This window comes from Urocampus carinirostris, chromosome 20 (assembly GCF_059441175.1).
Source record: "Urocampus carinirostris isolate Australia breed hairy pipefish chromosome 20, RoL_Ucar_1.0, whole genome shotgun sequence".
NCBI lineage: Eukaryota > Metazoa > Chordata > Actinopteri > Syngnathiformes > Syngnathidae > Urocampus > Urocampus carinirostris.
In genome coordinates, this window is record NC_142368.1 from 25,281,707 (window position 1) to 25,353,795 (window position 72,089).

The 72,089-nt window shown below is 42.8% G+C and overlaps 3 protein-coding genes and 1 long non-coding RNA gene across 5 annotated transcripts in view; 2 read left to right on the plus strand and 2 right to left on the minus strand.

The window, feature by feature from the left end:
• Window positions 1-14,277, plus strand: part of LOC148346713 (cilia- and flagella-associated protein 263-like) — a 20,061-nt gene extending 5,784 nt beyond the window's left edge. The window contains exons 3-7 of the mRNA XM_088324997.1: window positions 5,417-5,539; window positions 6,767-6,859; window positions 6,931-7,038; window positions 11,406-11,561; window positions 13,561-14,277. Coding sequence (XP_088181123.1) covers window positions 5,417-5,539; window positions 6,767-6,859; window positions 6,931-7,038; window positions 11,406-11,561; window positions 13,561-13,692 — 612 coding nt within the window. The 3' untranslated portion in view covers window positions 13,693-14,277. The remainder of the gene's footprint in view (window positions 1-5,416; window positions 5,540-6,766; window positions 6,860-6,930; window positions 7,039-11,405; window positions 11,562-13,560) is intronic.
• Window positions 14,278-21,314: 7,037 nt separating this feature from the next.
• On the minus strand, window positions 21,315-56,733 carry LOC148346714 (SLIT-ROBO Rho GTPase-activating protein 1-like). Its single transcript, XM_088325662.1, has 9 exons — window positions 56,630-56,733; window positions 54,589-54,746; window positions 47,857-47,962; window positions 47,494-47,718; window positions 41,136-41,206; window positions 39,744-39,924; window positions 36,365-36,495; window positions 30,130-30,542; window positions 21,315-21,785 (listed from the first exon to the last, which is right to left on the minus strand). The coding sequence occupies exons 1-9, from the start codon at window positions 56,731-56,733 to the stop codon at window positions 21,393-21,395; spliced, it is 1,782 nt and encodes a 593-aa protein (XP_088181788.1). The 3' UTR covers window positions 21,315-21,392.
• LOC148346715 (uncharacterized) lies at window positions 22,791-25,042 on the plus strand. The gene is made up of 2 exons (XR_015848262.1): window positions 22,791-22,947; window positions 24,433-25,042. It is a non-coding gene; the product is annotated as an uncharacterized LOC148346715 (long non-coding RNA).
• Window positions 56,734-70,501: 13,768 nt separating the features above from the next.
• The window catches only part of ak9 (adenylate kinase 9), a 48,434-nt gene continuing 46,846 nt past the window's right edge, over window positions 70,502-72,089 (minus strand). For both annotated transcript variants that reach the window (XM_088324772.1, XM_088324771.1), the window contains one exon: window positions 70,502-70,979. In XM_088324772.1, the coding sequence (XP_088180898.1) occupies window positions 70,887-70,979 (93 nt within the window). In that variant the 3' untranslated portion in view covers window positions 70,502-70,886. The remainder of the gene's footprint in view (window positions 70,980-72,089) is intronic.

Here is a 72,089-nt window from a genome sequence, read left to right on the forward strand (position 1 = left end):
CACAGAGCGGTACTGGGCTGTGATTCATTTTGGCTGCACTGTGGAAAAAAAAGTTGCCTTATTTCTGTTATTCAGGATTTAATCGTGTATAAACACTTTTTTTTATTGTGCCGACTGTGTTGTGTGGTGCAGAGACTTGAAGTCTGAATGCAGATTTGAGGAGCAAATTAAATGTTTTTGAGGTGAAGTGTTTGAGGGGTATTGTTAGGAATTAAATATTAAAATATATTGTTTAACAAATGGTTCGAATTAGTTATCTGACTCCATTAACCAAACACAACCTACATTCACCTAACAATGCGTGCTCGTTTCTTGGAAAAATCGTCTCTTGGAAAAATGAACGAGCGACCAGCATTTCCACACGGGGCAGATTTAATTTCCTAAACAATTTAACTAAGTGAACTCCATCGAATATGGCCGAATTAGTGTCACTCGAGTCTCCGTCAAGCCTCCTCTCTCGATCTTCTGCTTCCTACTCCTGGTCCACGTTTTTTCCGCGTTTTTCCCTTTTCTACTTAAATTCTTTATTTTCTTTTTTGCTTTCTTCTCCTCTACCTTTCCTTTTATTGCAGTTTTCCTTTTTTGCCTCCTTTGTTATTTCGTCTTATTATTCATTATAATAAATAATTAATATAACTATTTCGGGCCCCAGTGCTGTGCAATGCTCTTCCCCCTAAGATTCGATCTGCAACCTCAGTAGAAATGTTTAAATCTAAACTTAAAACACACTTCTATTGTATAGCATATGAATAACCTATATTTTATGTTGATAATATGTGTATTATTTGCCCTCATGTAGGTTTTAGATCAGGAGATCGTGTCATAATAGTCTGTGGTTTGCAATAATATGTGGTCTGTGCAGCCCTTTGAGACTCTTTGTGATTAAGAGCTATACAAATAGACTTGACTTGACTTTTCCCCTTCTTGGAGAAAGACTGGGTCAAAAGTGAAAGAAAAAGGGTGCTTTCCTCTACCCCTGGGGTCGGCAACCTATGACACGCGTGCCAGCAGTGGCACGAGAGTGGTTAACCAGTGGCACGCGAGCGCACGCACGGAAAAATAATACAAATTATAATGTTTTTTGTTTAAAGCGCATTTTTACCTGAAATTTAGACATTTTCAGTTGCGCGCTGTGTTTTCGGGAGCGCCCCTCTTTTTCTGTTTCGTGTGTGAGTGCGTGTCTGCGCCTCGCAGAGTAGAGCTCCGTGTTTTAAAGCAGCCAACAAAAGACGCTCGCGCGATAAATGAAGGAATCATGACTCCTCCTCGAGCGAAAACATCTCGTTCTTTCCAGTCAGCGTGTACAAACGAATGAGGCTTTGTGCAAAAAATGACCGTGCTCTCATAATTGCCCTATTTGGAACACCTGTGACAGCTTGATTGGCGCCAACAGCTCGGACAAGCTGATTGGTGGCCACACCCTTCTTATGCCCCGACTTCAGTTCAAACTTTGTCAGATGGGTGCGAGCTGTTGTGTTTCACTCAGTGAGCATTCCCATCCGACTTCATCCTTGTTAAAACCTGATTCCCGTTTTTCGACCCGTTTCCGGACCTGACTACGCCTGTTTTGCCTGCCCGCTGCTTACGACTACTGTTACGAACTCGACATCGCCTCTGATCTCCAGCCCTGGTCAAACGACGTGCCATTCCCGCCTGCCTTCTTCCGACACGGAAGTGTCACCCCCGCCTTGCTCGATCCCGCTCTCCGCCAGTTTTCGGATCAAGCAAGCCTTACTCTCACCCTCTTTCAATAAAATCTTAGAAACACATGCAATTGAGTCCTGTGTCCGTTCTGGTCCGTGACACGTGCTGTTTTGTGCATTATGCCCCGAGAGCGTTGTACCTCGCATGGCAAATGTTCAATGTACCGTATTTTCCGCACTATAAGGCGCGCCGGGTTATAGGGTGCACCCCCAAAAAAGTTTTTGGTCCTATATTTTCCATACATAAGGCGCACCGGATTATAAGGCGCTACAATGGGAACGTCGACAAAACAGTCAGATTGTTCAGTCAAACTTATTACCCCCTTAACATTCCAAAAGCTTACAAAGAAGCAAATACGTGTCTCAGTCATGTACGGAAACAGTGTCTGTACGATGTCACCAATCACTCAAATGCATCGTTCCAAATATAATTCGGAAATTTAAAGTCTTGGGATACAAGAAATGCCAAACATTTCTTAGTTTCCATTTTATTTTTTGTTGGCAACTGTGTGCAAAGTAAGAATTTTATTGTGCAGGGAAACGGGGTTCTTTACTGTGCATATGACAATAAACACTTTGAATTGAATTTAGTTTAAAAATAGACTCATCACAGAAACATCAAGATCGTTCTAAAACAAGATATCGGGAAAATATAAAGCCGCATAGCTCACCTAAGTTCTCTTGCAGCCATCACGTTCAATAATGATACGTGACCATGGTCTTCTTACAACCGTGAGTGTAGTAAATCCAGGAGAGTAAAATATTTACAAATACAGAATAGTAAAAAAATGTTTTCTCTATGTCGTAGTGCAACCCAACGTGTGATTCACATTCATCTTTTTTCGGCCAATTGCAGGCTTTGTTTCGCCCCTTTAGCCTATGCGAGCCTGTAAATGATAAAACGGATTCGCCCCCTTTACCTCCGAATAACTTTAGCCAATAGTGACTGATTCAAATGATGATTGACACATTGGTTAGGAAATGAAATGCCGGCATATAAATCCCAGCATACACCGCGGACTACTTCGCCTTCCGGGGGAAATCTAGTCGGCGGCTGCTTGCCTTAGTTGCAAGACTTTGCGACTTAATATTGATCCATATATAAGGCGCACTGTATTATAAGGCGCATGGTCAGCTTTTGAAAAAAATCAAGGCTTTTAGGTGCGCCTTATAGTGCGGAAAATATGGTAATTACGAAACATGAGCATGAATTCAAGGCGGAGACATTAAAATGCGCAGCAAACAAACACAGACCCTGAAAACCTTTTGTCACTGCTAAAAACACAAGCTATCACATTGTTCACTGCATAGCAAAGCACAGAAAACCATTTACTGATGGCTAATATTTTTAAGAAGCGTGTGTGCGCGTGTGTGTGCGAGCGCGTGCCTTCTGCTTTGCTGCTGTTATTTCAAGTTTTGATATTTACTGCAACAAGATATAATTGATGAATGGTATGGTAGCTGTCCATATAACTTGTTTTTTGATTGTAGTTCATTGTTGATGAAGAATGGTTGATTCTGGTTCATTCCTATGGCAAAAAGTCATGGATGGCTACAGGCCTTTCCAATAGTTTTTCACATTCATGTTTTAGTTGATTGATGAACAAATCTTTTTGACTCCTGTAATCTAAATATACCACCTGAAATGTGTCTCCCTCACGCAATTATTTCAAAGTGTTTTCATTCAATAAATTCGAGAAGGTGATTTTGGGGGTCGGACTCCAGATCTCACCTCTACGATACTCACTTCATACTTGGCCAAAACTCTCTCAGAGCTCTCTTTGTTTTCCTGCTGCTCTCTTATCGTCTCTTCCATTTCCTTTTGTGTTATGTACTGTTTTTGGCCCATGGTCAACTCCAAAACGCCTTTGAGCAAGTCGTCCTTGGGTGACTCCCTACCCTGACAACAAACACATTGGTCAGTTATACCAGTGTTTTTCAACCAGTGTGCCGTGAGACCTTGTCTCGTGTGCCGCTGGAATTTGCCTAATTTTATCTTTCCAAAAAATCAGGCCATTATTCAGTATTTTTGCAATCTTCAGACGAGGAACCGTAATAGTCATCCATATCAGTAGGTGGCAGTAGATTTTTATATACATTTTATGTACTAATTATCTGTTCTGGAGGTAGCACAGTACATTTAATAACTTAATTTGTGTAACAAAGCGGTTTAAGATTGCACCGTAAAAAATAAAAACATAAAGCACTTCATTCTTTTTTATTTTAAGTATTATTTTCTTCCTTTCATAAACTAATTATCTGCTTATGAGGTAGTACAGTGAAATATTTGACATAACTTCATTTTCAAACATTTTGGACGGACGGTGTGCCTCGGAACTTTTTTATACATAAAAGTGTACCTTGGTTCAAAAAGGGTTGAAAAATACGATTAAAATGTACATCCATGTTGTATATTTGGACTGGTGTAAAATGACATCTCTGTTGGATATTAAAAAAATGTGCGAGTCATTGATCTTGGTGTGGCACACTGATTTACAAGGACATTTGAAAGTGGCACTCCACATCAAAAAGATTGCTGACCCAGCTCTACCTTTTCAGTCTCTGTAGTTCGTAGCCATTTTGGACTCATTTTTGAATGCACTACTCCTTACAGAGACATCTAGTGGACAAATAATAAACACTCTCTTTCTAAGAACAGCGTTGTTTTTATCAGTGCACTTTTTTGTGGAAAACCCCTTATAGCCCAACCTCACCCGGCTTCAGAGGCCCCCAACTCAATTGTGTTTGACACCCCTGATCTAAGAGCACCTGAGTAGCCTGCCGACTGGTTCTGAAAATAGCTTACCAGTGATCATAGAGATTATGAAAAAATTTGATTTCTCACTGGAATGAGAAATCATTGACATGATCAGTGTGTTTGAAAACAATGTTTTTGTGGTCGACTCTGCTTATTTTAACCCCACTTCTGATACTTACAACCTAGTAATAATATAATAGTAACATTGTAACCACATAACATAAGTTGCTATCTTAGAATTGCATTTCAAACGGGTACCCCTTCGTTGTCACCAGTAACAAAAAAAAAGAGCTCACAGGTTTAAAAACTGTTAGGAATTAAACTATTAAAATTTAGCGTTTACCAAATTGTTCGAAGTAGTTATCTGACTCCATTAACCAAACACCTTTCATTGCTTTCATGCTCGTTACTTTTTGGGAAAAGATGGACAAGAATAGCCGACATTTTCACACGGTGGCAGATTTATTTTCTTAAAGTGTTTAACTAAGTGAACTCCATCGAATCAGCCGAATTAGTCTTCGTCCAGCCTCTCTCTTGTTTGTCCCTCTCGCTCTCCGATCTTCTCCGATCTTCTGAAGTTCTTCTTCGGCCTTTCTCCCAAGCTGGCGTGTCGGCTTCTCCCATGGGCGTGTCAGGGAAAAAAGAAACACACTCCTTGATTTCTGAAAACTCAGAACAACACCAAACGTTTATTGAAACAATGCCTGACGTCCTTCGTCAGCCCCCTGTTATCAAATTTCCCCAGCCAAAACACTCAGCACTTGGAACGGCGCGACCTGAAGCCCACCCAGTGAAAATCTTCATTGCATTTGATAAATGTAACTTGTACTATAAAATCCTTTATAGTAAAATGTATAAAATCCTTCAAAACGTTTGACGATCCTGCCTTTTAAGTTGCAATTCGTTGCCTGAAAAGTACTATAAAAACACATTTGATTGATATTGTGTACTTCAGGACCTCAAGCATGGCGGTCAGTGTCACCAATTAAAACTGAAGATCCAAGGCCTGAAGGCCCGGGAGATACGGCTCCTGAGGCAACTGCAAGACGACAGAGAGCTGAGCAAAGCAGGATTCAAGGTAAATGCCCAAAATCTCCTCAGTTGCCTAAATTCAAGATTTTTGTTACGCTGTAAATAAATCATCCCATCTCATTCCATGCTAAAATCTACTATTCCAGTTAGCACAGTAGTTACAGTTACTAGTTACTTCATTTAAAAAGTAGTTGAGTTCCCCCCCGGATTACTGACACCCAAACATAGCGCATTAACCTGAAAGTAACTAGTGACAAATGACCATGTATTATATACCATACTTGCATAGAAGGATAGTCCTAAAAATGCTCTAAAATTGCCACATAATAGACTAGAAAAAGGGTCTAAAACTCGCAGCCCGGGAGCCGATTACGGCCCCCAGGATTGTAGTTGGTGGCCCCTGCTTTAATATGAACGTTAAAGGGAATGTCTATTATCTTCCCACTAGATGTCGCTATCGTCTGTCGTGTCACCGAAAGCGAGGGCTGAAATCACAATGGAAGATGACAAAATGCGGAGACTCAAAGGGAACAAAATGCACGTTATTTATTTAAATTAATAATAAAAAAAGATAAAAATATAGAATAAAAAAAGGACAAAAAAGAAAGAGTAGAGAGAAAAATGAAAAAAGAGAAATAAAAAATGAAAAGGAGAAAGATAAATCTTTTTCTTTCTCTTTCTCCATTTTCCTTTTTTTGCCCCTATTTTCATCTCCTTTTCTTTTTATTCCCGTTTTCCTTTTTTTGCCTCCTTTTTTATTTCTTATTCCTTTAAAAAAAGTTTTGTCTTTTTTTGACAAAGGCTGGTTAAAAAGTTAAAGAAATGGGGTTTTTTTTTTTGCTCTTCCTTTTTAGTCTCCATAGTCTGCAGTCTTCCTTGGTTGCACTACACATTACAGCAACATTTAATGGACAAATAAAATCCAATGTCACAGAATTATCTGTTCATCAGAGCTGTTTTAGTGGAAAACCCCTTTTAGCTCAAACTTACCCAGACCCAGGCTTCAGCGACCCACAACTCAATTGAGTTTTAGACCCCAGACTAGAAGAACTGAGCACCATGAGAGCATTTCCTACGTTGAGATACAAAACTCGTTCTGGGGGAGTAGAATGTCTTTCTTTGAAAGCTGTTTTGAGTCAGCTAAACCAAAAATCCTGCATCAGATTTTTTGGGGCAGTTTTCACATGACAGCCTTATTTATAAGTGTTCCCGACACTGCCCGTTTGTCAGTTTTCAGTTTGACAACAGACAACACTAAGCTTTTTCCCTCCAGGATATTCTCTTAGAATCCGGCGATACGACAAGCGACTTGGAAGAACTTCAAGTCAAACATTCGCGAGCACAGCGGGCGCTCAACTCTCACAAAGTAACTCGCTCGTTTACGTCAAGCAAAGTCGGTTTTCAATTCAATTGATCAAGGCTCGTCCTCGTGGACAGGAGAAGCTTCGGCGTGTGGCGGAAAAATCGATGCAGCTGAGCAGCGCCATCACCAAACGCAACGAGATGCTGGAGAAAATAGAAGAGGATATAATTCACGCAGAGGAGGTTGGACACTAAGTTACCGTAGTTTCCGCACTATAAAGATAATAAGGCGCACCCTCAAAAATAGTCTTTTATCAAATATTCCGGATTATAAGGCGCATAACAATAACAATGGAACTGCAGTAAGAGCTACCATGTAAATTTGTGTGTGAACGTTGGCCTCATAGAAAAGTACAATGATGGATCAGTCGAAATGTTTTGCTGATTAAAATTGCATAACATGCTTTGCAACGGGAATCGAACCAAGATCACAGCAGTGAGGGCGCTGACTCTTTTCCCCTAGTTGTACAGATGACCTATCACAGACCTTATTTTATTATCACACTATTTTTACCGTGACAAAAACACCGATTTGCATAGTACACTTTGTTCTACATTCTAAGAGGTTAAACCAAGGGTGTCCAAACCTTTTAGAAAGTGGTCCAGATTTGGTGAGCTGAAAATGTGTGAGGGCCGACTATTCAACACTTCTTTGAACAGTCTTCAATAAATTCACCCTCCCTGAATGGTTTGCAGCGCTAAGCGATCAGTGTTGCGACCGCATAGCTCGCCTTTGTAACATTTTCATTTGACTCGCAGGGTCTCGTGAAAAAGCGCTGCTGTGCCGTTAAAACAGCTTCCACTTGCTACATCTTTTCACAATGTTCATTTACACCTATTTGGTCTTAGTCAGCGTGTTTCTTCTGGAAGTGCCTCTTGATATTATATTCTTTGAAAGTATCCACAGTCTCTTGGTAAATTAGGCAGACGTAGTTGTTTGTGAGTCTCAGTGAAAAAAATACTCTATTTTCCACTTATACTAGAATTTTCCGGCCCTCGCCTTAAACTTTCCTCTTTTATTTACAGTCACCATGTCGAAAATGGGGTGGGTTAAAATTCTAACAGAAAGCCAGACGCAAGGTGGCCAAAGGGCTATTGCCCTCATCTGATAAAAAGGTGTTTTTTTGTTTTGTTTTTTTGTGTAAAAAATGTTTGTATACTGCGGTCAACATACTGGCCCCTTGTCACTTGGACATACCTGATATATACTGTACTTGGATGAAGCATAACCCCTAAAAATGCTTTAAAATTCCACATAATAGACTAAAAGCGCTGTGTGCTATGCGAGTATTACGACTTTTAGATGCGAAACTTTGATTTAAGAGAGTGGAATGTCTTTCTGGGAAAGCTGTTGGGTCAGCTGAACCAAAAATCCTGAGTCTCACTCTTTTGGGCAGTTTTTACATCTGGGTTAACCTACATAGCTGGCTGTAAAAGATGTTTATATTCAATGTCATTCTGCCCTACGAGAGTGGCTTGTTTTTCTGGAAAAAAAAGAACTGGATCAACAAAACCAGTGCTGGGTCTGCTTTTTTGTGTGCATCTTTCACATCTAGGGTAACATCTGTAGCCTGTGAAAGATGGTGGTCATATCTAAACTTTCCCTGTATTGGGTGGATAGAAAAAGAACCATAGAAACTGATAGATATACAGACGTAGATCCAGAGGTGGGTAGTAACGAGTTACATTTACTCTGTACATTTACTTGTGTATGTTTTCACAGTGTTGGTTTCCAGTTAGATTTTTTTTAATTCAGCATGTTTCGTTTGGCATTACATCTTGATATTATATTCTTTGAAAACAGCTCAAGTCTTCAGCAAATTATGCAGACGTAGTTGTTTCGAAATTTGATTAAATAATACTCTAATTTTCAATTGTCCTGGAAGTGGCGTCTCTTACAGTCAACTTTTGTTATATTGTGGCCTTGCATTACTGGCGGCCACATATGATTAATTTTATCACAGAAGTCGCAGGCCAGTAAGAATGTGATCACGGGCCGTAACTGGCCCTTTGGCCGGACTTTGGACATGCCTGGGTTAAATAGTCGCTCCACTTTTTCACCAGTGCGTGAATAGCGTCATGGTCTACTATTATACATACGTAAAATAGCTTGTATAGCATTTTTTGAAAGTCTGTTTTCTCCATTTCTTGAAATGGAGAGACTGCTTGACCCATCAGAATGTACTATGCAAATCAGTGCTTCTGGAACTGTAAAAATTGTAATATGGTAACATGTAATGTATTTTTGTACATAATTCGTCCCCCTTGTGGCCTAGTGTTAATGTGTTGGTGCCCTCACCATCACGTCTCGGGTTTGAATCCTGTTGTATGTCGCCTGGAGTACACCTGACACCAACCGTGTAAGGAATTAGGTGCCTTGGCTGCAGAATGACAACTGACAACATATTTCAGCTATGTTCTAAGTTGTTTTCATATCATGTTTCCATTTAAGATGGCAATTCTGAAGACGAGCACATATTTACTACTGCGGCAAAAGTAAACACGTATTTGTAGATGACAGGGCCAGGAAAACAATACTGAGAATAGAGCCAGATTGCAACACAGATGTGAGTCGTCGTCTTTCTGTGTTTTTGTCGGCTTGTCATCATTCCTCCAGGATTAAAAGAAACCTCAATAAACAGACATTGACGGAAAGAGAAGTGTCGCATTTTTGATAATTTCCACTGAGGTTAAATTCGATGTACAAATTTGATTTGACCTGATTTATGGGTGAAAATTTGAAATATCTTTAGTACCTTGTAAATATCTAAAAGTACTGTTACACCTTATGTTTTGCTCCTGTAATGTGATATATGAATAATGTTGGCAAATATATCGACTCATTTCTCCTCTAGAAGGGCGTCATAAATGTTCTTAGAGGTTATCACGCTGTTTTGTATTTTGAGAGCATGTGTTGTGGAGAAGGTAATTCAAAATAGAAACTGCCATTAGAATATTATCATCAACTTCAGTAGACTGTGATCTTGCTTTAAGAATTCTACCCAGTGCTGGTTTCTGGCGATGACGAAAACTTTTACAACCTGCTAATAAAATCCTGTTCGGTGTAACAATCTTTTTCTTGAGCTAGTACTACTACTACTACGAACAAAAAAGTGTTCATCTTCAACAATGTCACGGTTGCCACGGCGCCCAATTGGCTCCGCCCATGGACACCAGCTGAAAGTTGATAGATTGCTCCCTGGGAGTACTTAGACGCTGTCCTTTGAGCCGTTTGTTGTCAGAGCGTCTGCGAAACTCCTGCTAGACTCGGTGTGATATGCCAAGTCCTGTGAATTTGCCTGTGTTTTGATCCTCTTTTATTTTCGGCCCGATCTGTTTGATTTTGACCACTCCTTGGTTCTCCTTTCGATCCACTTCCGAGACCAACGATCCCTGGATCGAGTGTGCGCGCATGCCTCCTCTCCCTAATAAACTGTGAGTAACGTTACGTGATTGAGTTCTCATTCCTGTTTACTGTCCTGGTTCGTGACAAATAAATCAGTGAACTCACAGGAATTGTTTACTTATGCGACGAAAGAAAAGGTTAATGAGGGCTGCGTCACTCACCTACAATCTCAGCCTGATATTTGACAGCGCTAGCGGTGTAGTCCTATGTGGTTGCCGAGGCATTTGCTTGTCTTCGTTCCTTGAGAATTAAAGTAACCACCGCTCGTTGACGTCACCGCGGTGTTTTGTATTTAGAGCACGTGCGTCAAGTCACCTTTTTCCTCTGTCACCTGCACACTCGAAGAAATCAAACGGGCCATTGGTGTCCCGCCGTTTCCCTCCAAAAAGTGCCTGCGCACACCTGAAATCAGAAGCAAAAAGCCAACCCCTGGTGGCGTCTCATGGGTTGGCGGCAGGTGTTATTGTGATTATGTGATTATAGAATGATCAATCATTGCTCAAAATACAAACTGTATAACCTTGTGTTCTCATGCACACCTATAAATGCTTTTGGTATTTCTGTCATGGTTGCCACGGCGCCCAATTGGTCTCCGCCGTGTGGCGCCTGGTTCTGTCACGGTTGCCACGGCGCCCAATTGGCCCCGCCCACTGACACCAGCTGAAACGTGTTGACAGATTGCTGCCGGACTACTTAAACGCTGTCTTGCGAGTCGCCTGGTGTCAGAGCGTCTGCGAAACTCCTGCTAGACTCTGTGTGATATGCCAAGTCCTGTGAATTTGCCTGTGTTTGATCCTGTTTTATTTTCGGCCCGATCTGTTTGATTTTGACCACTCTTTAGTTCTGGTTTCAATCCACATCCGCAACCATCGATCCCCGGATCGTGTGTGCGTGCATTCCTCCTCTCCCTAAGAAACTGTGAGTATGTTACGTGATTGGGTTCTCAGTCCAGTTTCCTGTCCTGGTTCGTGACAATTTCCAATCTTTACGATTGTATGCTGCGGCATACAGTATAAGGTGCACCGGTTATAAGCCGTTCTTTTCAAATTCGTGGCCAATTTGGGGTTTTTAGGTCCAGAAAACTCAGATGTTTTTGGCATCCACTCTGTTGAAGCACTCTGTTGTCTTTTCTTCTGACTGGCAGTTGCGTTTGCAAGCTGAGGTCCAGAATAAGCAACTGCGCAACCAAACCTCCACTTACCAAGCACCTGACATTTCTCAATACATGCTAGTCAAGGAGCAGCACAAGAATCTAGAGAGCAGCGTCCACTTTTGGCAGAGGAAGGTCAGCATTGCGGAGGTAAACTATTTCCAGAAACAGGGTCATACACCTTTTTGATGGCCAAATTCGAGCGCTTTTTCAGGTCTTTCAAAGCTAATTTTCAAATTTCTCCAGTATCTTTAAAACAGGGGTAGGGAACCTATGGCTTGGGAGCCATATATGGCTCTTTTCATGAGTACATATGGCCCCGAAATAAAATGTAACTGTTGTACATCTTTCTGTGGCGCTCCAAAGTCAAGTGATTTCATCCCGATTTTGGTCCATATAATGTCTAAGCAACTTAATGCAGAAGTTCGATAAGAAACCATTTAAACTGATAAATAAAAACGCTGGCAAACGACATCAGTAGCCTAGATGGTAGGGCGCCCGCTTTGAGACTGGGAGGTCGCTGGTTCGCGCCTCGGCCGAGTCATACCTAAGACTTATAACATTGGTAAAATGGCGGCGCCCTCTGTTGGCTGCGGCTGCATCAGCTCTCTACAACGGGTCAGGTGTATCGACATTTCGTTCTGTGTACATTGTTACAAAGAATGACAATACAAAGGAAATTATTATAAATTATTATTGGGTGAGCAGTACAGGTGGGCGGATCCCTGCACACAGCGCAAGGCGCTTCCTTCTCTCTCTCTCTCTCACTCAGTGCAGTCTACTCCGAAAGTGAATATGACGATATGCTTATCGTTTGCAGTCATTTGTGACATTTTTACAAAAGAACTTTGTATGCACATTGTTTTGAAACCGTTATTAAGGACAAATTTCATTAAAAAAATTGCCTTAACACTCTTAACTGAAGGTGGAAGACAAATTGTAAATGGCATATTTACATTGATTTGGGACACAGGATTTGGCATTATTATTATTTCATAGATTTGATTAAATCATCAAATGAAATAAAATGTGCTGAAGAATTAGCTTTTGTCTAGAGAGCGTGTTTGGCAGTTTTTTCAATTTTGTCTGAAAATATATGATGTGGCTCTCTCAATTTCTTTAAAACATTTTTTTTTGCTTTTATGGCTCTTTGGGTCAAAAAGGTTCCTGACCCCTGCTTTAAAAGAAAAAAAAATCTAGTGTAAATCATGTATTTTATAGAGCCACAAATATATCTGAGATTTACATATGCAACATTTACATACAACTTTTAGACGAGTGAATCACAAATACTCTATAATTGTGAATCTGAACAATATGCGTATACATATTTTCGAGACAAATCTCAGGCTATATAGGTGTTGGGTATGATGATGGTAAAATAAACCTTATGTGTTCAGTTGCAGTTTTTCACATTACCAGTGACCACTGGGAAACGCTACCTTAAATTTTTGCACGGCCCGCATAACAAACGTCCAGAATTGATACGTTATCCTTGCACCAATAAACATTTCATAGGGCCTTGTGCAACATGCACCTTAAGGTAAGATCGGGCCTAAAAAAAAAATCCAGCCTGACCTGACCTGGGCCCGATCCAGTCCGAGCCCGACCAATTAACTTAATTTCAAGTACCAAGCCCGAGTAAAAACCTGAATATTCATATTTCATGTGTGAGGTTAACAGAATAGTATTTAATTATCCACCTGTGATTGTTCTTTGTTTCTTTTGTTTGTGTCGATAGATTCAGAACCCCCTCTCGCGCAGCGCCGAGTGCAGCGCTCCAAACGTAATGATTGATATTTGAGGCCCGACCCGAATTTCTTACCTTAAATCTTGTCTCCTCATGCACATGTCCTCTTGGGGTTGACCTATAGGGGGCAGTGGCACTTCATAGGAAAATGGCCATACAAATTAATGCCAGATGCCGTTTATCACAAGGGAATAAGAATTGCAATGGCAAAGTGAAGCCAACATAGAATTGCGTCATTTTCAAGCAGACTTGTTGAGAAAATTGTAACGATTTCAAGCATTTACAAGCACTTCACCCAAAATTCAAGCACTTTTCAATCCTTGAAACACAACATTAAAATTCAAGCATTTCCAAGAAATTCAACTTTTGATAGATTTTTGTAATTTTTGCTTTTCCCAGATGACCTCCAAGAAAGAATTCAGGAACCAGTTCAGATGCTCTTCTGCCACAATTGCTGATTCAGGACTTTCTGAGAGAGAATATACGGATTCAGTTAAGCTCCCCTACATAACACAACATTGCAAAGCTTAGATCAGGGGTCTCAAACGTGGTTACTGCGGGTGCCAGGCTGCCCCCTAAGGACAGATGAGATGCCCGCGGACCTGTTCCGAAATAGCTCACAAGTGCTGGGTCATTGTGATTTTCCAATAAAATATTATATTGGTTGACTGGGTGTTTTCAACACTACTTCCAATTATTAACCTGGTTATAACGAAGTACATAAATAGTAATTACATGATAAGTTGTTATTTTAGAAATGCATATCAAACCGGGTGCCCTTTGTGGTAAGCGGTTACGAAAAGTTGCGCTACGCTGGAAAAGGTTGGACATCCTTGGCTTAGATAAAGATCAGAACATTTGTTTTGAGTAGATCAGGCTTGGAACTACAGTAAGAGCTACCATGTAAAATTGTGTATGACTTCATTTAATGTCTATGCATCATTTAAAAGTGCCATGAGTGGTCAGTCGATAAGTTTTGCTGATTAAAAATGCATAAGATGCTTTGCAATGGGAATCCAACCCAGGTCGCAGCCGTGAGGGCACGGACACATTAGTGGTCAGGGTTGGGTAGGGTTACTTTAACTTGATTACTTTTGGATTACTCCAATACCAAATATGCTAATAAAAGACAAAAGAAACTAAATATGAATACAATTATGACTCACAACACGTGATAAGCTTTCTCTCCTGGCTTTGATCTCTTTGATCTCCAGCAAAACTAACATAAAATGCGATAGAAACAAAATGAAAATAAATCCAAACAGCTTGCCAACATAATTTTTGCCGTTACATGTATTCCGTTACTCCCCAAGCCCGCTCAAAATTTAGTAATTTTATTCATATTTAGTTTATTTTGTCTTTTATTAGCATATTTGGTATTTGAGTAATCTAAAAGTAATTGAAAGTAATCAATTTAAAGTAACCCTACCCAACCCTGTTACTGGTACAGATGACCAATGAAAAGGCATTAGGCCTTATCTCATTATCACACTATTTTTACGGTGACTACACTTTTTTTTTCTTTCTGATAGGTTAAACCAGGTGTGTACAAACTCTGGCTCGAGGGCCAGCTCGTGATCCAATTTTTACTGGCCCATGGCCTTTGTCATGAAAGCAGTAATATGTGGCCCGCCACGAATCAATTTGTATGTTTTTTTTTTTTTTTTTTTTTATCATTTCCCCAAATGATGGCAGTAGCCCTGTGGCCACCTTTCCTTTTCCTGTTGGAATTTTGGCCCACCAAATTTACGACATGGCAACCGTATTAAAAAAAGGAAAATTGATTGTGCGAGCCGACACTTTCACGACATTGGAGGATTTTCTCACCGAAAACTACTGCATCAACTTTGATGACAAAATAAAGTATTTGTGCTGTTTCAAGCTGTTCCTATGTATGATCTTTTTGTGTCAATTAGCTGCTATAAACTGACATCATCTCTGTCTCAAAAATGCTTAGCAGTTTAGGTACGTCACACTTGTTTACAAACAAAAGGTGTTGTGTAATAATTGACTTCAATTCAGAAGACAAAAGAAACACTGTATGTATAAAAAGCAGAAAAATGAGCCAGATTTTGGAATAATTTTAATGACATTGATTGTTCTGAAGCTGTTACGGGGTGGCCCCGCCCCTGTGGTGCCAGTTGCAGCTTGTTGACAGATTGGCTCCCTGTCAGTCCCCTTTTGTCGGTCCGTCTGTGAATCTCTGCTTTTACACGGCAAGTCCTTTCTCGCCTGTCCCGTTTTTTTTGCTCCAGTTTGTCTCCCGCTAAGATCTGTTTTGATCTCGATCACGTCTGCGCTGCTGTCCCAAATTAAGACCTGTTTTGATCTCGACCACGTCTTTTTTACCCGCCCCGAATATCAATCCGTTTTTAATCTCGACCACGTCTACTATCCTCTCCTGGCTTTCAAATTGTTTCCGAACCCGAATACCTTTTTGTTTTTCTATCCCGGCAACTGACCCGTTTTTTCTGTTCCCGACACCGGCATCGCTCGCCAAGGAAGTCCCACTTCCGCGTTCAGAGCGACCTGCTTCCCACTTCCAGCAATCCCCGGATCGTGGGCGCAACCCTTTCTCTTCCTTCAATAAAACTTGTGGGATCGTTACGCGAGTAGGTCCTGTTTCCGTTCTGGTCTTGAAAGAAGCAGGGTGCAATTCATCTTTCAATCACAGAGACTGCTTATCCTTTGCTTTTTGTTTTACTTATTTTAATATGTATTTTTGCATGTTTTTCAAAAAATCCATGTCTAAATTGGTTAAAATAGAATTTTAAAGAGTTATTTTTTGTTTTTGCTTTGTATCATGTGTTTATAGCACTGAAGAGTTAACATTTGCATTTGTTTTTTATTTTTTTGAAATTTTAGAGAATGTGTGTTGGTGTTCGACTTTAAATCTGTTCAGTGTGTCAAAAGTTTTAAAAAAAGTGGTAAATTACAAATTTTATTTGTAGACCTGTAAAACATCTCATCTCATCTCATCAGCCGTACCGCTTATCCTTATTAGGGTCGCGGGGGGGGCTGGAGCCCATTCCAGCCATCTCCGGGCAGTGGGCAGGGGACACCCTGAACTGGTTACCAGCCAATCGCAGGGCACACAGGGACAGACAACTCATTCGCTCATTCACACCTAGGGACAATTTGGACCGGCCAATTTACCTGAAATGCATGTTTTTGGAACGTGGGAGGAAACCGGAGTGCCCGGAGGAAACCCACGCAAGCATAATTGTTTATATTTCTTGTGTTTTTCAGGGATCCCCTGCAAAACATACATAATTACAGACTAATTTAGTGCATAATGTTTTATTTATTATTAATAATATGTCAGTAAAATTTCAACTGGCTAGCAACCTGCCGACTGCCTAAAGACAGCTGGTATGGGCTCCAGCACCCCTGTAACTCTACTGAGGATAAGCGATGCAAATAATTATGTAAGTACCGTATTTTCTGCACTATAAGGCGCACCGTGTTATAAGGTGCACTTTCAATGAATGATATATTTTTAGACTTTTTCCATACATAAGGCGCGGTGGCATTATAAGGCGCTATAAGTGCATGCCGGTTTGAGATCAGGTAATTGTGCAATTTTGTAATTGTAATCCTGTGCAGTCCTTTGAGACATTTTTGTGATTAAGGGCTATATAAATAAATGTGACTTGACTTGACTTGGCTACAGTAGAGGATGTAGTTACGTTATGCAACCGTTAGATGGTGCCGCGCTAAAGGGAATGTCAACAAAACAGTCGGATAGGTCAGTCAAACTTTATTAATAGATAACAAACAAGCTTTCCACAACTCCTTTCACTCCCAAAATGAATAAACAGCTGTTTTATTATTTTCTCTGAGGTAAAGCATTTGTGTGACCCATCTTTAACATCTTTGAACAACAGCAAGGCCTAACATTTTACTTTTCCTCCTTTTTGTCAACACGCAAAAAAACGTCTGATACTGTTATGGTAAATTAAATGTTAGTGCAATCGCAATATAGTGACACTCGTAATGTGCAAAAACAATAACAAGTGCAAAACAATAACAATAAAGCAATAACATAATAACTGTAAAATGTAAAACGTAAACCGCTCATCCTCATGCTTCTTCCACTTCTGCAACATCGAATCATTATTGTTACACTCTCTTGCTGCTGCTCTATTTCTATGTTCTACTGCGTGACTGATCGCCTTGAGTTTAAACTCTGCGTTGTAAGCGTGTCTCTTAATAGGAGGCATTTCAGGCTCTTTATACAAACGCACGAATAAAATAGAATCGTTGTTTGATATTTCCCAGTATGCACAGCGCACTCCTTCTATGCGAAAAATGGAGTCGGTGGCTGCTTCTCTTAGTTGCGAGACCTTGCAATTCAATATTGATCCATATATAAGGCACACCAGATTATAAGGCGCATAGTCAGCTTTTAAAAAAAAAAAAAACGATTTTATGTGCGCCTTATAGTGCGGAAAATACGGTAGCTGTTTGGGAGCCGAAAGTGAGTCGAGCCAAAAGAGACAGTTTTCTAGAGAACTGTCCTCTTGGGTGCGACCAGTAGGGGGCACTGACGCTTCACATGACAACGCCAAAATGAATACCAAGATTTTATTCTATCATTGCATAGTCTATCGAGTCAGACTGTCAGGAAACATCACAATGGTAACAATTTAAAGCATTTTTAAGCACTAACCCAAAATTCAAGCATTTTCCTGACCTTGAAAACACTAATAAAATTCAAGCATTTTTAAGGATTCTAAGCACCCGTATGAATCCTGGTGATAATGAGATGAACGCTCTCACTGCATACGATGTATTGTCAGGACCAGAACGGAAACAGGAACCAATTGCGTTACGTTACTCACAAGTTTTATTTAAGGAAAGAGGAAGAGCTGCGCCCACGATCCGGGGTTTGATGGACGCGGGAAGCAAGTCGCTCTCGTACTCGGATTGCTATCCAAACACGAGCGATGGCGGTGTCAGCGATGGAAAAATGGGTCGGGAGCCGGGAATGGGAGAGCAAGGCGTGGTCAGGGTCGGAAACGAGTCATAAGCCAGAACAGGAGATGTAAGAAGTCAGGGACAAAAAGAGGTCGTAAGCCGGGACGGGAGAGCAGACGTGGTCAGGATCAAAACGGGTCATAGCCGGAGACAGACGGGAGCAAAAACGGGACAGGCAGGAGTCAGGGTCCAAAAAAGCTTGCCTAGTATACACTGAGATTCGCAGATGGACCGACAACAGGGGACTGACAGCACTGGGTTCAAATAGTGACAGGGAGCCAATCAGAACCCGTGGAGGCTGGCGCCAAATGAGCGGGGTACCAAAGACAAATGTTAATTTTGTTGTGAATCATGACATGTTTTGCACCATATTTTGTGGTAAGTAAGGCACAACGGGTTAAAAGAAGTGCTTCAAATTTGGCCAATTTGGGGTTTTTAAGTACGCCTTATCAATAAACGGTAGTACTTTGGCAGCAGTATGCTATAGAACACATATAGCTCAAATATCCAAAATTTAACACATTTCCTTTAGTTTTTTTTAAATGATTAATGATTTCAGATGCCAGAGACCAATAAACACCGCAATGACTGCATGATACAAATTAAGTGACCTTAAAAGTATTTCCTTTATTAGAAAGTTGATCATACTCTACGCATCTGTTTTGCTGTTACACAAGAACATGCCTCATCTACATTTACAGACAAATGTGCAGTGATGCTCAGTTCTAAAACATTGTCATTTACTCTAACATAACACGTTGCCGAGTAAGGAAGCCCAAGAGTGCCATTATTCGATTAAAAATATAAATATTCAATCGATTTAAACAGCCTTAACACAAACATTTTATGTATAGAAACATCCTAATAATGAACATTCCATTAATAGTAACTGCCGAAATGAAGTCTTTACTAATCATCAGGACAATTACCTAGAAGCCTATAAAAGGACATTTTAAACATAACACGATCATTGTGCCATTTTCACTTCCACTACCACCCCATGTTTGTGTGTGTGTGTGTTTTTTTTGTGTGTGGTTTGGGCATTTCCTTTGTTTTTGTGAACATTGTAAAATGTGAAATGCACAACGAAATTAATGTTTTTCTCTTTGAAAATGTGTTTTGTGTTTGCTACGTTACACCTTCTTTTGTTATTAAATACTATCTTTCCTCTTGGGCTCCCCTGCCTCCAGTTCCCGCCTCCCCCACATGGGTCCATCAATCACCAAAACTTAACAATGGTTCAATTTGAATAAAAACAACTTTTATTCAAAACAAACACGTTTGAAAAAAAAAACAACAACAACAAAGAATGTCCTCAATAATTGACTTTCTAATAAAAAAGTATGCTGTTCTAAAATTTAAGAACTATGCAAAAGGCTTATTTCAAGAGGCTTTTTTTATGAATTTAATGCTTGTTTCATTCATGAAATGATGGCACTCTTGGACTTTCATAGTCATGTGACCAAATGCATACATGAGAGAATGTGCAGAATCATCATCGAAGGCACTTCCACAACTAAGTACATACAGTATTACCTTATTACAGTAAAGATGACTTGTCCACGGTGATCCTTTCTTCTTTAACATTGTTTGCTCTCTAATCTATGTCATATCTACTTGTAACACAAAAATAAAGATTAAAAAAAACAACGAGTTAGTAAAATTATCTTTCTTTTCATGAATACACACGTGCACAACATCCATCCAGCCACCTAAAGCATAAACCTGCAAAATCCTTGAGTTGTTTGTAGTGTTACATTGCTGGCTAACAATTTCAATGTACTCCACAATCATCAAAGAGATTCTAAAATACGAATATCAATGACAATGGCCCACAAAGAGACATGAGAGCGTCGCAGTTTACTGTCACAGATCTCGGAGTGTTTTTATTTTGTCCATTTTTTTCTTTTAGGCTACGGTGCCAACAAAGCTACCATTTTGCATCTCCAATGTAGTGCCCCCATAAGGACAGTTGAAGTGACAGAGGACTTGTTCTGAAAATAGCTCACCTTTGCTAGGTCATTTTGGTTTTCTAGTAAAGTGAGTCTTTTTAACTATAGTTTTAATAGCCAATCTGGTAATAACATAGTAATAACATGATAAGTTGTTATTTTAGATATTCAAATAAATACATACCAGTTTGTGTGCTTCATGGACAAAATATTTTTTTTAGGTATTGATAACTTTTTTAAGCAATCAATTAGGAGAGTAAAATGAGAATTTGTATTGGTTTATTTTACAGACAATACAACAAACTAAACTCCAATCCATGGGGTTTAAAAAGCCAATGACCAAAGAATATGCATTCTTTTAACTAGCTATCTGGCTACCTTTTTATCTTTGTAGCTAGCTAGCTATCTTCCTAACTTTTTCGCTATTTAGCAAGCTATCTAGCTAGCTATTAAAAATATGTACGCTATCTAGCTTACATTTGAACTTTTTGCTAGTTATCAAGCTGAATTTTGGCCTCCTTTCAAAATAGATAGCTAGCTTTTTAGCTTTCTACCTGGCTAATTAGATGGTGTTTTACTCTTATAGCGAGCTCTTGCTCATTTTAGTTTTTTTAACCTGTTTACCTTTCTAGCTAACTGTAAAACTACCTATTCAGCTATTTAGCAAGCCATCTAGCTAAGTTGCCATTTTAGAAATTCATATCAAACTTGGCCCCCTTGGCGCTAATAAGGAACAAAAGCAGCTCTCGACTTGAAAAAGGTTGGAGACCCCTGATTTAGTGTGTTCCATATGTAGTGTATTACACACAGGAAGCAGCTGAAATTTCAGTATGAACAAATAATCCACAATAGCGTTTATGACTGAACTTGAATCGACTTGTCTTTTATTCTGAATGCACATGTTCAATTGGTTTCCACTTCCGGTAAGGAATGCTGACATTATAAGGCATTATTTATGCAAAAACGGTTCAAATTCAGTTCCATCGTACAGTAGTGGTTATTCAGTGGATCAGTCCTCATCACAGAAGCTTTGAAATGTTAGGCGACCCGATGGTCACCGTAGCTGGGGAGATCCGCGGGAAGGGCTCAGGGCCTAAAACTATCATCTCGGGGGTCCCAATAGGCCTGCAGGCCGCGCTTTTGAGGCCACTGGTTTAGTGTCAATTCTACTGGCTGTTTTTCATTTTTTTTGGCTTGTTGTTATTATTCTACACAGTAATAATGGGGGACCAACAGTATCTATTATGTGCATTCGGCATCCCCAGCGCAGGTTGCTGCCTCTTGTGAGCATGGTAGAGGTTACATGGTGCAGGATTTGTCCTGAGGATCCTGAGGTGATCCCGTAGGAGGCTGAGGTACAGCACCGGACTTGGTAAGGACGGCGGGTTTGGGTCTCAAAGCGGGGGGTTTCAATTGCACACCCATGCGGGGCACTACAGTCGGTTTGAAAGAGCCCCCACCCTCGCTTCGGCGGAAGGGCAGCTCTGTCTTTGCAGTGGCCCTCAGCGTCACGCCGTGGATGTGGGGCCCCAGGGACTCGCTGGAACCGGCCGTCGTGGGGGCCCCGCCGCCGCCAGGGGCTTGCCTCTGTTCCAGCGTATCCAGCACCACATCGGGGGCGTGCTTGGCCGAGCTTTGGCGTTCCAATTCCCGCAATTCGTTTAGAGCCGTGTTCATGGTTTCTTCAATGTCCTAAGAAAGAAGAAGATAATGTGAGGCAAGGTTCCCCAGACTTTTTCCATTGAGGGCCACATCAATTGTCCTGTCCCTGATGAGCCAATTTGTAACATAAAACGTGTGCCTGAATGTAAAAGTATATTTTCCAGAAAACCAAAAATCAAATAACACTCTTTGGGTTATTCACAGAAAAAAAGTCCATTGAACAAAACAATTCTGTTGTGCACTGCAACCAGGTCTTATTTCGGGTTAGCTGTCAGATCTCTGGCACACCAGTTGTATAGGTTACTTTGGAAAAGGCCGTAGATTTGATGTTATTATCACACTTATTTTAGTCAGGGTACCAAAGACAAATGTTAATTTTGTTGTGCAATGTCACATGTTACCATGACGATAAATTCAATTTAATTCTTCTAATCTACTCTAAGCATCGTAAGTGACAAATTGATTGTCATTGTAACATGTGAACTGCACAACAAAAGTACTGCAACAAAAAAAGGATGCTAATGAGTCAAAAAACACAATGCCTTTTCACATGTCACTAATATCACCGGTAGTCCAGTGGTAAGAGTTCAGTGCCTTCACTGCCATAATCTGAGTTCTAATCCTGTTCCACCCAAAATCACATAGTCTTTAATGGGCTGTCCATACTATAGACTATTACAAACTACTACTATTATTACACCATCCCCTGATCTAAAACCTACATAAGGGCAGGAGAAAACTTTTCGCAATATATTTTATCACAGTTTTGTGCGTTCGCTTAGGTTGGTGATGGCCCTGGGGAAGAAGCTGTCTTTGAGCCTGTTTGTCCAAATTTTGAGGGACCTGTAGCGCTTACCAGAGAGAAACAGGTGAAAGAGGTGTTGGCCGTGATGGGAATTGTATTTTATAAGGTTAATGGCTTTTCTACAGTAAGCAAACAATGTCTTCTGGACTGAGGGCCGTCGATGATCTTTTGGGCTGTGTTAATCAATCTCTGTATGGATTTCCTGTCTGCTCCCAGCCTACCACATGCCAAAAGTCTTTCCACTTTCCACTTTTTAGAAGGACACCAGCAACTTTCGTTCCAGGCTATCCCTCCGGAGGACCCCGAGGAATTGGATTTGGTCCCTACTAATACCAAGCCCAAACCTACATCCTTGGTGCCGATTGTGACTCCAACGTCAGTAAACCAGTGAGTGTTGTTGGCATCGTCTAATTATCTAGATGTAGACCATAATATAAATCCTGATTTCTTTGCCTGTGTGTTCATATGTGGCTTAGATGCTCCAAAACGGCTGAACCGATTTTCATAAAAATTTACTCTCTGTTACTATAGGCCTCTGGGAGTATCAAGTCAAGTCACATTTATTTTTGTGGCCCTTAATCATAAAATGTCTTGAGCTAGGTTTTGTGTCGATTGGGGGGGGGATGCTGTTAGCAACAAAATAATTAAACACTGCCTTGGTGTCATCTCGTATTTGTATTTCTCTTCTTTTTGTCTTTACAATCATGTAGCAAAAACTTCATATCACGAAACTAAAAAAAAAAAATCACCTGATAAGATTGAAGTCAAAGACTTATAAGAGACCTGTCCCCAAAATAACTTTGGAAGCTTCTTCTATTAATCATTTAGTCGGTCAAAAAAAAAAAAAAAAAAAAAAAAAAAAAAAAAAGGTGGAGGTGTTGCTCTTATATCGGAAAATAGGTTGAAATTTACTTCTAATACCCCTACTAGTTTTAAAGTCGACCACAACATATTATTGATTCGTCTAGAACGCATTGGTATCTCAGGAACTGTACTCTCGTGGTTTAGGTCTTACCTATCAGACAGGATGCAATGTGTTAACTATGGCAATATGACCTCTAAACAATCTAATGTCCCCTGTGGTGTTCCTCAAGGCTCTGTACTTGGCCCCCTTCTTTTTAGTATTTATATGATCCCGCTTGGTGACATTATCCGCAAGTATAATATTAGTTTCCATTGCTATGCAGATGACACTCAACTGTATGTGCCACTGGAAAAAACTGGACATTTAAGTTTTAGAAATCTGGGGGATTGCCTTACTGAGATTCAAAGATGGATGTCAAATAATTTTTTACGCCTTAACCCAGAAAAAACTGAAATGTTGATTATTGGTCCAGCTCACTGTCGTCATTTGTTTTCAAACATTACCCTGAACCTAGACAAATGTAATATCACCCATAGTGACTCGGTCAAAAATCTAGGTGTTATATTTGATCCTAATCTGTCGTTTCAGTTACATGTGAAAAATATTACTAGAATAGCTTTCTACCACCTCCGTAATATTGCGAAGATTCGTTCAATGCTGTCCCAATCAGATGCAGAGATTTTAATTCATGCGTTTATTACTTCTCGGCTTGATTACTGTAATGTATTGCTTTCTGGTCTCCCGATGTCTAGCATTAAAAGTTTGCAGCTGGTTCAGAATGCGGCAGCTAGACTTTTGACTAAGACTAAAAAGTTTGAGCATATTACACCTGTATTGGCCAACTTGCACTGGCTCCCAGTCCACTTAAGATGTGACTTTAAGGTTCTCTTATTAACATATAAATGTTTGCATGGGCTTGCACCCTCTTATCTCTCCGATTTGATTTCCCCCTATGTTCCTGCACGGACTCTGCGCTCGGAAAATGCCGGTCTACTTGTGACTCCGAGAGCCAAGAAGTCTGCGGCCTCGAGAGCGTTCTCCATCCGGGCCCCGGTGTTGTGGAACGCCCTGCCTCTGGAGATAAGATCTGCAACCTCAACGGAAGTTTTTAAATTGAGGCTTAAGACACACTTCTATTCCAAAGCATATGATTGATGCCCACCTCGTATTCTGTTTTGTCCTGTCTTTTTCTGAGGCCTGCCTGGCTGATACGAAGGAGAAGGATGATTTGGGATGGGTCAGCGGACCGGGGTCTGACCTGCAGCATGTCAACCCCTGCATTTACCAGCTGGCGTCGTCGTTGATGTCATGCTCTTTCCGGACATTTTCAACATCTTACCTAGTGTTTACTATTCTGTGTACAGTAATGCTAATTGTAATTCACCCTGTTCAATCCTGGAAGGGGGATTACCACATGTGAGGTCCTTTCTCAAGGTTTCTCTTTTCTCCTCACACTGAGGTTTTTGAGTTTTTCCTTGCCCGCATGCTGGTTTGCTGGTTTAAGATCAGGTAATTGTGTAATTTTGTAACTGTAATCCTGTGCAGTCCTTTGAGACATTTTTGTGATTAAGGGCTATATAAATAAATTTGACTTGACTTGACTTGACTTGTCAGCAACCACCGGTCTTGCTTCATTTGGTGGCACCTTTTTTTTTCTAACCCCAAATATTGGGAGTGCGTTATACACGAGATTTTGCATTAGTACTCTACAGTACATGAACAATGATAGATATTTCGAAAAATATCACTGACCACATTTGCTCAGTATTGAATGCAACAGGAATTAAACCCGGATCCCAGCACTGAGAGAGCAAAATAGTAACCACTAGTCCACTAGGAAAGTGGATAACTTAGGAAAATACATTAAATTTGATCCCAACATCACTCTATTTTTACTTGTGGTGCCACGTTGTACAGTGTTGTAATGGAGCATTTTGGGAAAGAGTTCAGTCAAAAAAAAATCAACAACATGGTACCGTGAGTAAAAACAGTGTGATGGTGAATAAAATGTAATGCCTTTTATTATTTTATCTAGATCCTTGGTGGTCTTGGGATTACTCAGTGTATTTAGGCTTACTATTATTTTCATCGTTATGATTACCAGTATTAATCCATCCATCCATCCATTATCTGCATCGCTTATCTTCAGTAGGGTAGCGGGGGTGCTGGAGCCCATCCCAGCTATCTTCGAGCAGTGGGCAGGGTACACCCTGAACAGGTTGCCAGCCAGTCGCAGGGCACACAGAGACAGACAACTCACTGGCTCATTCACACATAGGGACAATTGAAACCGGCCAATTAACCTGACATGCATGTTTTTGAGAATGTGGAAGGAAACCAGAGCCCAGTGGAAACCCACGCAGGCACAGGGAGAACATGCAAACTCTACACAGGAGGATTTGATCCCATGACCTCAGAACTGTGCCAGACGCGCTAACCTCTCATTCGGCGTGCCGACCTACCAGTATTAATGTTTTAGTTATTATTAGGTTGGTCCACGAAACTATTGTCAAGACATTATTACGGTCCATGGTACAGAGAGGGTTGCGGATCACTGATTCAAACTAATTATATCTTCCATTCTATTACAAAAATCATTTGTTAACTCATCTATAAATTATCAAATTATTTGAAAGTTTCTGTCCCCCCAACCTGCCGCATCATTTTCCTCCTTACTCTCTTAATTATAATACAATGTGTAAGCAATACCACAGGGGAGTAAAGAAGGGAAAAAGACAGAGCAAGTGTGACAAGAGCCCTTTCTCGTGAGAATTCAGAAAAAAACCTTGCCTATTAAATACTGACAGTAAGATTGCTCGAACATTACAGTTTGCTGTATAAAGGGATGCTGTGTTAATTTATGCTAACATCACAAATCACTACAAACTGTATGGGAAACGCGGCAATATTGTATTGAACACGGCAATAATAAGAAAACATGAAGGGACGTAGACTCTAACAAGCAGCAGACCTTGCAAATTTCTAAAATAAGCCCCCACAACAACACTTGGCTGAGCTGGTGAGATAAGATAAGTCAGTGGGGACTCACTACCAAGGTCAATATAACAATACACAAGGAAGCAATGCTAAAAATGAAGATGTACTATGTAGCTCAATCAACAATTGTCCTAAATATTGCAGGACAGACCATTGCACTCAGATTTGTTCAAACGAGGTTTTTCATACTTTTTCAAGCCAAATGCTACTTTTTGTCACTAATTAGCACCCAGTTTGATATGCATTTCCAGAAGAACCACTTATGTTATTACTATGTTATTACAGAGTCAGAATCACCTTCATTATTATTGTATTTCTATGTGTTCACCTCTTATATCTGAAATAAGAACTATACACAGCTTCATTTTGCACTTGAACTGGGATGTTGCACAAAACTAACAGTCAACGTGACAACTGAACTTTCTCCAATGGCAAAGAATTATGGAAATGAAGTCAAGTGTAAATAAGTAACCTTAATAGTGCAAAAATAAATTTGTAAAGATTTTTTCTGCAATGGAATACTCTTTCTGCATAACTGTTTTAGGATTCATTCAAGACCATCCAAAGTAAAACCTGTACGGAATATAACATTTGACCAGGGTATGGCACTAGAAAATCAGTGTATTGCACTTAGAACAGGGACATTGCACTTTAAAACTGTGTTTCACGACTGTGGTTTAGTCTGTTGATAGCTATCCCTCAGTCTGTCGGTTCGGGCCTAGTTAATATTGGAAGCACGGTTGAATATACTTCGTCAACCACCCCAAGAATAATCTTACCAGAAAATAACAATTAGTCAGTAGTGTTAAGCTATTTTAAGAACAGGTCCACGGGCACCATGTTGGAGACCCCTGGACCAAAGAGAATCCACTAGGGATCCGGACATAGTTTGGATCAGATCGCCAACTTAATATTTGGGAGTTTCACGAGAAAGGACACGTTCCTGATAATTTGTTAATAAGATTGATAGAAGAAGCGTCAAATTTTATTTTGGTGAAGGGTCTATTATAAGCCTTTGGCTTCAACTTATCATGCCTTTTTTCTTTTGAGGTGATTTGTTCATTTTGTGATGTGATGTTTGTTACAACATCATTGAAAAGAAAAAATAATAAAGAAATACAAACTGGGCCTTAAAGCCATCAAGATTCACAAAATGAGTTGTAATGAATTAAGACCATTTCAGTATTGGATGTGGGCCAAAAAGCCTTTTACCCAAGTATTAAGGAAAAAATAACTCTTGGCCATGGCTAAAATGCTCCCAAAACTTAAAAATGTTGGTACGCATACTTGTTGTAGATGCCGTCATTTCTGGATGTTACCGCTCAAAACAGAGACGCTATTGCACAGGAAGGATTGTCAGCATAAATAATAATCATTTGGAATGCCTCACTCTTTTGGAAACATGTATCTGGCGACAATTACTATCAATTGTTAGTTGCAGCCCTGAGCATATAGACTGAAAGTCTGACCATGTTCCCCTCCTCCTGGACAGAGAAGTGGTGGAGCTGGTGGACAACATCAAGTTCTTAGACCTTCACATCACATTGGACCTCTCCTGGTCTACAAACACTTGGCAAAGAAGGCATGGCAAAGAATCTTCTTCTCAGGAATCTTAAACAGGCAAGTCTCTCTGTTTGGCTGCTCCTCGACCTTTACAGAGCAACAATCGAGAGCTTCCTCTGCCTTAAACGTGACTGTTGTGGTATGGCAACTGAATGGCAGAAAAAAGGAAACAACTGGCGCGGGTGGTTAGGATTGCATAGACATCGTAGGCCAAACCCCCTACCTCCATATAATCATAATTTAATAAATGTATTTGGTCCCCTTACGGAAATTTATTTTCACAATCTGTACCGAGAGGAAAACTGTATGTGCTGTCGAAGCAGAGCGTGTGTCAAAAGAGCACGGCAGCGCAGTGGTTAGCGCGTGTGCGGCACAGTTCTAAGGTCTTGGGAAACTCCTGTGTGGGTTCAAATCCAGCTAACGGACTTTCTGTGCGGAGTTTGTATGTTCTCTCCGTGCTTGCGTGGGTTTCCTCCGGGCACTCCGGTTTCCTCCCACATTACAAAGACATGCATTTCAGGTGGATTGGCCGGTCCAAATTGTCCCTAGGTGTGAACGAGCGAGCGAGTTGTCTGTCCCTGTGTGCCCTGCGATTGGCTGGCAACCAGTTCAGGGTGTTCACTGCCCGATGATTGCTGGGATGGGCTCCAGCACCCCCGCGACACTATTGAGGATAAGCGGTGCAGCTAATGAGATGTATATATACACACACATATATATATATATATATATATATATATATATATATATATATATATATATATATACACATAAATAAAATATAAAGTGACATGAACTCTGCCATTCTACATCAACAATGCACCGGCAGCTTGGGTACGTAACTTGTGTTCACAAACACGGAAAGGTTGGGTAAGTGTTGGGTAATAATGGAGTTCAACAAGGAAAACTAAAAAAAGAAACAAAATATGGTACGTATAAAAGAAAGAAAAAAATGAGCCAAATTTGGACTCATTTTATGATAATGATTGCTCCGAAGCAGAGTGCATTCAATCTTTCAATCAACTGCTGATCTTTTGCTTTACTTATTTCAATAATTATTTTTTTGCGTATTTTCCAGAGGATCTCGGTCTAAATTGGTTAAAAAAGGATTGTAAATAGTTAGTTTCTTTTCATTTTATCGTTTGATATTTTTAATGTATATTTTATTGTTTTGCATTGTCAAGGAATTTGTCCTGTTCGACTTTAAATCAGTGTGTTGCGTCACCCTGACCCGAGTGACATGCCTGCTTTCTTGTGTCCCGTTTCATCTGGAGGGACAAAAGCATGACCAACTTGGGTGCCGAGGTGCCTAACTTGTTTGGGTGTTTGGGCATTTGGGTTGGCCATCATCCAAAAATGTTTGTGTGTGTTTTTTGCTTTTTTTTCCCTTTTATTTTCTTTGTTATTGTATGTGTTTGTCTTGCTGTTGGTCACCCCTCTTGAGGGATACGACCAAGGTAGATAGATAGATAGATAGATAGATAGATAGATAGATAGATAGATAGATAGATAGATAGATAGATAGATAGATAGATAGATAGATAGATAGATAGATAGATAGATAGATAGATAGATAGATAGATAGATAGATAGATAGATAGATAGATAGATAGATAGATAGATAGATAGATAGATAGATAGATAGATAGATAGATAGATAGATAGATAGATAGATAGATAGATAGATAGATAGATAGATAGATAGATAGATAGATAGATAGATAGATAGATAGATAGATAGATAGATAGATAGATAGATAGATAGATAGATAGATAGATAGACTTTACATCTGTTCAGTGTGTAAAGTCCAAATTGTTTTGTATCCTACAGTATTTTTTGTAGCTCTAGACCCTATTTTCTAAATAGAGCTGTCCTCTTGGGTGCGACCAGTAGGTGGAAATGGCTCTTTGTCTGACAACGCCATAAAAACAAGCCAGCAGAGCAGGCGTGTCAGCGTCATTTTCACACTTTTTAAAAAAATGTTCTACATTTATCGCATGGTCTAGTATGAGACTGCCATGACATATGTCAATGGCAACAATTTCAAGAATTTTCAAGCAGTTCAACCGAAAGTCAAGCATTTTCCTGAACTTAGAATTTTAAAAGATTACAAGACTGAGAGAACAGGCTTCAATCAGCCTACCTGTGCGATGGTCTCTGGGTCAATGATCTTGCCCCTGTGGTGGTGGTGATGGTGACGATGGTGGGCCTCACTGAAGCCCATGTACTGGCCCGAGGAGGTAGAGCGTCGAATAGGCGGGCTTTCAGTCTTCTTCAGGGACTCGTGCCGACTGATATTGGTCAGGCTGCCGTGGCCGGTACGGCGCAGACGCTCGGGGCTGTCGGCCGGCAAATGGTTACGGCTCCGTGTCACGTCGCGGGGGCCGAAGTTGCTCATGACCGGGGAACCCGTCTGAGGTTTGCGCCCATGTGTCGGATGACCCTGCTGGGAGGGATGCACCATGGATTGGATGTCGCTAGGGCGGGCTGGGGGACGGCGGGATGGCGGGTCTGACCGCTTTCTATGCCTGCTTAGATAAAAACATAAGGGGAGAACTGTTATTTCAGAAGAGCGAGAAAAATAACTTAAACTGTGTCACTCTCCGGATCAGTGGTCCCCAAACTACGGTCCGCGGCCTCCACATTTGGTCTGGCCCCCTGAACAGTACCAGGTATAATGCTGATTTGTTAATTTATGAATATAATGTATTGGTTTGTTGTCTTTTATCAAACTCATACATAGAATCTTAAAGTCTGAGTGTGCATTTTCACTTGTAAAAGGATTTAAACCTGGGTGACAGCAGTGAAATCACTGAACTCTTATCAATTGGCAACTGTTGACAGAAAGGCTTGGAGTTCTATCTCATTATCACAACGTCTTTAGTCACAGTACCAAAATGATTAGACAAATGTTGATTTTGTTGTGCATTTCACGTAATACAATGAGACTAAATTTGTGACTTACAATGCTCAGACCAGCTCGGTGTGTAGGGCGCTGAGAGTGGGAGGTCGCCGGTTCGAGCCTTGGTTAAATCAAACCTAAGACATTGGGTACCCCTTGCCTCCCTGATTGGCGCTCGGCATTAGAGTTCGAATCGGGGGTTTGGTCACCTAATGACTCCAAATAACATGATTGAGCTAAGGGCCTGGGAATCCCTTTCTCTGTACCAATCTCCCAAAAAGAGTCATCAATGTGAGTATGTTCTTGACTAGCCTTCTCCCACTAGGGGGAAATGGCCCTGGTACTGTATATACATATACATGCATACAATGTTTAGAATATTGAATACCGTATTTTCCGCACTATAGGGCGCACCGGGTTATAGGACGCACCCCCAAAAAAATAGTTTTTGGTCCTATATCTTCCATAGATAAGGCGCACCGGATTATAAGGCGCTACAATGGGAACGTCGACAAAACAGTCAGATGATTCAGTCCAACTGATTACCCCCTTAACATTCCCAAAGCTTGCAAAGAAGCAAATACGTGTCGTAGACACGTGCGGATGCAGTGTCCGAACGATGTCACTTAAATGCGTCATTTCAAATATAATTCGGAAGGTTAAAGTCTTGGGATTCAAGAAATGCCAAACATTTCTTAGTTTTTATTTTCTTTTTCGCTCGCAACTTTACTGTGCATATGACAATAAACACTTGGAATTGAGTTGAATTCACTCAACTCATCACAGCAACATCAAGATCGTTCTAAAACAAGATACCAGGAAAATATAAAGCCGCATAGCTCACCTAAGTTCTCACGTTCAATAATGATACGCAATCATGGTCTTCTTACAACCGTGAGTGAAGTAAATCCAGGAGAGTAAAATATGTACAAATACAGACTAATGAAACATGTTTCTTTATGGCGTACTTTAGCCAGCTTGCTAAGCTTGCTACGCCATTGCTAAACTCGGCCAATTGCAGGGTTTGTTTTGGCCATCTAGCCAATCCGAGGCTCCGAATAACTTCAGCCAATAGTGATCGATTTAACTGATGATTGACACATCTTTTTCGGCCAATTGCAGGGTTTGGTTTCGGCCCTCTAGCCTATCCGAGGCTCCGAATAACTTTAGCCAATACTGATCGATTCAAATGATGATTGACACATTGGTTAGCCAATGAAACGCCGGTAAATAAATCCCAGCATACACCGCGGACTTCTTTGCGTTCGGGGGAAAATCTAGTCGGCGGCTGCAAGTTAGTTGCAAGACTGCGAATTAATTTTGTTCCATAAATAAGGCGCACTGTATTAAGGCGCATGGTCAGCTTTTGAAAAAAATTAAGACTTTTAGTTGCGCCTTATAGTGCGGAAAATACAGTAATTTATTGTCATTGTAACATGTGAAATAAACCACAAAATCAACATTTGTCTCTGGTACCGAGAATAAAGATATCAAGGTAATACATTTGGATCTACCTTTTTGCAAGTACAGCTAGTGGTCCAGTGCTCTGACAAGTAAGGTTAGCTTGGATCTGTGTTGAATAGTGTTAATCATTTTCTGACTTTGTTTCTGTGAAAAGTCTAGAGAGGGTTATTTGATTATTATTTATTTCATTAATGGTGTTATTTATTTTCTGAGTTTTGGTCTGTGAAGAATCCAAAATGGTTATTTGATTGTGGCTTTCTGGAAACAATGATTTATTTACATTTGAGCATTCCTGCAATCGTCACACTTTTTCTGTTACAAACCGATCCCATGCCCTCATTAGAGAAGGGAAAATTGTGTGGACTTCACAGGAAAAAGTGTATGGACTCCTGCTCTAGTGAGTTAGAGCAGTGGTCCACAACCACCGGGTCATAGACTCATAACAGGCTGATAAGAAAAAAATCTAAGTTTAGGTGTGTGTTATACATGAGGTTTAACAGTGGTAGATTCACGCATCTGAGCCATGACGATCAGTCGAAAAATATCGGCCACCACATTTGAAAACATTGGATGCAACTGTGATTAGACCTAAGATTTATGGCCCGAGCCCGAGCCCGAACCCGAGGCAATTTCGGGCCGGGTCGGGCCTGAAATGTCAGTCATACGGTCGGGTCGGGTCGGGTTCGGTCCTGCTTTTTTTTTTTTTTTTTTTTAAATTAATTAATAATTATAAATATATGTTCATTAAAAATATATACTTAAACTATGTATGGATACTAGACCAAGGAATATAGTAAATCAAATAAATATTATTTGTGTACAATTAGTTGTGATTGCGGAAATCATAGCGTACAGTGACGTTGGTGACTTTTCCATCCGCATTAACAAACGCATTTTGTAAAATACGATCGCGCTTTATTGTTTAAATAAACGCGTTATATAGACTAGAATCTCCCAATTATTATAATTAGCTCGCTTTATTTTGTTTTAAAGCGTATTATATAGAATACGATCGCTTTTGTCGGAAGCGTACATTGACGTTGGTGACATTTTCATCCGCGTTAAAAAACGCAATTTGTAGAATACGATCGCGCTTTATTGTTTAAATAAACGCGTTATATAGACTAGGATCTCCCAATTGTTATAATTAGCTCGCTTTATTGTTTTAATAAGCGTTTTATATAGAATACGATCGCTTTTGTCGGAAGCGTACATTGACGGTGACATCTTCATCCTCGTTAAAAAACGCAATTTGCAGAATAAAATCACGCTTTATTGTTTAAATAAACGCGTTATATAGACTAGGATCTCCCAATTATTATAATTAGCTCGCTTTATTGTTTTAATAAGCGTTTTATATAGAATACGATCAGGGGGGGGGGGGGGATTTGCATAGGAGTCGGAAAAGGGCACAACACGTCAACACCCCCTGAATGAAAGTGCTGCGCTAAAATCTTAAGGACGTACTACTACTGCTGCTGTGGATTATGGCCCAATGATCAAGTCGTCAAAATGACGGACGCCCTTAAATGTTTTCACTACCTCAAAAAAAAAAAAACGTCAATGACAGATTGTCGCTTAATGTAACATCTGCAGTGCAGACACAGAAATATAAAAGATGTAAATGTTTATACAGTTTTATTTAACTTAGGCCTAGATGTTGTAACAAAAGGCAGAGTTTAATTTGTTATCATAAATCACCCCTCCTTATAAATAAAATATGTAATTTCGGGCCCCCTCGGGCCGGGCCAGCAAATCCAGTTAATTAGTCGGGCTCGGTCCGGGTCGGGTTTAATACCCCTCGGGCCTGCGTCGGGCTCGGGTGCTTTTTTTTGGCCCGATCTTACCTCTAACTGTGATCGAACCAAGATTACGGTGGTGAAAGTGACGAACTTTAACACCTAGAGCACCAGGCTTTAGATTTTGTCTCATCATCACACTACTTTATGGTACTGTGTTGAATATGTGGGGTCATGATTCAAATCATTTACTGACAACATAAATTATGAACACTATATTTACAATGTATTTTATTAATATCCTTCACAGTCCGATTCATCATCAGATACAATAAAGAGTCCCTCCCGCCCCTCTTATTCACATTTTTAAGATTTCAGGATGGTACTGTGACTAAAAAGAGTGTGTTGATACTGAGCAAGAATACTATCAGACATTAGACCGTGGCACAGAAAAAGGTTGGGCACCACTGCTTCAGGGGACACAATCACTCATGCAAGTGTTGGAGTGAACAAAAAAAGCATTGATGCAAAATTGCGGTTGTGAAATAAAATTGCAGTAACAAAGAACAGACAGCAGGTAGAGTAGTCTCCGTGTTTTGTTAGAAAAAAATATGGACTACTAGTTATTGCTTCTAAACTGACATACTGTAAATATTGTTACTGTACAAGTTTTAAATATTTTGAATATGACGATAAATGTAAATTATCTGAGGCGATATTTTTTTCTAGCTCTGCCTTACAGACACCAATGTATGGGTGTAAATAGTTTATTAAGATAAATCATTCACATGTGAAGTAGAGGCAGTGCGGCTGTACATCTTTTTCAAGAAGCACAGGTGGTCGTATCTTTTTGTGTGAGTTGTGTGTCAGAGATTCAGAGAGAGGGAGGAACAGAGCGAGACAGTGAGTCACTGACACGATCCAAGGTCACCAAATGCAGCAATGAGGAAGTAGAAGAGCAGCAAAGGCAACATATATACACAGGGCTAACACATGCAGACGAAATTGTACCATTTGTCTTTTGTGTAATAATGGTTATACAGTATTCATTACATATACACATGCAAAACAGACATGTTTAAATGCCTTGTTTTTGTTTGTGTTAGAAATATAAAAATATGGCAACTTAAAATAACTTAACTGTGTAAACTAACACACGTCATCTACAATTCTTTAAAATCAAAAATACCAAAAGGGTTTTTTTTCAGGCGTAATATTGTTTCCCTGCTAACTGCCTATCATTACACTTTCAACTAAAATATTAAGTTAGAGATTTAGGAGATTGTTATTTTGAATATGTATTGGTGAGTGACTGGTGCCAACTTTGCCATGACCCAAAACAGGGTTCATACATTTTTTTCATGGCCAGATTCAACCACTCTTCAAGCACTTTTCTATGCCAATTTTTCCAGCGCCAAGCAGAAAATCTTTCGCTATTTTGCCGCTTGCACATACTGTCTGCTACTTAGGAGGACGGCATTAGCTCAGGAGGTAGAGCGCTTGTCTTGAGATTAAGAGGGTGCAGGTTTAATTCCCAGTTCCTCCGTGTTATATGTCAAAGCAAGGCACTGAATCCCCAATGCCCCCAATAAGCTGGTGGGCTCCTTGCATGGCTGACTCCCTATTGCTGTGTGTGTGAATGGGTAAGTGTGAAGCACATTGTAAAGCGCTTTGGGTGGTCTTCATTGAATTGAAAAGCGCTATATAAATGCAGACAATTTACAATTTATTTTGAGCTGCTCCTATCTATGAGCTATGATATTTCATGGTGTACATGTTTCCTTCCATTTATTTTATTATTTGAATATTTCTAAGCAGATTTGGGGTTCTGTTTCAAAGCGTGTATATACAGTAATTTGTAACTAGAGTTTTACTTTGAGAGTAAAGGGTTCTATCTGCACTCTTCACTTTTATTTTATTTTAATTCATTGATTTTATTATGTTTTATCTGTGGTTTTAATGCATTTTAAAAACCACATTTTAAATTTTCAATGTTTTTTCTGTAAAGCACTTTGAATTGCCCTGTGTATGAATTGTGCTATACAAATAAACTTGCCTTAATGTGCTACTTTTTGGTGTTAGTGTTCTGGGGCTAACGCAATTACTTTGAGAATGAAGTAACTTGGAACTATAACCAACTAAGACTGTGAGTGATCATCAGCTCAGTGCTTGTAGTTGTCATCTAAATATCGTATTGACTGTTCTTAAGTCCCAAAACCCTTAGTTTGATTCGAGGAGACTTTCTTCAGCAATCCTGTCACATCCATACTCACCTTGTAATGAAAACTTTCTGGTGTCAGTGGGTGAACTCATGTCTTTTCCAGAGTATTTATCTTCGCCTGCATGGCGGCTACCGGCCTCGCTGTCAGCCTTCTGACTCAACGTGTCCGAGAAGTTGTCATCTCTAAGAGAGAGACGCGGCAACATTGAGAAACAGAGTCTGCATGTGTTTAAGCTTTTCAAAGGCTGATATTCATGGGGCACATTGTGACATTGTTGTGTGCCTTTCAGTAAGTGGGCTTATGACGCACTGTGCATAGTCATACACAAGCAATTGAGTGGAATTTCTGAAAGCTATGGCTCCCCTAGGAATACAACAGGCGGCTTTCCATGAAGTGCAACTGCAAATACACTTAATACATAGTAAATGATAATAGTCCCTATCGAACCGTAAGACCAAAAAAACAGGCGGGTAGTGATAAGTTACATTTACTCCATTACATTACAAGTTTGGGGACATTTTGTACTTCTGGGAGTATCTTTAAATCACTATTCTTTTACTAGATTTGTGGGGTGAAAACACTACTCTAACGCCGCTACATTAAAATTCATTGAACCCGTTAATTAAGTATGTACGCGCATTACTCCTTAGCTTGTTTTTTTTTCTCGTATCCTCTGAGTGAGAGCCGAGCTTTGTGGCCCAAGCCCCACCCTGTTTTAAGGATAAAAAGACAAAAATAACAGCACAGAAATCAAACTTAAACTATTAATGTGATTTTATTTGTTTTCCATTTTCAAAATGTTGTTATTTTATTTTTATAAATGCATAATGCGTTTTATTGCACTCTATTTGTTGCCCAGGTAATGGTCACATTATGAACCTTTGTTTTTTTTTTGATCCTCAAAAATCATTCGTCAAAAATTAGATTTTTTTTAATGTAGTTTATTTAATTTTATCAAAACTGTTAAACTCTCTGCAATTCATTGATATTGTAATCAAGTTACCTTGAGGAGGTATCATACAACATATGTGCTGCATCACACTTTGTCATTTTGATAGTAGGTTAATGTAGCTACATACAACATGTATTGCGTTCATTATTAGGCTTATATAAGGCTTTACATTTTTGCGGGCCCTGACAAATTACTTTTTTTAGGGGGTTCAATAGGGTTCCTTCAACATTTTGAGTTGCAGACCCTTGGGCTACCTTGTTGTTCTGCCTGCAGTTCCTGTCAAAAAAGTACTGGGGCTTAAAATGTTCTACTTCTTTCTAATTTATTTCTTTGATGTATACTATACATTTAATTGTTTATTAGAGTAAATTGTTTATTAAAGTACTTTAATTTACATTGATTATTTTCTTAATTAAATATAATTTATTGTTTATTGGATGGACTTTGCTGATTAGCTGATTTGATTGAATGGTTGTCTAAAAAAAAATCAATAAATAAGACATTGCTACAGTTACACAGTTATTGAGCATTTTTTTTCACTAGGTACTTTTTTACTTTTACTCAATCAATTATTTGCATGACTACTTTTGACTTCTACTTGAGTAATATTATTCTGAGGTAACATTACCTTTACTTGAGTAAAATCTTTTGGCTACTTTACCCCCCTCCGAAGGAAAGTCAGCAACCCGGTGTGTACAGTACTTGCAACCCTAAGCCTTCTCGGTTTGAGACCAAAGCAGGATGTGATGCATCCTGGGACAACTAGTAGTAAATCCTCCTGCTCTTTCATTAGGACCCTGACATCAGATGTGCCCCTTCTAGTGATTTATTGATAGAAGCACTGTGGCTGCATATGAGCAAAGGGAAAATTTTGTCGGCCAACAATTACAGGTTTTGGATAAAAATGCTACAAACTTCCGGGCCATTTAAAAAGTGTGGAAGATATGGACTGCTTTGAAACTCTAAGCCAGGGATGTCAAACCCATTTCAGGTTGGGGGTCACATAGGAGAAAATTCTCACGGGGGCTGTACTTTTTGAATAATGGCCAAAAAGTTTGCCTTAGCTGGATGGCTGAGGGTCTATTCAGGGGCTGTAAAATTATTTTTGGTATTGTGTTCATAATAATATATGTTGTCAAAAAAATACTTTAACTACGGCCCTACATTTTCAACAATGTTGTCCTGTAAAAAATATTGTGTGATGCTGAGATAAAATGTAAAGCTATTTCCTATGTCATCTCTTATCATAGTGGTCTAGTGGTTAAGAATTGCCCCTCTCACTGCCGTGATCCGGGTTTGAATCCCATTACATCCAATGCTATGCAAATGTGGTCAGCGATAATTTTAGACTCATCAATCATTGCTCAAATGAAGTAATTATGTTACGTTGTTACAGTGCACTATTCTTTTTCATTGCATTATTTTTTAATCAATCTTAGTCCAGTTTGCACTATGTTGTGATTTTTTTCTTTTCTTATTTATCTTGATGGACTTCTTTTTTTCCTCTTCTAAGTCTTTATACCCTGGAGTTCCATAACTAATCTCGTTGCATATAATGTTTCACAACATTGATATAAATTAAAATAAAGGCTTTCTTTTCTATTGTATTCTATATTACCACATTTTCATGATTTATCTTTAAACCATTTACTATTTGAAAAAGTTATGAATTGTTACAGATTTTTCTGACACTAAATTATTTTAAGTTATAAAACGGCTTGTGTTTGAGAATACAGTGGATTATTATTTGTCAGGCAGGATGTAATGAAAACTGAGATCACTTGCACTCGTTTCTTGGTTTTTATTGGAAGGAAGGAATGACAAGACGTGAATCTTCGATCCGTTGTTTGACGGATTTTCGAGACTTGACAGGCAGGTGAAGGCTTGGCGGGAATGGTTGCGGACAGGCGTAGTCGTCGTGTTGTTGGTTGGGGCTGGACAAGAAGGGCGTCGTTGTGTTCGGAAGAGAGATCAGGAGTCAGGCGGGCAGGGCGTAGGCAGATTCGGAAACGGGTCGGCAACGGAGATCAGGTAGAACAACAGGAGGCAGGCAAAGAGTCGGAGGTACGGGCTTTCTGAGCAAATGGCAACAGATCGCATAGTACAATCGAACAAAGTGTTACCGGAAGCTGGGGATTTAAATATACAGGGTGCGCCAATCAGCTGTCCTGGCTGTTGGCGCCAAATCCTGAACACAGGTGTTCCCGATCCGGGTGATTGTGACAATTATTATTATTATGATTTATTCATTACCTATTTAAATTTTAACCAGCCAAACACTTTGGAAGTTCAGCATCCCAAAGCGCTTAACCCAAAACCTCCCCTACTATGGTTCCAGGTTCATTGAAGATGTGTTTAAGGAGATCGCTTATAATACTGTCAGATTGAGGAAATGGCCATAATGTTGCATGTTATAAAATACTGTATAGGAAATTTAGTGTAAAACAAAGGGTCCCAAATTTATTTGCCGTTACTCACATGTCTTGCACCACGATATACTGGTGTGGCACCAGGCCGTCAATGCCATTGTGCCGTCCTTCCCACCAGTCTTCTGATGCCCGCTGGTAGAGTAACAGTGAGGCACCTTTCTTGAAAGACAATTCTCTTGAAGATCGCCCGACGTAATCAAACTTGGCGATGGCTTCAATTGGCTCACCTTCTGTCCACAAAGAATTAGACATGTCACATGTAGGTGGGTGAATCCCTTAACCATGAATGTCTGGTGTGTCTCGGGCAAGTACAGCCTGGTGGCGCCCATCCCTCTCCAGGCCAACAAATGTTTCCACTAGGTCTTGAACCGGGGAACTTTCGTGTGTTAGGTCAATGAACCAGGGAACTCTCGAGTGTTAGGTCAATGAGCTAACCACTGTGGTAAAAATATCTAGTAGAAGTTAATGCCAAAAAGAAATTTAAAAAAATCTTCCAATTTTTAATTTCATTGAAGGTTTTCAGTAAAATTCAGGGTTCAAACACCTTTTGCAAGGAGGAATTCAAGCACTTTTTAAGAACTTTCAATGCCAATTTTAAAGGAATAAATCAGGTGTGAATCACGTATTTTGCAGAACCACAAATACATCTATGAATTTCATATGTGATTGTTATTCTTAACCTTGTGGCTGCATTTATCAAGACATATGATTTTTAGATCTTAAATAAATTGCGAATATATTTCTGGATCTGAACAACACGTGCTTTAATATTTATAAGACAAATCTCTCAGTATATACAAGTTGGGTAAATTTGATAGTAATATGAAGTTCACATTTTCAGTTTAAGGAAGTTCTTCCCATGGCAATTTATCATGGGGAAACGCTAACTTAATTCTTTTGCATGGACCATAATACATGGCCGTTATTGACACATAATCCTTGCACGCTGGCACTAATTTTACATGTTGTAGTGTCCTATTTAGGTGTAGAATGCACCTGTGCTCTTGGGCGCCAAAGTGCCAAAAACCTGCAATACAAAATAATGCCAGATGCCATTAATTCCGAGGAGAAAATAAATGCAATAGCAATAGTGAAGCTACCAGAGAGCAGCCTCTCCGTCATTTTAAGCAGACTCGATAAGAGAGATTGTAACCATTTCTAGCATTTACAAGCACCTTATCCAAAATTCAAGATTTGAACATTTGAAAACAAAATTAAAATTCAAACATTTCAAGGATTTTAAGCACCCGTACGCACACTGAAAAATGTCTTTGTTGCAGATGTTCGAAAACATGAATGCTAAAGTATGACAGCTGGTGCACCTGAAGTCAAAGTGTGCTGACTGTGTGAGCCAGTTGGTTATTTTAGCTTGACAACACAGGACAGTGCCTGAGGGACTAAACAGTATTAATAGAATCTGGTGAAAAGATATAGAAATTACTCAGAGGTAAGTCAGTGGAAATGTGGATCATTAGAATGAACTGACAACTGTTCAGGTGGACCTCTGGAACACTGACAGGGGAAATAAACAGGGACCATAAATTTCTGGCGTAGTTTAGTGCACCTCAGATAATTCATTTTAATGACTGCGCTTTTTCATTGCTCTGTAATGCTTGGAAAATTCAAAGTGAACTCCAGTAAACTGCTCAAGCAGTCTCTTGTTTTTTTTTCCTCCTGCTGTCACTCCCACACACAATTACCAGTAATTTCACCAGGTAGGGATGTATGAAAGGTCAATTAATTTTGGACACCTGTCAGACGTGGTAAACAATGTGAGACTAAAAAATAAAATAAGTACAGTGGAACCTCGGTTCTCGACCATAATCCGTTCAAGAACCCTGTTTAAAAAGCGATTTGTTCGATCACCGAAATCATTTTTCCCATTAAAAATAATGTAAATCGTTTTAATCCGTTCCAACACCCTGAATAAACTTAAAGCTAACCCAGGCTAATTGTACGTTAGCGTTATCGTAATCTTCCGTACGAAAGATTACGCTAACATGAACGTGTAAAAATAAAAAAATCAGGTTGTCTACAAGTCATTTAGCACCCGGTCTCCACAACAAGTGGTGAGCGGTTCATTGGAAAGGGGGCTCCGTTCCAACACCCTAAATGTGAATGTTTAACGTAAACTTAAAGCTAACCCAGGCTAATCGTACGTTCGCATTATCGTAATCTTCCGTACGAAAGATTACGCTAACATGAACATGTAAAAATTTAAAAAAAGGATAAAGAAACCAATTATGAATAGGATTTCTTACCTTTGTGGTGGTCAGCAGAAGGCGCAGGCAAGATCAGCAATAGTTGTACGCACTACTTTTCTTTTTTCACCTGTAGCAAGTTTGCTGCTTGCACTGACTTTCTTCGGAGGCATAATTAGGGGCTAAAACACTTTTTACACCTATATTAAAAGCGAAAGCAAAACAAAGCAAGTCCAAACGCGATAACAGTTGGTCACGAAAAGAGCGATCTACACCCGTACGCTGCTCAGCATCGCACCCTAGCGTACACACTCACGCATTACCGGCGTTCGAACTCTGATTTTTTTGACCTAACAGCGAAGCATGAATTTCTCGACATTTTCGAACTGAGAGGCGTTCGAAAACCGAGGTTCCACTGTAATACAATGTATAGAAAAGGGGATTATAATAGGGTCCTTTTCATGACTGATTGTCTTTGAGATTTTAACCAGTCTTAACCATCTCAAGATCTGGGAAAGCAGGCCAGATTTGGTGAGCTAAAAATGTGTGAGGGCTGACCATTCAGCCTGGCATTCTTTGAACAGTCTTAGATGAATCCACCCTCCATGAAAGGTTTGGAGTTCTTGGCGATCAGCGTCGTAACCTCGTAGCCTGCCATTGTAGCCTTTTCATTTGACTAGCAGGATCTCGTGAAAAGGTGCCATTAAAACTGCTTTCAGTCGCTTCACCTTTTCACTGTGTTCATTTCCAATTAGTTTTTTTGTAGTCAGCATGTTTCGTCTGGCAGTGCCTCTTGATATTATGTTCTTTGAGTCCCTTGGCAAATAAGGTTGTTTCGGATTTTGGTGAAAAATACTACATTTTCCAGGTGGCCTACAAGCGTCAGCCCTCGCAGTCATCTTTTCTTTTTACATCTACAGTTGCTATGTAGGAAATGAGGTGAGCTAAAATTCTCACAGAAGACTGAGGGCTAGATGGCTAAAGGACTAATGCTGTCATCTGGTAAAATTGTGATATTTCTTTCCTCTGCAATTTTATTTTATAGTGCGGTCAACATTACTGGCGGGCCACATATAATCAATTTTATAACAGAGGCCAGTAAAGATTTTGTCACGGGCCATAGCTGGACCCCGGGCCAGACTTTGAACATGGCTGTTGTACAGATTTTACAGAATATGTTGATTTATATTCAGATTGTTTTTTATGTATTTAGATATCGAATGGATAATTTCATATTTTGAACAAGTCAAAATTAATTAAAAATTGTGTAGTGTTTATGTAAGCACAAAATTTGATCATGCACATTCAACAACATTGATTGAGCCGGATTTCCAGTCATTTGACCAATATTGGGACATTCCTGATCAAAAAGGGTTTGAGACTGAGCAAACACATAAAAGCAAACTTGACACCATGAACACTAATTGAACAGAACGCTAGAAATTCTCCTGAGCTGTCCAGTTGCACACTTGTGCAGCGGATTGTCCTGAAAAACTCGAACATTAAGGGGTGGTTTATGTTGAAGTCTCCAAGCAAGGGTGCACTACAGCAACATGGTCTAAAAATAGAATCTTTGTTCGTCCCTGCCCTCCTCCCACGCAAGACGTGTGCGCCCTGGACAGATGCCGTCTAAGCAAAACACACATCTTTATAGAAATGTATATAAGAGCAAAAGGCTGGGAAAAATTGTTATTACCTTGAGCATGAAGGTGATTTTGGGTAAAAAGTGAAGGGTGCTTGATTTTGAAATGTGCCAGTTTCAAATTAATTAATTTGTCAATTGCTTTTGCAGTCCTATAGCATACAATTATTTTCCCATGATTTGTTTACATTGGAAATGCTAAACCCAAAACTATCATAGTCTAAAGCTTTGGATTAAAGTTTTTTTTCAAGCAATGTTTTAAGAACTACAGCAGAGGTCTCAAACTAAATTGGGTGAGGTTGGGCCGCATCGGGTTCTCCACAAAAAAAACTATGGTAAAAACATGCCACTGTTCTCCTAAATATTTTATACATTAGTTTCTACACACAATATCTAAAAAAACATTATCAGGAATTAATACAAACTAAAATAACCAATCTATAATAAATACACATATGTAGAGAAAAAAAGAAATACCCAAGAAACCAGCTACATGAGTAAAAAAATCTAATTATTACTATTCAAATGTGTGTTTTTACTTTTAACTCTCCACACATGACTGGAAATTTTCAACCAAAATGTTATGAATATGGATTCTCGCAAAATAATTTATTGTAACCATAAATTTAATCTTAGGATTAGTGGATGAAAGCTGCAGCCAGTTCAAATTCAAATGACTGTGACGTATAAAAACACGACAGAAGTTTAAAAAGTGGAGTTCTGATTTATAACCAAGGTCAAGCAGTGTTTAACACACGTTAGCTCAAGACAGAAACTCTCTGAACGATAATTTCAGGGGCATCTACTGATCTTTAAGCTTCAGTTCACCACCCTGACGACCCATCATTCGGCTTTTCAATTTCAATCAAGTATTCCTCGATTGCATTGCCCAAAAAAAATGAAGCTGGGTATTAATAAAATCTGATTATATTTTGAAAATGATTGTGTTGCATACAATTGCATATGTGATAAAGGTCAAACAAGGAAGTATCTAGACCAGGAGTGTCAAACTCATTTCAACTCGGGGGCCACATGATCGAACAAACATTCTTTCGGGGGCCGGACTAGTAGATTAGAGAGAAAGAAAGAATTACAACTTCAGTGTCTTTGTGAGAGGCACCCATTTTTTGGCAACATCAAGTAGATGTCAACCTGCAGCTCGTTTTTCTGTTGCGCTTCCCTCAGCAGTGTCTCGCTGGCCAGATTCATCCCCTAGCGGTCCTGATCCGGACCGCATCTTCGACACTCCTGATCTAGACAATGATGTTGTAGGGGAAACATGTTTTTATCCACGTGCACGTGAGCACAAGCGCTTCCAACTCATTAATTTTATCTAATGCTTTGGAAGAAGAATCCAAAGTTATTAAGGGGATGTTTCTCCTACAAGCCTCCACGTCAACCTATCATCCTTTTTTTCTTTTTGGGTGGTTTGTGATTTGGATTTCAGGTGATTCACTTTGTGAGGTGATCTTTGTTGCATCCTGCAGTGTAAGTAAACCTTTCTCAAGGCCAAATTCAAGCACGTTTTGAGGACTTTCAAAGACAATTTTTCAATTTATTTTTTAATATTAAAAGAAAAAAAATCTGCTGTGAATCATGTATTTTGCAGAGTCACGAATATGTCTTTGATTTAGATGTTTATCTTACGTGTGCTTTTATCAAGACATAAGACTTTTAGATATTGAGTAAATCGCAAATATATTTGTTTTTGAGACACATTTCTCCCCATATACGTGTTGGGGAAAAAGTAATATGTGGCTTACATTTTTTGTTGCAGTAAATTCGTTCCATTACAATACACCGCAGGAAAACATTACCTTAATTTTTTGAATGTTCCATAATAAATATCCGTGATTTGTAGGTAATCCTTGCACTACATTTTCGAGTGCCTTGTTTATTAGCATGTTCCTGATCACTTGGGCCCGGCCTGTAGGGAGTGATGACACTTAATAGGACAATGACTTACAAACTAATGATAGCTGCTGTTAATCACGAGCGAAGAAGAAATACATTGGCAAAGCAAAGCCACTAGAGAGCAGTGTTTGCATTATTTTAAGCAGACTTGTTGAGAAACGTTGCAAAAATTTCAAGTACTTCACCCAAAATCCAAAAGTTTTTTAATCCTATAAATCACATTTAACTTCGAGTGTGTTCAAGGAGTTCATGCAGCCGAATGAACCCTGATCTTGGCTGAAAAGAAAAGGGAGGGATTCATATATAATGTTTGAAGTGTTTAATAATATTAAATATAAAACTGTGCATTAGACTTTGATCGTGAATTTTATTTTGCCTCACTGTAAAAGAGAAAAATGTCCTCCAACAAATCCTAAGCCAATGAAACATTTGCCTGTGGGTAAATGTGACAACAAGGACATCATGGTGTCCAACTCCAATGTGATATGTAATCAACGTGCCACTTTGTTCAACTTCGACCTCATCAGCTACTACAGCAGCGACTATCAGTGGTGTATCAATGCTGTAGGATGCAACACTAATCATGTCACTGCGTGCGATTCATGGAACACAACTTGCTATCGATTCCTGTGTGTCTTACATTTCATTACAGAAAGACATGAAAAAGGTTCGAATCACATTGCTCCACTTCTCTTAGTAAAACTCCACACCAAAACCTTTATTCAAGCTATGGGACACTATGAGGCAATTTCAAAACATCTGCTGTACTCGAAAACAATTGCAGTATACGGTAGCATTTATTTACAGAGTGTAGTGTCCCCAAGTTGTACCAACAAAAGTATGCACGGAAGGCATAATGGTTGGAGCCCAACAATGGCTTGAAACTCCCGTCGATTTTGAGTTACTTTGGTTTTCATTTTATTTTTGTGTGGAAAACTGTTGAAGACAAAAAACAACCTATGAATTAAAAAAAAATGTCCTGGAATTTTCACCGGCAGGTATTTAGAGCAAAAAACACATTGATTGTGTTTTTAGTGAGGAATTGTCATTTTGAAAAACCAAAGTGCCAAAAACTTGATTTAACGAGGAATGTTTCCTATAATATTTAAGGACATCACTAAATGTTTACAATGGACCCCTGCTTTAAGTGCACCCACAGATTTTACAAGTTTAACCTGAAACACTTATTGCTGTTATATTCTCTATTATGTTTTAAAGACTTATTTTAAGACTTTATTAATTTACTGCAATATAGTTGAATGGGGACAGCACGGCGGAACAGTGGTTAGCTCGTGTGCGGCACAGTTCTGAGGTCATGAGATCAAAACTTCCTGACTGGCTGGCAACCAGTTAGGGTTGTCCCCTGCCCACTGCCCAAAGATAGCTGGGATAGGCTCCAGCGCCTACCCACCCCAACCCCCACCCCCCCAGAAGGGTTGTACTCAAGTGAAAACAGTGCTTATTATTCTCTAGGTATTCTATGTGGATCGCTTCCCCCATTTTGAGTTTTGCATATTTTGCCCAAATGGGTCTTCTTCTAACACTATTGGGGAGTTTAACCTGCAAATTAACATGTCTTCCACCTACTTCTTGTTTTGTAAGAAGGGAGGCTGCGAAGAATGCAAATCTCCCCAGGGATTCACGTGTGGTCATGCTGAGATGGGTGATTAGCTTTAGCCAGGGATAAAATCATGCTAGCATGTGGTGAAGCATGTGATGTATTCAAAGAAACGCTAGCGACATTTGAAAATTGAAAAACTATTTTTTTTTGCATGTAATATTTCTCACAATTATTATATTGATCTAATCTAAAAAAATCAGCAACCATATGTCATGTAACTCTATCAATCGGCCGTTTTCAGTTAATAGCAATGTCTGACTGATCAAAATAAAACTTTTTTTTTTGCACAACCATTGGCCATGCATCTAATTTGTGGATAGTTAAGCTTCACCATGACCGAGACAGGAGTAAAACCACAGCCAATACAACTAAGGCAAATATCTTTTGTTTGAAAATCAATTTAAAACAGTTGTCATAATACCAATAGTCCCCTCCAGCCATGCACTTCTCATATGTTGGTCCATCCAGTTCCTTAGCATCAGGAAAGATTGTCTCGTTGTGGATGATGATGGTTTTGATAATCTCGTTGACGTGAGCTTGGCACGAGACCTGGTCCTGGCTCTCCGGTGTGGGCATGAGTGTGGGCCCAAAGCAAATGGCTAAGTTGTATGGATCCATCATGTTTTCGTCACTATACTGAGATAGACTGAGCAAAAAAAGGGGTATACGATACATTTACAAAATAAAAGCAATGGACAGAATAATACACATTCTTTTTTGAATGCAATATTGCAAGTAAGCGTCAGAAGATTTTCCAACTCTTTCCCCCCAAAAAGAAACTTACTGGTTGAGAAAAGCAAAGAGGTAGCGCATCACAACAAGGACTGATCTGGGAATGGTAAGAAGGATCTTGCGGATGTACAGAGCTCTGTCGTACAGGTTTTCTATTCCTGGAGGTACAAAATGAGAAGGGCCTGTCAAGCACATGCAGAAGAAATCCTCGGGTATTGTTCCTGTAGCCTTCAAGCATGCCGTCATTAGACCCACGCTTAAGCGACCTAACCTTGACCCAGAAAGCCTAGGTGATTATAGGCCAGTGTCAAATCTGCCATTTTTTGCAAAATTACTTGAAAAGGTCGCTGCACAGCAGTTAAATGACTTCATGTCAGAAAATAACCTCTTTGAAACTGTCCAGTCAGCATTTAGGGCAAATTGCTCTACTGAGACAGTCCTGGCTAAAGTAACCAATGATCTCCTTTTAGCAATAGATTCCGGTGCCTCATCAATGTTACTGCTGCTGGATCTCAGTGCTGCTTTTGATACTGTCGACCACAACATATTACTTGTTTGTCTGGAATGCATTGGTATCTCAGGAACTGTACTCTCATGGTTTAGGTCCTACCTGTCAGACAGGATGCAATGTGTTAACTATGGCAATCTGACTTCTAAACAATCTAATGTACCCTGTGGTGTTCCACAGGGCTCTGTACTTGGCCCCCTAGTTTTTAGTATTTATATGATCCCACTTGGTGACATTATCCGCAAGTATATTAGTTTCCATTGCTATGCAGATGAGACTCAACTGTATGTGGCACTGGAGACAAGTGGACAGTTAAGTTTTAGAAATCTGGAGGCTTGCCTTACTTAGATTCAAAGATGGATGTCACTTAATTTTTTGCGTTTAAACCCAGAAAAAACTGAAATGTTGATTATTGGTCCAGCTCACTGTCGTGAGTTGTTTTCAAACACTACCCTGAACCTAGACAAAAGTAATATCACCCATAGTTACTTGGTCAAAAATCTAGGTGTTATATTTTATCCTAATCTGTCGTTTCAGTACCACGTGAAAAATATTACTAAAATAGCTTTCTAACACCTCCGTAATATTGCGAAGATTCGGTCGATGCTGTCCCAATCAGATGCAGAGGTTTTAATTCATGCGTTTATTACTTCTCGGCTTGATTACTGTAATGTATTGCTTTCTGGTCTCCTGATGTCTAGCATCAAAAGTTTGCAGCTGGTTCAGAATGCAGCAGCTAGACTTTTAACTAATACCAAAAAGTTCGAGCATATTACTCCTGTATTGGCCAACTTGCACTGGCTCCCAGTCCACTTAAGATGTGAGTTTAAGGTTCTCTTATTAACATACAAATGTTTGCATGGACGATTCAACATGGCGGCGCGCATGGATGCTGCGGCTAGTTGCTCTCCAGCTAATCTTCTATTTATTGCCGTTCTCTTGTCTTTTTTGCTTTCATTTTTGGACACACGTGTGGCCAAAAATACTTACAGGAGGGACGAACTTATTCGGTTGGGTGGGCGTCTAAATTTCGACTTTTCGGGAACTTTTTACACCGCCTATGATATACCGAGCAAACTTCAAAGAGATCCGGCATCCGTGTGGACAACTATTCCTCCTAATAAACGACGACGACGGCGCCGTAAAGACAGAAAACAGAAGCGTGGTTGCCGTGCGGGTAGATGTGTGAAGCGTGCGAAGTCTAAGGAGCAAGAAGGACGCGAGGATGTGACTAATTCCACCATTCATTCCTCGCCGGACAACCGACGCTTTACACTCAACGCTCACGAACGGCCCCAACAGCGACATCTTTTGACGATCTCTACAAAGACTTAAGCTAAGTCAACTGATTCAGCAAAGCTAAAATTTGGTCTTTTAAATATTAGATTGCTTGCTCCTAAAGCTTTACTTGTTGATAACATTATTCGTGATTATAAACTTAACTGTATGGGTCTTTGTGAAACTTGGTTACGCCCGGATGAGTATTTAGCGCTTAATTATGCTTCACCCCCTGACTACGCAAGTAGCCATGTAGCACGCACGTTGAAAAAGGGTGGCGGTGTCACGCTCATTTCTGAAAAATCGCTCAAATTTAATCCTCGCACTTCTAAAAATTACAAGGCGTTTGAGGCTCTTGTGATGCGGTCCTCTCTATTGTCAATTTATGTAATAACTATCTATCGCGCACCTGGGCCATACACAACTTTCTTAGACGAATTTGCTGAACTTTTGTCTGAACTAGTAACCTATGCAGACAAAATTATAATTATGGGGGACTTTAACATTCATAGGAACTCCCCACTCAGTTCACTTACTATTGCGTTTAGGTCTCTAGTTGATGCATTTGGTTTTAATCAACTAGTTGATTTGCCAACCCGTAAAGATGGAAACAGGCTAGACTTGGTTCTGACTCGAGGAGTTTTAACCTCAAACATTATGGTGTTACCGTGTACCACCGTTATCTCGGATCATTATTTAGTTACATTTGAGGTGCTAGCTAAATGTAGTGTTAAAAAAGCTGAAGGATTTAGCGGACGCAATATAAGCACTGGCACATTTTCTGAGCTCTTTGAACTCCTTCCTGGAGCAGTTGCGTCCTTTCCTTCATACAATGGCTCGATTGACTCACTCAAGAAATAGTTCAATACTACCCTGACTAGTGTCCTGGATTCAATAGCGCCCATAAAGCTAAAATCACGTCCTAAAAGACGCACGCCTTGGTTTACTGATGAAACTAGAACCCTTAAACAAGAATGCAGGAAATTGGAAAGAAAATGGCACGCTACCATGCTTGAGGTTTTCCATCAAATCTGGTGTGACAGCTTGTTAAAGTATAAAGCGGCCCTTGCCTCTGCAAAATCGGACTACCTTTCGAAAGTGATTGCGTCTCAAAAGAACAATCCCAAAGTCCTTTTTGACACTGTAGCATCGCTTACAAGGCAACAGGCTATCGCAGATAGTTCGACGCACTCTGCTCATGACTTAATGGTCTTCTTTACTAAGAAGATTCAATGCATATAGGAAGAAATTGCTAAAGACATTATTAATACCACACATATTAAAGGGCTGAAATCTACAGATACACGACAGGGTGGCTGTCCAGGTAAATTGTCCAGTTTTAGTGAACTGTCACTTGATGATCTCAAACAGGTGGTAAATGTGGCCAAACTTGCCAGTTCGACCCGCTCCCAGGTTCGCTTATTAAAAGTCTTTTTGGCGTCCTTGGACCTTCAGTTCTAAATATTATAAACATATCACTGTCCTCAGGTGTAGTTCCAGCAGCTTTTAAGTCCGCCGTTATTAAACCCACACTAAAACGACCCAACCTTGATCCAGAAATCTTAAGTAATTATAGACCTGTGTCAAACCTACCTTTCCTTTCTAAAGTACTTGAGAAAGTAGTGGCACAGCAGCTGAATGATTTCATATCCGAGAATAACTTTTTTGAATCCATGCAATCAGGATTCAGGGCTAACCACTCTACTGAGACAGCTCTGATCAAGGTAACAAATGATCTCCTACTGGCAATGGATTCTGGCGCTTCATCACTTTTGCTGCTGCTGGATCTTAGTGCTGCTTTTGACACAGTGCACCACAATTTCCTACTAGAACGGTTGGAAAAATGGATTGGTCTCTCGGGAACCGTCCTCTCGTGGTTCAGATCCTACCTCTCAGATAGGACGCACTGTTGTAAATATGGTGAAATGACATCTGAGCCCTTTAATGTTACCTGTGGTGTTTCGCAGGGTTCAGTGCTTAGCCCCCTTCTTTTCAGCATTTACATGCTTCCATTAGGTGATATTATTCGCAAGTACAATATCAGCTTCCACTGCTACGCAGACGACACTCAACTATATCTTCCGTTGGAGGAATCTCCCACACTAAACTGTGGAAATTTGGAGGCCTGCCTCATTGAGATAAAAGAGTGGATGTCACTCAATTTCTTGCGTCTTAACTCTGAAAAGACTGAAATGTTAGTCATTGGTCCATCTAAATGCCGTGACTTATTCTCAAAAACTGCTGTGAACATTGACAAATGTCACATCACACAGAGTGACTCAGTTAAAAATGTAGGTGTCATATTTGACCCTGATCTATCCTTTGAAATGCATGTAAAGGAAATTACTAGAACCGCTTTCTTCCATCTTCGCAACATTGCTAAAATCCGTTCAATACTCTCTCAGTCGGATGCGGAAATTATAATTCATGCGTTTGTTACCTCCCGTCTCGATTACTGTAATGCACTACTCTCTGGTCTCCCGAAGTCTAGAATCAAGTCTCTTCAGCTGGTACAAAATGGCGCAGCGAGGCTTTTAACTAGGACAAAAAAGTACGATCACATAACACCGATTTTGGCTAACCTGCATTGGCTCCCAGTTAGCCTTAGATGTGATTTCAAGGTTCTCTTAGTATTATACAAAATCATACATGGACTTGCTCCCTCTTATCTTTCAGATCTGATATGCCCCTATGTCCCCACGATCTGAGAGTGCCGGCCTTCTGGTGATCCCAAGAGCAAAGAAGTGTTCTGCTGGTTCGAGAGCGTTCTCCATTCGGGCACCGGTGCTGTTGAATGCTCTTCCCCCTGAGATCCGATCTGCAACCTCAGTGGAAATGTTTAAATCTAAGCTTAAAACTCACTTCTACTCCATAGCATATGAATAACCTACTCTTTTCGTCGGCTGAAAAATAGTCTGTGTAATATAGTGTAATGATCTGTAAACCCCTTTGAGACTCTTCGTGATTTAGGGCTATACAAATAAAAATGACTTGACTTGACACCCTCTTATCTCTCTTATTTGATTTCCCCCTGTGTTCCTGCACGGAGTCTGCGCTCGGAAAATGCCGGTCTACTTGTGACTCCGAGAGCCAAGAAGTCTGCAGGCTTGAGAGCGTTTTCCATCTGGGCCCCGGTGCTATGGAATGCCCTGCCTCCGGAGATAAGATCTGCAACCTCAATGGAAGTTTTTAAATCAAGGCTTAAGACACACTTCTATTCCAAAGCTTATGATTGATGCCCACCTCATATTCTGTATTGTCCTGTCTTTTTCCGACTGCCTGCCTGGTGGTGATACGAAGGAGAAGGACGATTTGAGATGAGACAGCGAACCAGCGTTTGACCTGAAGCATGTCAACGCCTGCATGGACCAGCTGGCAGAGATGGGAAGCTGCATCGTGGCCGTCATAGACTTTCTGGACTAGTTTACAGGCTGGGGGTGTCGCTGCTGTCATGCACTTTCCGGACAAATTTTCAACATGTTACCTAATGTTTACTATGTTTGTGTACTGTAATGCTAAATGTAATTCACCCTGGTCATCCTGAAAGGGGGATACCACTTGTGAGGTCCCTTCTCAAGGTTTCTCTTTTTCCTCACGCTGAGGTTTTGAGTTGTTACTTGCCCGCATGTTGGTTTAAGATCAGGTAATTGTGTCATTGTAATCCTGTGCAGTCCTTTGAGACATTTTTGTGATTAAGGGCTATGTAAATTAATTTGACGTGACTTGACTATAGAATATGAATAATCTATATTCTATGTTGATAATATATATCATTTGCCCTTATGTAGGTTTTAGATGATGGGATGGTGTCATAATAGAAAAAAAAAGAAAAAAGTATTTTTAACGTTTTGGCACTCAGGGACAACGTTTCTGAAAACGCCAGCCTGACCGATGGGGACTGGGTCGATAAGCTACCCTGGGTCATGCTGGGACTGAGGACCGCTCCCAAAGAGGACCTTCAGTGCTCTTCGGCTGAGTTGGTGTACGGTCAAGTGCTGCGGGTGCCAGGTGATTTAACCCCGACCCAACGACACCCTGGGCTGCATCCAGGGAGAAGTCCATCTTGCAGGGCACTGCGGGAGCGTTTGGCCCTATCCCCACATCGCGACACGGCAGGCCAGTTTCACGGGTTCCCTCCAACCTGCGCTCGGCTGGTTTTGTTTTCATTCGCCACGATGCCCACCGCAGACCATTGCGCCCTCCTTATGATGGACCGTTTAAGGTCCTGCAGCATGGTGACAAGACCATGGTCGTGGACATTGGTGGTAGGCCAGACACTGTCTCCGTGGACAGGGTTAAGCCTGCCCACATGGATATGTCCAAGCCATTGGAACTGGCCCAAGCCCCACGGCGCGGCCGTCCTCCTGCGGCACGACCCTCCGGCCCCGTGGGTACCCACTCTGACCCTCCGCCCCCAGCAACTGTGTGCTTTCCAACTGAGTCCACAAGCTCTCACCCCCCCGCTGTTCCAACTCCTTGTACCCGCAGTGGCCGGGTCAGCGTCCCAACCAGGCACAGAGACTTTGACTATGGGTGAATTCTGGGTGGGCTTGTGTAGTGGGTTGTACATAATTCACCCACGGAACCATTGTTTAGTTAGCGAGTTCCTAGGGGGACTCATTATTCTGCCGGCTCGCGCCACTCCCGTGTTTGTTTATGTAAGTTTCGATTGCAAGTTTAAATGTCATTAAAGCAGTGTCCGTTGGCACCTTTGTTTGACACTCCGCCTACGACTCCCGTCTCTGCTCGCTACACCGTTTTCTTTTTACCGGGCCGGTGTTTGGAGCTGGAATTACCGCGAACACCGGCAGGGGACCGGCCCACAGAGCCGCATTGCCGCAAAAGTTTTTCAAATTTTAAAGTTTTGAAACCGGACTGAAAATGCCCAAAGGGAAATTGATGTAAAATGACTCAGTTTTGCTTAGGCACAAGGCCCCAAACACCAGCACGAATCCCCAAACAGCCGGCGGAACGAGGACCGGCGCGCGCACCCGCAACCGGCTCCGGTTCGGCTTGGAAGGGCCCCTTGCGGGGTCACCAGCCCGTAACCGTTGGGGGACTTGTGGGCGTATAACCGATCGGGCGCGCGGCGCTGAGGCCGGCGCCCAGCGCTCGAGCTCCAATAGCGTGTTTTAAAGTATGGCGGCGGCAAAACCCTTCAAAAAGCCAAATTCAGTCAAAACTTAAAGGTTTGAAAGTTGTATTGTCGAGGCCCTTTAAATGACTTGTGGGCATAAAACTCGCGGGGCCCGAAGCGTTTACTTTGAGGAAATTTAAAACCGGGCCGGTGTTTGGGCCGGTACTGGGAGACAAACGCGCCGCGGGTGCCGTTCGGTCGTTGGGGCGTGGGCGGCGGTCAGGGTGCGGATTAGTGGCCGCACAGTATAGGCAGGGAAGTCCGATTTTAAATGAAAAAAACAACAACAATTTGTTTACACCGCGGGATCCAATGCAACCAGGGTTTCATTCACAATAAAAAATACATTACATACGGATATTATAGTAAATCAAATAAATACTATTTGCGTACAATTAGTTGTGATTGCGGAAATCATAGCGTACATTGACGTTGGTGACTTTTCCATCCGCGTTAACAAACGCATTTTGTAGAATACGATCGCACTTTATTGTTTAAATAATATATATATATAGACTAGGATCTCCCAATTATTATAATTAGCTCGCTTTATTTTTTTTTTAAAGCGTATTATATAGAATACGATCGCTTTTGTCGGAAGCGTACATTGACGTTGGTGACATTTTCATCCCTGTCAAAAAACGCAATTTGTAGAATAAGATCGCGCTTTATTGTTTAAATAAAAGCGTTATATAGACTAGGATCTCCCAATTATTATAATTAGCTCGCTTTATTGTTTTAATAAGCGTTTTATATAGAATACGATCGCTTTAGTTGGAAGCGCAGCAGAATGCGCGTTCACGCGAGGGGGGGAGGAATTTGCATAGGAGTCGGAAAAGGGCACACCACCGGGCGCCGGCAAAGCTGAAACTTAAAGGAATTGACGGCCACTAGTGGCTCAAATCCCCAAACACCGGCCCGGTTTTGGAAGTCAGAGGAAACCTGCTCTGCGGCTGGGGTTTCAACGGTTCTATGCCCGCAACACAGGCCGGGGACCCACTAGTGGCGGGCACTTCCAGAGATGCCAAGCCCCTGGTGACCGCAGGTTCAGACATTTGGTTCGGGCGCACGCCGAGGCATGGTTTCGCAAGAGGGCCCCAACGGTTTCACGCCCTGTTGAACTCTCTCTTCAAAGCCCTTTCCCTTGGCTGTGGTTTCGGGTTAGCGATCGCGAGGCCGCGCTTTCGCAGTGTTTGGGGATTTGTGCCCACCAATAGAGGCTGAAATCCGCCCCAGGGCTATACCCGGGTCGGAAGACCGATTTGCATCGACCAGAAAGTACAAGACCGTTAAATAGGTGAAAGTTCGTTCGTTTGGGAGGCGGCGCTTTTGAATCCCCCAAACGAGTGCCCTCCGGCGGCGCTTTTGCGGATGTGGCGTGCGCGTAGAGCAGTGCGGTCGGGGCCGGCGCCGGGATCGCCTCTCGCGGTTCGTTCTCGGCTTGTGTTTAGGCCGCGCGCCCCGTTAAAACCGCGCGCAGGTGTCCGGCGGGTCAAGCGTCGGAGCGAGTTCGTAAAAAAAAAGTTTTTCAAATTTTAAAGTATTGAAACCGGACTTCCAGAGATGCCTCGGAAGAGCACGCTACTCCGCTTGCGCGCTGGCACCCGGCGTCTCCCACTCGGGCCTGAAATCCGCGAACCGACACACCGGCTTGGGCAGGGGGGAGTCGACAAGTCCCAAACACCGGCCCAACTCTGGCCGTGCGCCGGGCCCTTCAAGTTTTTCAAATTTTATAGTATTGAAACCGGACTTCCGCAGACGTGCACGCCCTCGGGTCAGACGAGACGACAAAATTGGCACTTGCCCTTTAAGTTTTCATTAGTGTCGGCTTATAAGTCGCCAAGTTTTGACTTACTTTGGCTTTTTGAATTTTGACTTAATTTGGGGCACAAGTCCCCTAACCTCGCGGGACTTAGAAATTCCGGCGGCGCTTTTGCGGCAATGCGGTTCCCGCCGTCTAGCGAAACCACAGCCAAAACCCCCAAAAACACCAAATTAAGTGGCATCACGGGGGTTTTTGCCAAGGTGCCTTTAACTTCCCCTGGATTTATGCCCACAGTCCCCAAACGGCCTGGCGCGAGATTTTCATAATGAAAATCGCCGCTGCGTGGATTTACATCCGCGCACCCTCGGGGGGCCGCCCTACCGCAGCGCTTGGAACCGTAAAACCAGGCCGGTGTTTGGGGACTTGTGCCCGCCAAGGCCTGGGGATTCCTCCGGAGCGCGCCGTTTTTATGCCCATAAGTCCCCCAACACTAGCCTGGATCTCGTCTGATCTGAGGGTGTGCGCGTAAAAAAGCCAAATTAAGTCAAAACTTAAAGGCTCGGGCCTGACACGCTTCAGCGACCGTGTTTTTTTAAACACTCCGCCTCTCGCGGAAAAACTTAAATTTTTCGAGAACCACTGCGGACAGTGCGCGGCCGGCCGAGGGGGCGCAGTCTGACGCCGCGACGAGCCGAGTGGGCCCCAAACACCGGCCGGGGACTGTTACCGCACTGGGCGCGAGGGCCGGGGGCCGGTCCCCGGCTTGCGTTTGGGGACTGGCTGCCGCTTTTGCGGTCTGTATTCATACTGAAAATCAAGATCAAGCAGCACTTCCCGCTCGGTCGGTGTTTCGGCCCCGCGGCGGCCAATTGGGGGCAGTTATTGCATACGACCGACGGATTTCAGCCACTAGTGGCGGGCTGTTTCGTGCGACGCCTCTAAGTCAGTGCTCAAAGTAAACGCTTCGGGCCCCGCGATGACCTGGTTTTCTATTTCCTTTGGCCGTGCCCGCCACTAGTGCTCCTGCTAGGGATTCGGCCACTAGTGGCAGGGCAAGTCGGATCCGTAACTTCGGGCTTTTTAACTGCAGCAACTTTAAAATACGCTATTGGAGCTCTGCCATACGGCCGTTGTGATCCGTGCGGGGATCCTGCGCCGCACGGACACGCGACACCGCCCGCCAGACACCGCCCGCCAGACACCGCGTGGGTTTTTGTGTCTGATAAATGCTCCGGTTCGGCTTGGAAGGGCCCGGTCACCACTGCCGGCCTCCAGCAGAGTTTCCTCTGACTTTGCGAAACCCCTAAAAAAGCCAAATTAAGTGTTTGGGGATTTGTGGCGGAAATCCACAAACCGGGGATTAATGTAAAATGACCCCGTTTTCTTTTTACCGGGCCGGTGTTTGGAGCTGGAATTACCGCGAACACCGGCCGTGGACCGACCCACAGAGCCGCATTGCCGCAAAAGTTTTTCAAATTTTAAAGTATTGAAACCGGACTCAAAATGCACAGAGGGGAATTGATGTAAAATGACTCAGTTTTGCTTTGACACTTGGAAATGAACGGCCACCTTTACACGAAGCCGGCGCCGGGACCGGGGCCGCCGGGCACAAGTCCACAAACACCGGCACAAATCCCCAAACAGCCGGCGGAACGAGGACTGGCGCGCACGCCCGCGACCGGCTCCGGTTCGGCTTGGAAGGGCCCCTTGCGGGGTCACCAGCCCGTAACTGTTGGGGGACTTGTGGGCGTATAACCAGTCGGGCGCGCGGCGCTGAGGCCGGCGCCAAGCGTTTGAGTTCCAATAGCGTATTTTAAAGTATGGCGGCGGCAAAACCCCCCAAAAAGCCAAATTCAGTCAAAACTTAAAGGTTTGAAAATTTTTCTAAGTTTTATTGTCGAGGCCCTTTAAATGACTTGTGGGCATAAAACTCGTGGGGCCCGAAGCGTTTACTTTGAGGAAATATAAAACCGAGCCGGTGTTTCGGCCGCCGCCGGGAGACAAACGCGCTGCGGGTGCCGTTAGGTCGTCGGGGCGTGGGCGGCGGTCGGGGTGCAGAATAGTGGCCGCGCCACCGTTGTCCCGGCTCAAAACCGGGCCGGTGTTTGGGGACTTGTGGGCGCATGCGCGCGCTACGTGGCCCCTCGATGGCTCTGGCCGGTACAAGTCCCCAAACATCAGCCCGGGCCCTCGCGGGAGCGACCCAGAAATCACATCGCGTCAACACGCTCCGGAGGCCATCGCGATGCTTTGTTGCGTTTGGGGACTGGGGGTTCGGTTCTTCGCGCTGCACCACGGCGACCGCGCACTGTTTGGGGACTTGTGCCCGCCACTAGTGGCCCTCTTTGAAAAACCATGCCTCGGCGTGGCACTGCGGGTGCCATTCGGTCGCTCAAGCCGGAGGAGCCTCACGCCCGAAAACTGGCTTGCGCCGGCCGACGTGTGGTAGCCGTTTCTCAGGATTTCAGCCACTAGTGGCGGGCACAAGGACGAGCAGGTGTCGTGAAACGCTGTTTGACAGACGACCGGCCGGGCGCACGGAAGAACCGCGAGACACAGACCGGGCTGGTGTTTGGGGATTTGTGCCCGCGTAAAACTGGGCCGGTGTTGTGCCATTTTCCGACTCCTATGCAAATTCCTCCCCCCTCGCGTGAACACGCATTCTGCTGCACTTTGTGCCCTTTTCCGACTCCTATGCAAATTCTTCCCCCCCTTGCGTGAACGCGCATTCTGCTGCGCTTACAACTTAAGCAATCGTATTCTATATAAAACGCTTATTAAAACAATAAAGCGTGCTAATTATAATAATTGGGAGATCCTAGTCTATATAACGCGTTTATTTAAACAATAAAGCGCGATCTTATTCTACAAATTGCGTTTTTTAACGTGGATGAAAATGTCACCAACGTCAATGTACGCTTCCGACAAAAGCGATCGTATTCTAATTATAATAATTGGGAGATCCTAGTCTATACAACCCGTTTATTTAAACAATAAAGCGCGATCTTATTTTACAAATTGCGTTTTTTAACGCGGATGAAAATGTCACCAACGTCAATGTACGCTTCCAACAAAAGCGATCGTATTCTATATAATACGCTTTAAAAAAAAATAAAGCGAGCTAATTATAATAATTGGGAGATCCTAGTCTATATAACGCAGCAGAATGGATGTTCACGCGAGGGGGGGAGGAATTTGCATAGGAGTCGGAAAATGACACAACACCGGCCCAGTTTTACGCGGGCACAATCTGCGGCTGGGGTTTCAACGGTTCTATGCCCACAACACAGGCCGGGGACCCACTAGTGGCGGGCACTTCCAGAGATGCCGAGCCCCTGGTGACTGCAGGTTCAGACATTTGGTTCGGGCGCACGCCGAGGCATGGTTTCGCAAGAGGGCCCCAACGGTTTCACGCCCTGTTGAACTCTCTCCTCAAAGCCCGTTCCCTTGGCTGTGGTTTCGGGTCAGCGATCGCGAGGCCCCGAAGTTTGGGGATTTGTGCCCACCAATAGTGGCTGAAATCCGCCCCGGGGCTATTCCCGGGTCGGACGACCGATTTGCATCGACCAGAAAGTACAAGACGGTTAAATAGGTGAAAGTTCGTTTTGTTTGGGAGGCGGCGCTTTTGAATCCTCCCAAACGAGTGCCCTCCGGCGGCGCTTTTGCGGATGTGGCGGGCGTGTAGAGCTTTGTGGTCGGGGCCGGCGCCGGGATTGCCTCTTGCAGTTTGTTCTCGGCTTGTGTTAAGGCCGAGCACCCCGTTAAAACCGTGCACAGGGTGTCCGGCGGGTCCTGCGTCGGAGCGAGTTCGTAAAAAAAGTTTTTCAAATTTTAAAGTATTGAAACCGGACTTCCAGAGATGCCTCGGACGAGTGCACTACCCCGCTTGCGCGCTGGCGCCCGGTGTCTCCTGCTCGGGCCTGAAATCCGCGAACCGACACACCGGCTCGGGCGGGGGGGAGTTGACAAGTCCCAAACTCAACTCCTGCTGTGCGCCAGGCCCTTCAAGTTTTTCAAATTTTATAGTATTGAAACCGGACTTCCGCGGATGCGCACGCCCTCAGACCAGACGAGACAACAAAATTGGCACTTGCTCTTTAAGTTTTCACTAGTGTCGGCTTATAAGTCGCCAAGTTTTGACTTACTTTGGCTTTTTGAATTTTAACTTAATTTGGGTTACAAGTCCCCAAACCTCGCGGGACTTAGAAATTCCGGCGGCGCTTTTGCGGCAATGCGGTGCCCGTGTTGTGCCCTTTTCCGACTCCTATGCAAATTCCTCCCCCCCTGATCGTATTCTATATAAAACGCTTATTAAAACAATAAAGCACGCTATATATAATAATTGGGAGATTCTAGTCTATATAACGCGTTTATTTAAACAATAAAGCGCGATCTTATTCTACAAATTGCGTTTTTTAACGCGGATGAAAATGTCACCAATGTCCATGTACGCTTCCGACAAAAGCAATCGTATTCTATATAATACGCTTTAAAAAAATAAAGCAAGCTAATTATAATAATTGGGAGATCCTAGTCTATATAACGCGTTTATTTAAACAATAAAGCGCAATCCTATTTTACAAAATGCGTTTGTTAACACGGATGGAAAAGTCAGCAACGTCACTGTACGCTATGATTTCTGCAATCACAACTAATTGTACACAAATAATATTTATTTGATTTACTATAATATCCATATGTAATGTCTTTTTTATTGTGAATGAAACCCTGGTTGCATTTGATCCCGCGGTGTAAACAAATTGTTGTTGTTTTTTTTCATTTAAAATCGGAGGGGGGGAAGAATTTGCATAGGAGTCGAAAAAGGGCACAACACCCGCTGTCTAGCGAAACCACAGCCAAAACCCCCCAAAAAGCCAAATTAAGTGGCATCGCGGGGGCTTTTGCCGAGGTGCCTTTAACTTCCCCCGGATTTATGCCCACAAGTCCCCAAACGGCCTGGCGCGAGATTTTCATAATGAAAATCGCCAATGCGTGGATTTACAGCCGCACACCCTCGGGGGGCCGCCCTACCGCAGCGCTTGGAACCGTAAAACCGGGCTGGTGTTTGGGGACTTGTGCCCTCCAGGGCCTGGGGATTCCTCCGGAGCGTGAACCGTGCGCAACCTGCCCCGGGGTCAGTCGGTCGGTGCAAGCCGGTGTTCGGGCGTGCAGGGGTCCCCAGCTTGCGTGCGATGAGCCTGTTTAGGGCGCTCGACTATCGGTCTCGTGCCACTATTTAAAATTTGAAAAACTTAGAACCAGGGCCGCACCACTAGTGGCTCAAATCCGACCGAAGCCGCGGCGCGTTACACCCGGCGCGCCGGAACCCTCAAAAAGCCAAATTAAGTTGGAAGTTGGCGCCCGAGATGTGCGTTGGCCGGGGTCCGGCGGCGCTTTTGGCGGACGTAAAACGGCCCACTAGTGTCGGGCACAAGTCCTCGAAGTCAGATGGTCCGGATTTGAGCCACTAGTGGCAGGCACAAGTAGATCAAAAAGCCACGTCGCTGTGGACGCTTCGCCGGACGGACCGGCGGATTGTCACGGGTCGGGTTTTCAGCCACTAGTGGCGGGATTTCAGCCACTATTGGCGGACACAAGTCCCCAAACAATAGCGATCACCACTTCGCCTCCTGTGGGCCGGTCCCCGGCTTGCGTTTGGGGAAGCCCGGATTTTAGCCACTAGTGGCAAAAAAAGCCAAATTAAGTCTAAACGCACCCCCCGTCCCTGTTCTACGCTCGGGCCTGACACGCTTCGGCGACCGGACTCGTGCAGTGTCCGGCGGGCGGGGGCTCAGCCGTCGCTCGCCGTTTTTATGCCCATAAGTCCCCCAACACTAGCCTGGATCTCGTCTGATCTGAGGGCGTGCGCGTAAAAAAGCCAAATTAAGTCAAAACTTAAAGGCTCGGGCCTGACACGCTTTGGCAACCGTGTTTTTTTAAACACTCCGCCTCTCGCGGAAAAACTTAAATTTTTCGAGAACCACTGCGGACAGTGCGCGGCCGGCCGAGGGGGCGCGGTACGACGCCGTGATGTGCCGAGTGGGCCCGAAACACCGGCCGGGGACCGTCACCGCACTGGGCGCAAGGGCCGGGGGCCGGTCCCCGGCTTGCGTTTGGAGACTGGTTGCCGCTTTTGCGGTCTGTATTCATACTGAAAATCAAGATCAAGCAGCGCTTCCCGCTCGGTCAGTGTTTCGGCCCCGCGGCGGCCACTCGGGGGCAGTTATTGCATACGACCGACGGATTTCAGCCAATAGTGGCGGGCTGTTTCGTTTGACGCCTCGAAGTCAGTGCTCAAAGTAAATGCTTCGGGCCCCGTGATGACCTGGTTTTCTTTTTTCCTTTGGGCGTGCCCGCCACTAGTGCTCCCGCGAGGGATTCAGCCACTAGTGGCGGGGCAAGTCGAACCGGTAACTTCGGGCTTTTTAACTGCAGCAACTTTAAAATACACTATTGGAGCTCCGCCATAAGGCCGTTGTGATCCGTGCTAAAACAGACTCTGTTAAAGATACAGACTTGTAACTTCTAGAGTAACCTTCTGTGGCATTAATAAGTCAGCACAGTAAATTTGGGGTCACTTGGTGTTTTTATTCAGGAGTTAGCAGGGGGGGGAGCATTTTGCCTGCCCACCCCCCCTGCTAAAACAGACTCGGTTAAAGATACAGACTTGTAACTTCTAGAGTAACCTTCTGTGGCATTAATAAGTCAGCACAGTGAATTTGGGGTCATTTGGAGTTTTTATTCAGGAGTTAGCAGGGGGGGGAGGATTTTGCCTGCGCAAATCCTCCCCCCCTGCTAAAACAGACTCTGTGGGAGATACAGACTTGTAACTTCTAGAGTAACCTTCTGTGGCATTAATAAGTCAGCAGAGTGAATTTGGGGTCATTTGGAGTTTTTAATCAGGAGTTAGCAGGGGGGGAGGATTTGGGCAGGCATTTCATTTTGCCTGCCCAAATCCTCCTCCCTGCTAAAACAGACTCTTTTAGAGAGAAAGACTTGTAACTTCTAGAGTAACCTTCTGTGGCATTAATAAGTCAGCACAGTGAATTTGGGGTCATTTGGAGTTTTTATTCAGGAGTTAGCAGGAGGCGGGGGGGGGGGGGGGGGGGGGATTTTGCCTGCCCAAATCCCCCCCCCTGCTAAAACAGACTCTGTAAGAGATACAGACTTGTAACTTCTAGAGTAACCTTCTGTGGCATTAATAAGTCAGCGCAGTGGATTTGGGGTCACTTGGAGTTTTTATTCAGGAGTTAGCAGGGGGGGAGGATTTGGGCAGGCAAAAAAATCCTCCCCCCCTGCTAAAACAGACTCTGTTGGAGATACAGACTTGTAACTTGTAGAGTAAACTTCTGTGGCATCAATATGTCAGCACAGTGAATTTGAAAACTTTCAGACGTTTCTCATAATACTACTATTATCATTATTAATAGTAGTAATAAAAACGAACTAGATTGATCGAACACCTATTCAGTAACACATCGCAAAGTGCAGGTATTCCTCTGTAGTTGGATCCCAAAACCAAAGAGCATGATAAGGTTTAAAGCGTGTCTTATTTTCCAAACAGTATAGACAGGGAAGTCCGATTTTAAATGAAAAAGTAACAACAACAATTTGTCTACACCGCGGGATCCAATGCAACCAGGGTTTCATTCACAATAAAAAAGACATTACATACGGATATTATAGTAAATCAAATAAATATTATTTGTGTACGATTAGTTGTGATTGCGGAAATCATAGCGTTCATTGACGTTGGTGATTTTTTTATCCACGTTAACAAACGCATTTTGTAGAATACGATCACACTTCATTGTTTAAATAAACGTGTTATATAGACTAGGATCTCCCAATTGTTATAATTAGCTCGCTTTATTTTTTTAAAGCGTATTATATAGAATACGATCGCTTTTGTCGGAAGCGTACATTGACGTTGGTGACATTTTCATCCGCGTTAAAAAACGCAATTTGTAGAATAAGATCACGCTTTATTGTTTAAATAAACGCGTTATATAATCTCCCAATTATTATAACTAGCTCGCTTTATTGTTTTAATAAGCGTTTTATATAGAATACGATCGCTTTAGTTGGAAGCGCAGCAGAATGCGCGTTCACGCGAGGGGGGGAGGAATTTGCATAGGAGTCGGAAAAGGGCACAACACCGGCAGTGTTGAACCACGAGTAGGTTCGCCAGAGAAATTCAGTGGAGAGCCCGCCCAGATCCGCCCCTTTCTCATAAATTGCCGACTAATTTTTGATCTACAGCCGTGCACCTTTGTGAACGAAAAGACGAAGGTGGCTTATGTAATAAATCATTTGACTGGAAGAGCCCGCCTTTGGGGAACGGCAGAATATGAACGAGGGGCGACAGCATGCACCTCTTTTAGTTTGCTAAGCCAGGAAATGATTAAAGTATTTGATTCTGGTTCCTCATCGGTCGATGCTGCCCGTTCAATCTTGAACATCCGCCAGGGGAGACGCTCCATTGCCGACTATGCCATTGACTTCCGCACACTAGCAGCCCAGAGTCACTGGAACGAAGAGGCGCTGGTCGACGCCTACCTCCATAGCTTGTCCGGTTATCTCAAGGATGAATTGGTATCCCACGCTCCTCCGGTAACACTTGACGACGCTATCGAATTGACCGCCCGGATCGACCGTAGGGTCCAGGCAAGACGCCGAGAGAGAGAAGATCCCAGCCAATTCATCACCAGGCAAAGTCAAGACGTGAGTAAGATACCGAACCCCCCAACCACTCCTACCGCACCTCATGAGATGATGGAGGTGGACCGCACCTTTCTCTCCGCCGAAGAGCGCCAGCGAAGGCGTTCCGAACGGCTATGTTTTTACTGCGGCGGCCAGGGACATAGGGTGGTCAATTGCCCGTTAAAAGCCAACGCTCGTCGGACATAGGGGACGTCCGATTGAGCTCGGCTTTAGTTCCGTTCCCCAAGACTGATAGACCTGTTCTCCGGGCAAATCTCATTCTTTCCGGTTCATCTCAGCCCTTACATGCCCTGATCGATTCTGGCGCCGAAGCAAATATCCTGGATTTGTCACTCGCACACAAGATGGGGATACCTGTTAAAACCCTTCCTAATCCGGTATCAGCTCGGGCTTTGGATGGTCACCTATTAGGCTCCGTATCCCAAATAACTGAACCCATAGAACTACAGTTGTCTGGAAATCACAGAGAAAAGATCCGATTCCATTTACTTCACTCCCCTAACCAACCCCTTGTTCTGGGTCATCCTTGGTTGGTGCAACACAACCCCCATTTCGACTGGCGCACTGGGTCGATACTAGAATGGGGCATGGACTGTCACCAAACCTGTCTGCGAGCCGCTCCTTACCCGGATCATCCAGTTTCCACGAGGGCCCCACCCAATCTGTCCAAGGTCCCAGCCTGTTACCACCACCTACGGGAGGTCTTCAGTAAAGCTAAGGCCTCTTCCTTGCCCCCTCATAGACCTTATGACTGCGCGATTGATCTTCTGCCAGGGTCCGCTCCTCCTCGGGGCCGCCTCTACTCCCTGTCCATTCCCGAGAGTAAGGCCATGGAGGAGTATATTTCCGATGCCTTGGCGGCTGGTATCATTCGACCCTCCTCTTCTCCAGCGGGGGCGGGGTTCTTCTTTGTGGGAAAGAAGGACGGGTCACTCCGGCCCTGTATAGATTATCGGGGTCTTATGAAATCACGGTTAAAAATCGCTATCCCTTGCCTCTGCTTGCCTCTGCATTTGAACTCCTACAGGGGACCACGATCTTCACTAAGCTTGATCTGCGCAACGCCTACCACTTAGTCCGTATCCGGGAGGGGGATGAGTGGAAGACAGCATTCAACACACCCACCGGTCACTACGAGTACCTGGTAATGCCGTTCGGATTAACCAATGCTCCAGCCGTTTTCCAATCCTTGATAAATGACATTTTACGAGATGTGCTTAATCGAATCTTTTCTTCCGGCGCCCTTTTCTTCCGGCGCCGTCACGAATGGCAGCCACTCCAGCAGCTCCCGTGTTATTTTCGATTGTTCTCGATTGTTCTCAGCTCAGGGATGCTGCTGGAAATGTGAATTTCCCTTCGGGGATGAACAAAGTATGAATCTATCTATCTATCTATCTAATCGTTTTGTTTTTGTGTATCTGGACGATATTTTAATTTTCTCCAAGTCCCTCGATGAACACCAAAAACATGTCCAGCTGGTTCTCCGTCGTCTCCTGGAGAACTCTTTATTTGTTAAAGCAGAGAAGTGCCAGTTTCATGCCAAGACAGTTTCGTTCCTGGGCTACATCGTGGCGGAGGGGACCCTTCAGATGGATCCTGCCAAGGTATCAGCAGTCACCTCTTGGCCTGTCCCTGAGTCTCGGAAAAAACTCCAACAATTCCTTGGTTTTGCCAATTTCTACCGGAGGTTCATCAGGAACTACAGTTCGGTGGCAGCTCCACTCACGCTTCTTACCAGCCCTAGAGAGCCATTTCGGTGGTCTTCTGAGGCTAATGCAGCTTTCAACTGTTTAAAGACTCATTTCTCTACGGCCCCCATACTCCAGGTACCTGACCCTGCATGCCAACTGGTAGTGGAGGTGGACGCCTCAGATGTGGGAGTGGGTGCTGTCCTGTCCCAGCGGTCTGACAAGGACCAGAAGATGCACCCGTGCGCCTTCTTTTCCCGACGGTTGTCCCCGGCCGAACGCAACTACGACGTGGGGGATCGTGAGTTGTTGGCCGTCAAGCTAGCCCTGGAAGAATGGCGGCATTGGTTGGAGGGGGTAACGGTGCCGTTCATAGTTTGGACTGACCACAAGAACTTAGAATATATTAGATCGGCCAAGCGGCTCAACCCTCGCCAGTCACGTTGGGCCCTGTTTTTCACCCGCTTTAACTTTACTCTGTCCTACAGACCCGGATCTCGTAATGTGAAGCCTGACGCGCTCTCCCGGCAATTCCAGAATTCTAATGAAACACCTCAGGATCCCGCAACGGTCCTTCCGGCTTCCCGTATGGTGGCGGCAGTTTCCTGGGATATCGAGTCCCGAGTCAGAGAGGCATTACCCGATCAGGCGGGTCCCAGCTCCTGTCCCGAGGGTCGACTATTCGTCTCCGAACCCTTACCGTCCGAGGTCCTCCAATGGGGGCACAATTCTCACTTTTCTTGCCATCCGGGGTCGGCTCGAACTCACAGTTTCTTGTCCCGACGCTTCTGGTCGCCTTCCATGGCCAAGGACGTTCGGGAATATGTCTCCGCCTGTCAAGTGTGCGCCCAGAACAAAGAATCCCACCAACGTCCGGCTGGTCTGTTACATCCACTTCCGGTTCCCCGCCGCCCATGGTCCCACATCTCCTTGGACTTTGTGACGGGGTTGCCAGTATCCGAGGGGATGACGACTGTACTCACTATCGTGGACCGGTTCAGTAAGATGGTCCATTTTGTGGCACTACCGAAGCTCCCCTCCGCCAAGGAAACTGCATTGATAGTCCAGCAACATGTGTTCCGCCTCCACGGCATCCCTCTGGACATTGTTTCTGACCGGGGTCCCCAATTCTCATCTGCGTTTTGGAAAGAGTTCTGTCGTCTGTTGGGTGCCTCAGTCAGCCTCTCATCGGGGTTCCACCCTCAATCCAACGGTCAGTCTGAGCGAGTGAACCAAGATCTGGAAACGGCACATCGCTGTATGGTCTCTAGTGAACCGTTGTCTTGGGCTCGGCAATTGGCATGGGTGGAGTATGCTCATAATTCCTTGGTTAGCTCCTCCACGGGAATGTCCCCCTTCCAGTGCGTATATGGCTACCAACCCCATATGTTCCCTAGTCAAGAAGAGGAAGTAAACTGCCCGTCAGCTACGGCGAACGCACGCCGCTGTCGGCAAACCTGGGCTCGTGCTCGGGCCACACTCCTTCGGGCAGGCAAGGCTCATTCAGTCGGGGCTAATCGACGGAGGAGTCCTGCTCCGAATTACCAGGTGGGCCAGAAGGTGTGGCTTGCATCCGCTGACCTACCACTGAAGGTTGAGTCGAGGAAACTGGCTCCTCGGTATCTTGGCCCGTTTCCTATAGTAAGAATTATCAACTCCTCAGCAGTCCGTCTCCATCTACCAAGATCTATGAGAGTGCACCCCACGTTTCATGTCTCCCGGATCAAGCCCGTCAGCCAGAGCCCGTTGGCACCCATTCCACCTCCTCCCCCGGCTCCACGCTCCTTGGACGGGGAGCCCATCTATACAGTGCGCCGCCTGCTCCGCTCCCGACGCAGGGGTCGGGGCTTCCAGTACTTGATCGATTGGGAGGGATATGGTCCGGAGGAGAGATCATGGATTCCCAGCAGGCAGATCCTGGACCGATCTCTTGTGGCAGAGTTCCATCGACTGCATCCAGACCAACCAGCGCCGCGCCGTGGTCGTCGTGGGTCCGGCGCTGCTACTCTTCCACCGGCGGACCCACCCGCTACCGCCCCTTCAGATGCGGACGAAGGGGTGTCTATCCATTCGGAAGAATTCTGAGGTACTGTGCTGTTTGTTCTCAGTTTACCTGTGGATTTTTTTGTTTTGTGCGCTGCTAACAGATTTATTATCCGTCCCCGGGGATCGCTGGTGTGATGGTGACCTTCTGGGGTTCATCGGACAACCTCTGACCCTCTATTTTGGATTATTGGTGATGTATTTTGGGTTTTAGGGGATTATTTGTAACTGGCCTGTGACTTTTTGTTCCCTTGGATTACCGTTGTTTCCATGTGACGTGTTTGGATTATTATTTTTTTTTTCCCTGGGGGACTTCTGGAGCCGTCCCTTGAGGGGGGGGTTCTGTCGTGATTACCTAACTGGAGCCACCTGAGGTAATCAGCTGGCGTGCTGGAACGCGCTTTCCTGATTGGTGGAAGCTTTCTACTTAAGCTGTCAGCGTCCAGAGATGGACGTTCGAGTGTACTCCTCGTTTCCATGAGTGAGCCTCCAACATTCAAGTTTACGACCTACTCTCCTGCCCCGGCTACCGATTTACCTGCTACGTTACTCGTCACGCTTTTCATCACGGAGCGGTCATTCCGTCCAAAGAGACTTTCTGCCACCAAGATCCGACGTCCCAAGCCTGCTCCACCGAACCTAGTCCAAATAAACTATAAAACTGACGCTATTGGATCCGAGTGTTTGTTCTGGTCCATGACAGCTTGTGTCATGGTCACCGTGGCGACCGGTTTGCCCCGCCCCCTGGGCACCAGCTGAAGCAGATCAGCTAATTGCGTGGCTGCTACTTAAGGTTGGGTTGTGGGTATCGCGGGTGTGGGCTCATTACACCTTTTCTGTTCTGTTCTGTTCTGTCCTGTCCTGTCCTGTTTAGTTTGAGTCGGAGGAAACCTGTACTTGACCATTCTGAGTGTAAGAATGTTTTTGTTCTGTTTTGTCCCGGAGTTTTTGGACAATTTTTATTTTGGGAAATAAAGGTTTTGATCGTCACGCAATTGAGTTCTCCCTTCCTGCCTCCTGCCTCTGTTCTGGTCCGGTCACCCACCTCGTGACAGCTTGATGCTGTTGAGAAAATGGTCAGAACGCTTTTTTTGTCCACTTTTTACTGCGGAGGAGAACCTTCTGAAGCACATTTTCCAAAAGTAAGTTACAACGAACTTTATGTTTATAGAGCATATTATTTTATGAAATGTTTATTTTTTAGTACAAAACAATACAGGTTACTTATTCAAGCCTTAAACATGCCTATATAAACTTAGAATATACAAAATATAGCACTGAAGCAAATCTCGTTCGTAAGTCGGGCAGTGTCTGTAACGTATTGCATAATGTCACATCATTATTATTAACGTAACCATAAAACTATTAAAACAATAAAAAAAAAAATCTCAAGAGCCGTTTGGGAACAGAAAAAGCTCTTTTTAGTAACCTGTGACAAAAGAGCCGGTTCTCTAAAAATAGTCAGATTGCTATCACTACCACTGAGGATAAGTGGCTGAAAAATGAATGAATGAATGAATGGCCATCATAATGAAATCTCAAAGAAAACATGACTTGTATATAAATTTGTTTTTAATTGAATTTGAAGACCATGCATGATAGTTTGACGGATCCCTTAACAACAAGGACCACCATTTTCTGTGGTGTGTCTTGGGCAAGTAAAGCCTGGTGACGCCCATCCCTCTCCAGGCCATAACATATTTCCACCCGGTCTCGAACGGGGGACCTTTTGCGTGTTAAGTGAATGTGCCAACAACTGCACAAAATATGCGATTTAGGCTCTGCTGTAAAAAGCAAGACTTTTTTTCAGTGCTGGGTTAAAGTGGCAGGTCAGATTTGGCTGAAGGCGAATCTTTCAAGGCGAGAAACTTTGACAGCATCAAGTCAAAGTTGACAGGACGTTGCCCTGGGAGTTTGTAGTCGTCTTTCATTACTGAGCTCAGGTAAGGGATGAGCGCACAGTCCTCTTCGAAAGAGGCCAGTTTTTTCTTGTACACCTGCCGAACTTGTTCGGTGCTGCTATGGTTGAAAGCTGTAGGAAGAAAAAAAGAAGGATTAGGACTTATCAGCTGCAGGTTGGGCCCCAATTAAGTTGTCAAAATGTGGTTCAAAAGAAAAATATGAGACAAAATGCAAAGATGTCGGGACGTGCCTTTACTTTATTCACAGAAACATCACAATTGAGTTAAAATGTGTCCCAGTACTGGAAATGTTTGCACTTTTATTACAATGATTCCCTCCCTGCGAGGGAAACGCACGATTTAACCATCTGGCTCTGGTTGCATATTGACTTGTGTTTAAATCATCTGACATCTTTGTGGCCCAAGTTCCCTAACTTCAAAGCAAACTTGTCAAACATACAGCCGGCCTCTTATCATTTAATCCATCCTGCCATGAATATCTGAGTCAGTCAAAAAAAAGAGTCCTCTAAGTCATTTCTATCAAAAGCTATGATTTTTTTTCATGTCATCTATCCATTAGCTCCACCACTTATCCTCAGTAGGGTTGTGGGAGTGCTGGAGCCCATCTCAGCTGTCGTCTGGCATTGGGCATGGGGCGCCCTGATCTGGTTTCCAGACAGTCGCAGGGCACACAGAAACAGACAATTCGCTCGCTCATTCACACCTAGGGACAATTTGGACCGGCCAATTAACCTGACATGCATGTTTTTGAATGTGGTAGGGAACCGGAGTGCCCGAAGGAAACCCATGCAGGCATGGGGAGAACATACAAACTCCACATGGGGAGGCTGCAGTAGCTGACCTTGAACCTTGAAGCTTTGCACCCTGGTGCTACGCGCTATGCACCCATCCACCGTGCCGATTTTTTTATACCAATGCAAAAAAAACATTCCCTCTGGTCACCAGAGAGCAGTGAAGGATATACTCTCAGTTTTAGTAGGCCCAGCCAGGTATGAATGAATGAAAACTTTATTTTGAACATTAAAATAAAAACAGAACAAAAACAATGAGTCAACAAAATAATATGACATAACATGTTCGAAAAGGTGTAGTCAGAAGCAGATGCTTTTTTTCCCTACCAATTTATCTTCCCTATTAAATGCATTTCACAAACCCTCTTCTCCTCTTGTGTCTAATATAACAAAATCTCATGGATATACTTATTTTATAGGTCAGATATC

Excerpts from the sequence above, each read along its gene's own strand:
- LOC148346714 (XM_088325662.1), bottom strand. The coding sequence starts at position 56,733 with ATGCCACTTAATTTGGTGTTTTTGGGGGTTTTGGCTGTGGTTTCGCTA. Across the intron at positions 47,719-47,856 it reads CTCTTTGCTTTTCTCAACCA|TCTATCTCAGTATAGTGACG; the intron begins GTAAGTTTCTTT and ends TTTTTTGCTCAG. Across the intron at positions 36,496-39,743 it reads TATATCGTGGTGCAAGACAT|AGATGACAACTTCTCGGACA; the intron begins GTGAGTAACGGC and ends TCTCTCTCTTAG.